At 45.3% G+C, this 67,405-nt stretch overlaps 1 pseudogene; it reads left to right on the forward strand.

The window, feature by feature from the left end:
* Positions 1–30,241: 30,241 nt before the first annotated feature.
* On the forward strand, positions 30,242–52,404 carry LOC119350197 (annotated as a pseudogene).
* Positions 52,405–67,405: the final 15,001 nt, after the last annotated feature.

Consider the following 67,405-nt stretch of genomic DNA (forward strand, 5'->3'; position numbering starts at 1 on the left):
AGCCTATATTTGGATATTAGAAGTGTTTCGGGTGAAATTGAGATTTTACCGGGAGGTTACCGGAACCCCCCGGGGGCTTAATGGGCCATAGTGGGCCTTAGTGGAGAAGAGGAGAGGAGGCTAGGGTAGGGCCACGCGCCCCTCCCCCCTAGTCCGAATAGGACAAGGAGAGGGGGGCGGCGCCCCCCTTTCCTTCCTCTCTCTCCCTCCTCTTTCCCCCCTTCTCCAAGTCGAACAAGGAAGGAGGGAGTCCTACTCCCGGTGGGAGTAGGACTCCCCTTAGCGCTCCTCCTTCCTGGCCGGTCGCCCCCTCCCCCCTTGCTCCTTTATATACGGGGGTAGGAGGGCACCTCTAGACACAACAATTGATCTCTTGATCTCTTAGCCGTGTGCGGTGCCCCCCTCCACCATAGTCCTCCTCGATAATATTGTAGCGGTGCTTAGGCGAAGCCCTACGACGGTAGAACATCAAGATCGTCACCATGCCGTCGTGCTGACGGAACTCTCCCTCGACACTCGGCTGGATCAGAGTTCGAGGGACGTCATCGAGCTGAACGTGTGCTAGAACTCGGAGGTGTCGTAGTCTCGATGCTTGATCGGTCGGGCCGTGAAGACGTACGACTACATCAACCGCGTTGTTCTAACGCTTCCGCTTTCAGTCTATGAGGGTACATGGATGACACTCTCCCGTCTCATTGCTATGCATCACCATGATCTTGCGTGTGCGTAGGAATTTTTTTGAAATTACTACGTTTCCCAACAGTGGCATCCGAGCCTGGTTTTATGCGTAGATGTTATATGCACGAGTAGAACACAAGTGAGTTGTGGGCGATACAAGTCATACTGCTTACCAGCATGTCATACTTTGGTTCGGCGGTATTGTTGGATGAAGCGGCCCGGACCGACATTACGCGTACGCTTACGCGAGACTGGTTCTACCGACGTGCTTTGCACACAGGTGGCTGGCGGGTGCCAGTTTCTCCAACTTTAGTTAAACCGAGTGTGGCTACGCCCGGTCCTTGAGAAGGTTAAAACAACACTAACTTGACGAACTATCGTTGTGGTTTTGATGCATAGGTAAGAATGGTTCTTGCTCAGCCCGTAGCAGCCACATAAAATTTGCAACAACAAAGTAGAGGACGTCTAACTTGTTTTTGCAGGGCATGTTGTGATGTGATATGGTCAAGATGTGATTCTATATTTTATTGTATGAGATGATCATGTTTTGTAACCGAGTTATCGGCAACTGGCAGGAGCCATATGGTTGTCGCTTTATTGTATGCAATGCAAACGCCCTGTAATTGCTTTACTTTATCACTAAGCGGTAGCGATAGTCGTAGAAGCAATAGGTGGAAAAACGACAACTATGATACGATGGAGATCAAGGTGTCGCGCCGGTGACGATGGTGATCATGATGGTGCTTCAGAGATGGAGATCACAAGCACAAGATGATGATGGCCATATCATATCACTTATATTGTTTGCATGTGATGTTTATCCTTTATGCATCTTATTTTGCTTTGATTGACGGTAGCATTATAAGATGATCTCTCACTAAATTTCAAGGTATAAGTGTTCTCCCTGAGTATGCACCGTTGCGAAAGTTCTTCGTGCTGAGACACTGATAACCCACAAGTATAGGGGATCGCAACAGTTTTCGAGGATAGAGTATTCAACCCAAATTTATTGATTCGACACAAGGGGAGCCAAAGAATATTCTCAAGTATTAGCAGCTGAGTTGTCAATTCAACCACACCTGGAAACTTAGTATCTGCAGCAAAGTGTTTAGTAGCAAAGTAATATGATAGTGGTGGTAACAGTAACAAAAGTAAAGACAACAAAAGTAATGTTTTTGGTATTTTGTAGTGATTGTAACAGTAGCAATGGAAAAGTAAATAAGAGAGAACCAGTATGTCGAAAACTCGTAGGCACCGGATTAGTGATGGATAATTATGCCGGATGCGGTTCGTCATGTAACAGTCATAACATAGGGTGACATAGAACTAGCTCCAGTTCATCAATGTAATGTAGGCATGTATTCCGTATATAGTCATACATGCTTATGGAAAAGAACTTGCATGACATCTTTTGTCCTACCCTCCCGTGGCAGCGGGGTCCTATTGGAAACTAAGGGATATTAAGGCCTCCTTTTAATAGAGAACCGGAATAAAGCATTAGCACATAGTGAATACATGAACTCCTCAAACTATGGTCATCACCGGGAGTGGTCCCGATTATTGTCACTTCGGGGGTGCCGGATCATAACACATAGTAGGTGACTATAGACTTGCAAGATAGGATCAAGAACACACATATATTCATGAAAACATAATAGGTTCAGATCTGAAATCATGGCACTCGGGCCCTAGTGACAAGCATTATGTTGGAAACATGCCCTAGAGGCAATAATAAATTAGTTATTATTATATTTCCTTGTTCATGATAATCGTTTATTATCCATGCTATAATTGTATTGATAGGAAACTCAGATACATGTGTGGGTACATAGACAACACCATGTCCCTAGTAAGCCTCTAGTTGACTAGCTCGTTGATCAATAGATGGTTACGGTTTCCTGACCATGGACATTGGATGTCGTTGATAACGGGATCACATCATTAGCAGAATGATGTGATGGACAAGACCCAATCCTAAGCCTAGCACAAAGATCGTGTAGTTCGTATGCTAAAGCTTTTCTAATGTCAAGTATCTTTTCCTTAGACCATGAGATTGTGCAACTCCCGGATACCGTAGGAATGCTTTGGGTGTACCAAACGTCACAACGTAACTGGGTGGCTATAAAGGTGCACTACAGGTATCTCCGAAAGTGTCTGTTGGGTTGGCACGAATCGAGACTGGGATTTGTCACTCCGTGTAAACAGAGAGGTATCTCTGGGCCCACTTGGTAGGACATCATCATAATGTGCACAATGTGACCAAGGGGTTGATCACGGGATGATGTGTTACGGAACGAGTAAAGAGACTTGCCGGTAACGAGATTGAACAAGGTATTGGTATACCGACGGTCGAATCTCGGGCAAGTACTATACTACTAGACAAAGGGAATTGTATACGAGATCGATTGAGTCCTTGACATCGTGGTTCATCCGATGAGATCATCGTGGAACATGTGGGAGACAACATGGGTATCCAGATCCCGCTGTTGGTTATTGACCGGAGAACGTCTCGGTCATGTCTGCATGGTTCCCGAACCCGTAGGGTCTACACACTTAAGGTTCGATGATGCTAGGGTTATAAAGGAAGTTTGTATGTGGTTACCGAATGTTGTTTGGAGTCTCGGATGAGATCCCGGATGTCACGAGGAGTTCCGGAATGGTCCGGAGGTAAAGATTTATATATGGGAAGTCCTGTTTTGGTCACCGGAAAAGTTTTGGGTTTTATCGGTAACGTACCGGGACCACCGGGAGGGTCCCGGGGGTCCACCAAGTGGGGCCACCATCCCCAGAGGGCTGCATGGGCCAAGTGTGGGAGGGGACCAGCCCTAGGTGGGCTGGTGCGCCCCCCACAAGGGCCCAAGGTGCCTAGGGTTTGGGGAGGGGGTGCTTCCACCTAACTCGGGGGGCAAGTTTCCCCTCTTCCCCCCCTTGGCCGCCACCCTTAGATGGGATTGGGGCTGCCGCACCCCTTGGGGTGGAAACCCTAGAGGGGGCGCACCCCTCCCTCTCCCCTATATATAGTTGAGGTCATGAGGGCTGCTAACACATGAGTTTCTCTCCCTCTTGGTGCAGCCCTACCCCTCTCCCTTCTCCTCTCCCGCGGTGCTTGGCGAAGCCCTGCAGGATTGCCACGCTCCTCCATCACCACCACACCGTTGTGCTGCTGCTGGATGGAGTCTTCCTCAACCTCTCCCTCTCTCCTTGCTGGAACAAGGCGTGGGAGACGTCACCGGGCTGTACGTGTGTTGAACGCGGAGGTGCTGTCCGTTCGGCACTAGGATCTCCTGTGATTTGGATCAGGACGAGTACGACTCCTTCAACCCCGTTCTCTTGAACGCTTCCGCTTAGCGATCTACAAGGGTATGTAGATGCACTCTCCTTCCCCTCGTTGCTAGTTTCTCCATAGATAGATCTTGGTGACACGTAGGAAAATTTTGAATTTCTGCTACGTTCCCCAACAGTGGCATCATGAGCTAGGTCTATTGCGTAGATTCTTTGCATGAGTAGAACACAAAGCAGTTGTGGGCGTTGATTTTGTTCAATATGCTTACCGTTACTAGTCCAATCTTGTTTCGACGGTATTGTGGGATGAAGCGGCCCGGACCGAACTTACACGTACACTTACGTGAGACAAGTTCCACCGACTGACATGCACTTGGTGCATAAGGTGGCTAGCGGGTGCCAGTCTCTCCCACTTTAGTCAGAACGGATTCGATGAAAAGGGTCCTTATGAAGGGTAAATAGCAATTGGCATATCACGTTGTGGTTTTGCGTAGGTAAGAAACGTTCTTGCTAGAAACCCATAGCAGCCACGTAAAACATGCAAACAACAATTAGAGGACGTCTAACTTGTTTTTGCAGGGTATGCTATGTGATGTGATATGGCCAAGAAGAAAGTGATGAATGATATGTGATGTATGAGATTGATCATGTTCTTGTAATAGGAATCACGACTTGCATGTCGATGAGTATGACAACCGGCAGGAGCCATAGGAGTTGTCTTAATTTATTGTTTAACCCGTGTGTCATTGAACAACGCCATGTAATTACTTTACTTTATTGCTAACCGGTAGCCATAGTAGTAGAAGTAATAAGTTGGCGAGACAACTTCATGGAGACACGATGATGGAGATCATGGTGTCATGCCAGTGACGATGATGATCATGGAGCCCCGAAGATGGAGATCAAAAGGAGCAAAATGATATTGGCCATATCATGTCACTATTTGATTGCATGTGATGTTTATCATGTTTATACATCTTATTTGCTTAGAACGATGGTAGTAAATAAGATGATCCCTCATTAAAATTTCATGAAAGTGTTCCCCCTAACTGTGCACCGTTGCGAAAGTTCGTCGTTTCGAAGCACCACGTGATGATCGGGTGTGATAGATTCTTACGTTCACATACAACGGGTGTAAGCCAGATTTACACACGCGAAACACTTAGGTTGACTTGACAAGCCTAGCATGTACAGACATGGCCTCGGAACACAAGAGACCGAAAGGTCGAGCATGAGTCGTATGGAGGATACGATCAACATGAAGATGTTCACCGATGATGACTAGTCCGTCTCACATGATGATCGGACACGGCCTAGTTGACTCGGATCATGTAATCACTTAGATGACTAGAGGGATGTCTGTCTGAGTGGGAGTTCATAAGATGAACTTAATTATCCTGAACATAGTCAAAAGATCTTTGCAAATTATGTCGTAGGCTCGCGCTTTAGTTCCACTGTTTAGATATGTTCCTAGAGAAAATATAGTTGAAAGTTGACAGTAGCGATTATGCGGACAGTAGAAAGCTTATGTCCTTCATGTACCGCTCAGTGTGCTGAACCCCAAACGTCGTTTGTGGATGTTGCGAACATCGGACATACACATTTTGATAACTACGTGATAGTTCAGTTAAACGGTTTAGAGTTGAGGCACCAAAGACTTTTTCGAAACGTCACGGAACATATGAGATATTTCGAGGGCTGAAATTGGGATTTCAGGCTCGTGCCCACGTCAAGAGGTATAAGACCTCCGACGATTTTCTTAGCCTGCAAACTAAGGGAGAAAAGCTCAATCGTTGAGCTTGTGCTCAGATTGTCTGAGTGCAACAATCACTTGAATCGAGTGGGAGTTGATCTTCCAGATGAGATAGTGATGTTTCTCCAAAGTCATTGCCACCAAGCTGCTAGAGCTTCATGATGAACTATAACATACCAGGGATAGAGATGATGATCCTTGAGGTATTCGCGATGTTTGACACCGCGAAAGTAGGAATCAAGAAGAAGCATCAATTGTTGATGGTTGGTGAAACCACTAGTTTCAAGAAGGGCAAGGGCAAGAAGGGATATTTCATGAAACGGCAAATCAGCTGCTGCTCTAGTGAAGAAACCCAAGGTTGAACCCAAACCCGAGACTCAGTGCTTCTGTAATAAAGGGAACAACCACTGGAGCAGAATTACCCTAGATACTTGGTAGATGAGAAGGTTGGGAAGGTCGATAGAAGTATATTGGATATACATTATGTTAATGTTTACTTTACTAGTACTCCTAGTAGCACCAGGGTATTAGATACCGGTTCGGTTGCTAAGTGTTAGTAACTCGAAATAAAAGCTACAGAATAAACGGATACTAGCTAAAGGTGAGCTGACGATATGTGTTGGAAGTGTTTCCAAGGTTGATGTGATCAAGCATCGCACGCTCCCTCTACCATCGAGATTGGTGTTAAACCTAAATAATTGTTATTTGGTGTTTGCGTTGAGCATAGACATGATTGGATTATGTCTATCGCAATACGGTTATTCATTTAAGGAGAGTAATGGTTACTCTGGTTATTTGAATAATACCTTCAATGGTCTTGCACCTGAAATGAATGGTTTATTGAATCTCGATCGTAGTGATACACATGTTCATGCCAAAAGATATAAGATAGTAATGATAGTACCACCTACTTGTGGCACTGCCATGTAAGTCATATTGGTATAAAACGCATGAAGAAGCTCCATGTTGATGGATCTTTGGACTCACTCGTTTTTTGAAAAGATTGAGACATGTGAACCATGTCTATTGGTATATACGCATGAAGAAACTCCATGCAGATGGACCGTTTGGACTCACTTGATTTTGAATCACTTGAGACATGCAAATCATACCACATGGGCAAGATGACTGAAAGCCTCGTTTTCAGTAAAATGGAACAAGAAAGCAACTTGTTGGAAGTAACACATTTTGATGTGTGCAGTCCAATGAGTGCTGAGGCACGCAGTGGATATCCTTATGTTCTTGCTTCACGGATGATTTGAGTAGATACTAAGTATACTTACTTGATGAAACATAAGTCTGAATTATTGAATGGTTCAAGTAATTTCAGAGTGAAGTTGAAGATCATTGTGACAAGAGGATAAAATGTCTATGATATGATCGTAGAGATGAGTATCTGAGTTACAAGCTTTGGCACACAATTAAGACATTGTGAAAATTGTTTCACAATTAATACCGCCTGGAACACCATAGTGTGATGGTGTGTTCGAACATCATAGTTGCACCCTATTGGATATGGAGCGTACCATGATGTCTCTTATTGAATTACCACTATCGTTCATGGGTTAGGCATTAGAGAAAACCGCACTCACTTTAATAGGGCACCACGTAATTCCGTTGAGATGACACCGTGAGAACTATGGTTTGGAGAAACCTAAGCTGTCGTTTCTTAAAAGTTTGGGGCTGCGACGCTTATGTGGAAAAGTTTCAGGTTGATAAGCTCGAACCCAAAGCGGATAAAATGCATCTTCATAGGACACCCAAAACAATTGGGTATACCTCCTAATTCAGATCCGAAAGCAATAGGGATTGTTTCTTGAATCGGGTCCTTTTTCGAGAAAAAAGTTTGTCTCGAAAATTGAGTGGGAGGATGGTAAAGACTTGATGAGGTTAGTGAACCGTCACTTCAACTAGTGTGTAGCATGGCACAGGAAGTTGTTCCTGTGGCACCTACACCAATTGAAGTAGAAGCTTATGATAGTGATCATGAAGTTTCGGATCAAGTCACTGCCGTACCTCGTAGGGTGACAAGGATGCGTACTAGTTCAGAGTGGTACGGTAATCCTGTCTTGAAGGTCATGTTGCTAGACAACAATGAACCTACGAGCTATGGAGAAGCGATGGTGGCCTGTATTCCGACAAATGGTTAGAAGCCATGAAATCCGAGATAGGATCCATGTATCAGAACAAAGCATGGACTTTGGTGGACTTGCCCGATGATCGGCAAGCCATTGAGATAAATGGATTTTTAAGAAGAAGACGGACGTGGACGGTAATGTTACCGTCTATGAAGCTCGACTTGTGGCGAAGAGTTTTTCACAAGTTCAAGGAGTTGACTATGATGAGATTTTCTCATTCGTAGTGATGCTTAAGTCCGTTGGAATCATGTTAGCATAAGCTGCATTTATGAAATCTGGCAAATGGATGTCAAAACGAGTTTCCTTACCAGTTTTCGTAAGGAAAGGTTGTATGTGATACAATCAGAAAGGTTTTATCGATCCTAAGGATGCTAAAAGGTATGCTAGCTCCAGCGATCCTTCCATGGACTGGAGTAAGCATCTCGGAGTTGGAATGTATGCTTTGATGAGATGATCAAAGATTTTGGATTTATACAAAGTTTATGAGAAACTTGTATTTCCAAAGAAGTGAGTGGGAGCACTATAGAATTTTTGATGAGTATATGTAGTTGACATATTGTTGATCAGAAATGATGTAGAATTTTCTGTAAAGCATATAGGGTTATTTGAAAAGTGTTTTTCAATGGAAAACCTGGATTAAGCTACTTGAACATTGAGCATCAAGATCTATGAGGATAGATCAAAAACCGCTTAATGGTACTTTCAAATGAGCATATACCTTGACATGATCTTGAAGGTGTTCAAGATGGATCAGTCAAAGAAGGAGTTCTTGCCTGAGATGTAAGGTATGAAGTTAAGACTTAAAGCTCGACCATGGCAGAAAAGAGAGAAAGGATGAAGGTCGTCCCCTATGCTTTAGACGTAGGCTCTATAGTATGCTATGCTGTGTACCGCACCTGATGTGTGCCTTGCTACATATCTGGGAAGAGGGTACAAAGGTGATCAAGGAGTGGATCACCAGATAGCGGTCAAAATTATCCTTAGAGGAATAAGGATATGTTTCTCGATTATGGAGGTGATAAAGAGTTTGATCTAAAGGGTTACGTCGATGCAAGCTTTAACACCTATCCGAGTGACTTTGAGTAGCAAACCAGATACATATAATGGAACAACCATTTGGAATAGCTCCAAGTGGAGCGTGGAAGCAACATTTACAATATGACATAGAGAATTGCAAAGTACATACGGATCTGAATGTTGCAGACCCGTTGACTAAAACCTCTCTCACAAGCAAAACATGATCAAACCCCAGAACTCATTGAGTCTTAATCACATGATGATGTGAACTAGTTTAATGAAACTAGTAAACTCTTTGGATGTTGGTCACATGGCGATGTGACCTGTGAGTGTTAATCACATGGCCATGTGAACTAGATTATTGACTCTAGTGCAAGTGGGAGACTGTTGGAAACATGCCCTAGAGGCAATAATAAATTAGTTATTATTATATTTCCATGTTCATGATAATCGTTTATTATCCATGCTATAATTGTATTGATAGGAAACTCAGATACATGTGTGGGTACATAGACAACACCATGTCCCTAGTAAGCCTCTAGTTGACTAGCTCGTTGATCAATAGATGGTTACAGTTTCCTGACCATGGACATTGGATGTCGTTGATAACGGGATCACATCATTAGTAGAATGATGTGATGGACAAGACCCAATCCTAAGCCTAGCACAAAGATCGTGTAGTTCGTATGCTAAAGCTTTTCTAATGTCAAGTATCTTTTCCTTAGACCATGAGATTGTGCAACTCCCGGATACCGTAGGAATGCTTTGGGTGTACCAAACGTCACAACGTAACTGGGTGGCTATAAAGGTGCACTACAGGTATCTCCGAAAGTGTCTGTTGGGTTGGCACGAATCGAGACTGGGATTTGTCACTCCGTGTAAACGGAGAGGTATCTCTGGGCCCACTCGGTAGGACATCATCATAATGTGCACAATGTGACCAAGGGGTTGATCATGGGATGATGTGTTACGGAACGAGTAAAGAGACTTGCCGGTATCGAGATTGAACAAGGTATCGGTATACCGACGATCGAATCTTGGGCAAGTACTATACCGCTAGACAAAGGGAATTGTATACGGGATCGATTGAGTCCTTGACATCGTGGTTCATCCGATGAGATCATCGTGGAACATGTGGGAGCCAACATGGGTATCCAGATCCCGCTGTTGGTTATTGACCGGAGAACATCTCGGTCATGTCTGCATGGTTCCCGAACCCGTAGGGTCTACACACTTAAGGTTCGATGACACTAGGGTTATAAAGGAAGTTTGTATGTGGTTACCGAATGTTGTTCGGAGTCCCGGATGAGATCCCGGATGTCACGAGGAGTTCCGTAATGGTCCGGAGGTAAAGATTTATATATGGGAAGTCCTGTTTTGGTCACCAGAAAAGTTTCGGGTTTTATTGGTAACGTACCGGGACCACCGGGAGGGTCCCGGGGGTCCACCAAGTGGGGCCACCATCCCCGGGGGGCTGCATGGGCCAAGTGTGGGAGGGGACCAGCCCCAGGTGGGCTAGTACCCGCCCACAAGGGCCCAAGGTTCCTAGGGTTTGGGGATGGGGTGCTTCCACCTAACTTGGGGGGCAAGTTTCCCCTCTTCCCCCCCTTGGCCGCCACCCTTAGATGGGATTGGGGCTGCCGCACCCCTTGGGGTGGAAACCCTAGAGGGGGCGCACCCCCCTCCCTCTCCCCTATATATAGTTGAGGTCTTGAGGGCTGCCAACACATGAGTTTCTCTCCCTCTTGGCGCAGCCCTACCTCTCTCCCTTCTCCTCTCCCGTGGTGCTTGGCGAAGCCCTGCAGGATTGCAACGCTCCTCCATCACCACCACGCCATTGTGCTGCTGCTGTATGGAGTCTTCCTCAACCTCTCCCTCTCTCCTTGCTGGATCAAGGCATGGGAGATGTCACCGGGCTGTACGTGTGTTGAACGCGGAGGTGCCGTCCGTTCGGCACTAGGATCTCCTGTGATTTGGATCACGACGAGTACGACTCCTTCAACCCCATTCTCTTGAACGCTTCCGCTTAGTGATATACAAGGGTATGTAGATGCACTCTCCTTCCCCTCGTTGCTAGTTTCTCCATAGATAGATCTTGGTGACACGTAGGAAAATTTTGAATTTCTGCTACATTCCCCAACACATTAACCATAGCAAAGTCACAGCAACATCAATCTCAGAACATAATGGATACTAGGGATCAAACCCTAACAAAACTAACTCGATTACATGATAAATCTCATCCAACCCATCACCGTCCAGCAAGCCTACGATGGAATTACTCACGCACGGCGGTGAGCATCATGAAATTGGTGATGGAGGATGGTTGATGATGACGACGGCGACGAATCCCCCTCTCCGGAGCCCTGAACGGACTCCAGATCAGCCCTCCTGAGAGAGATTAGGGCTTGGCGGCGGCTCCGTATCGTAAAATCGATGATTTCTTCTCTCTGATTTTTTCTCCCTGAAAGCCAATATATAGAGTTGGAGTTGGCGTCGGAGGGCCACCAGAGGGCCCACGAGGTAGGGGGCGCGCCCAGGGGGGGGCCCACCCTCATGGACAGGGTGTGGGCCCCCTAGTCTTCATCTTTGGCGAGGATTTTTATTGTTTTTTCTAAGGTGTTCCGTGGAGTTTCAGGTCATTCCGAGAACTTTTATTTTCTGCACATAAAACAACACCATGGCAATTCTGCTGAAAACAGCGTCAGTCCGGGTTAGTTCCATTCAAATCATACAAGTTAGAGTCCAAAACAAGGGCAAAAGTGTTTGGAAAAGTAGATACGACGGAGACGTATCAACTCCCCCAAGCTTAAACCCTTGCTTGTCCTCAAGCAATTCAGTTGACAAACTGAAAGAGAAAAAGAAAAACTTCTACAAACTCTGTTTGCTCTTGTTGTTGTAAACATGAAAAGCCAGCATTCAAGTTTTAGCAATTATTATGAACTAACCATACTCACAATAACATGAAGGTCTCACAATTACTCATATCAATAGCATAATCAGCTAGCGAGCCATAATACGGATGACAACACTTTCTCAAAATAATCATAACATGATATAACGAAATGGTATCTCGCTAGCCCTTTCTGAGACCGCAAAACATAAATGCAGAGCACCTTTAAAGATCAAGGACTGACTAAACATTGTAATTCATGGTAAAAGAGATCCAGTCAAGTCATACCCAATATAAACCAATAATAATGAATGCAAACAACAGCGTGCTCTCCAGCGGGTGCTTTTTAATAAGAAGGGCGATGACTCAACATAAAAGTAAATAGATTGGCCCTTTGCAGAGGGAAGTAGGGATTTGTAGAGGTGCCAGAGCTCGGTTTTAAAATAGAGATTGAATAACATTTTGAGCGGCATACTTTTGTTGTCAACGCAACAACTATGAGATGACGATATCTTCCATGCTAAACAAATTATAGGTGGTTCCCAAACAGAATGGTAAAGTTTATACTCCCCCTCCTCCACAAGCATCAATCCATGGCTTGCTCGAAACAACGAGTGCCTCCAACATTCAACGGGTCCCAGGGGGAGTTTTGTTTGCGGTTATTTTGATTTAGTTTGCATAAAGCATGGGACTGGGCATCTCGGCGACCAGCCATTTTTCTCGTGAATGAGGAGCGGAGTCCACTCCTCTTGAGAATAACCGCCTAACATGGAAGATAAGGGCAACCCTAGTTGAAACATGAGCTTCTCGAGCATACAAAACATAATTTCATTTGAAGATTTGGAGTTTGGCACATACAAATTTACTTGGAACGGCAGGTAGATACCGCATATAGGAAGGTATAGTGGACTCTTATGGAACAACTTTGGGGTTTAAGGAGTTTGGATGCACAAGCAGTATTCCCGCTTAGTACAGGTGAAGGCTAGCAAAAGACTGGGAAGCGACCAACTGAGAGAGCGACAACAGTCGTAAACATGCACTAAAATTAATTTACACCGAATACAAGCATGAGTAGGATATAATCCACCATGAACATAAATATCATGAAGGCTATGTTGATTTGATTCAACTACATGCGTGAACATGTGCCAAGTCTAGCCACTCAATTCATTTAAAGGAGGATAGCATCCCATCATACCACATCATAATCATTCTAATAGCATGTTGGCACGCAAGGTAAACCATTATAACTCATAGCTAATCAAGCATGGCACAAGCAACTATAATCTCTAAATGTTATTGCAAATATGTTCACTTCATAATAACTGACTCAGGGACGATGAATCATCATATTTACAAAAACAAGAGAGGTTGAGTTCATACCAGCTTTTCTCATCCCAATAAGTCCATCATATATCATCATTATTGCCTTTCACTTGCATGACTGAACAATGTGTATAATAATAAGAGTGCACGTGCATTGGACTAAGCTGGAATCTGCAAGCATTCAACTCAAGAGAGAAGACAAGTAATATGGGCTCTAAGTTAAATAAACAATCATGCATATAAGAGCCACTAAGCATTTTCAATATAGTCTTCTCGACCCCCAAAGAAAGAAATAAAGACTATTTACACGGGAAAGCTCCCAACAAGCAAAAGAAGAACGGGAAATATTTTTGGGTTTTCTTTTTAATTACTACAGCAAAGAAATAAACTACTACTAATTTTTTTGTTTTTTCTTAAGATTTATCAAACACACAAGAAAAAAGCAGGAAAAATAAAATAAACTAGCATGGATATTACAGTGAAAGAGTATGAGCACCGACATCTAGCAATGAGTGTGTGTGAACATAAATGTAATGTCGGTGGGAAATACGTACTCCCCCAAGCTTAGGTTTTTGGCCTAAGTTGGTCTATTGCCAGGGATAGCCTGGTTGATACCCGTAGGTGAAGCTGGGGTCATACTGTGACGAAGAAGGCTCCGGCTGCCACTGGCTGGCAACCTCCTCTGGATCCCAAGAATAAACAGATAGTCATGGAGGCTCATCTTGTGGCTCCGGTTCCGGGGCTGGTGCAGGATTCCGATAGGCTTGAATAGCCGACCACAGAACGATGTGAGGACCTACAGATAAGTTAAACAAAGAAGGAGCAGGCAAAGTAATAGTCTCAGGGTGATGTTTATCAAAGTATAATTTGTATTTGAGCTCCCCTTCGCGACTCTTAACAAGAAAGTCATGCGCTATCATACTCTTATAATCTAAATAAGCACGGGGCAGTGCTGTTTCTTCTTTCTCCTCATGCCTAATAGGTATTTCAAAATGTTCAGCTAGGCGTGAAGCATAAATGCCTCCAAAGATGGGGCCCTTAGTACGGTTCAGACTTAACCGTCTAGCAACAATTCCACCCATACTAACAGAGTTATTGCGGTATAAACCATGGAACAAAATGCTAATATCAGGAATACTAAGGTTCCCACAGTTTCCGCGTCCAATCAAGCACGACTAGCAAATAAGGCAAAGTAGCATAAAACAGGAAAATGTATGCTAGTGATCCTTGCGTCAGAAACCTTTCTGGTTTCTCCCACAGTGATAGTGTTAATAAAAGCTTCTACTTCGTTACGGTGGGGTTCATCTATGGTGCCCTCAAAGGGTATTCTGCAAACCTCGCAGAATTCAGCTAATGTCATCTCTTTAACAACGTCATATAAATGAAATTCTACTGTTGGAGGTGATTTCTTAGGGAAAAAGTAGAAGTTTTGCACAAAAGTATTTGTGAGTAAGAGATACTGATGACGTTGGTCGCGGAGGAAGTCGGTGAGGCCGGCGTTCTCAATAAATCAATAGAAATCCTCATAAATCCCGGCTCTCCTCAAAAAGTCATCGGAAGGCCATTCACACGGCCGGACCTCCGTGGTGCGAGGCAAATTAAATTTGGGCTTCTGCTCTTCTTCCTTTTGTTTTTCCTTCGAGCTTCGGCTCGACGAGCCCCTCAAAAGTCTCTTCATTATTTTCGAAACAATCTGAATTTTTTAGTAACTTCAAATAAAAGTGAACCAACTTCAATAAAATTGATAGTAACAACTCCTACAAGTGCCTAGAGCCCATATAAAGCATTGGAACTACTTGGAACCATATAAATTTGACATGCAAGCTCAAGAACATGGTCACCTATGCAACACAAATTTGCAATGAATAAAGCACTAGAACAAAAACTAATTGGACCAATGGAGGAGTCACATACCAAGGAACAATCTCCCCAAGCAGTTTTGCGAGAGGTGCTTTGAGCAAGGAGATCGAAAATCATAGCAACAGGGGCTGGAACTCGTGCTTGAGTTGGTTTTTCGTGTTTGTGTGAGGCAGAGGAAGAAGATGGGTGCAGGGATAAGTGGAGGAGGGCCACCATGGGCCCATGAGACAGGGGGCGCGCCCAGGGGGGGTAGGGCGCGCCCTCCACCCTCGTGGCCAGGTGGCAGCTCCCCCCCGCGGTAATTTTTGCACAGTAAATCCTCAAATATTCCCGAAAAAATCATATTAAATTGGCATGGCATTCTGAGGACTTTTATTTTTGGGATATTTTTATATTGCACAGATAAGTCAGGAGATAGACAGAAAAATACTATTTTACTTTATTTCTACTAAATAACAGAAGATATAAAGATGGTACAGAAGGTTGTGCTTCTAGTTTCATCCATCTCATGATCATAAAAAAGAATCCACTAACAAGGTTGATCAAGTCTCGTTAACAAACTCATTCCGATAATCATGGAACCGGAGAAATTTCGAATAGCACTAAGTTAACTCAACAGGGATATGAAAATCCCCAACAATAAGAATATCATACTTTTTCTTGACAGTAGGGAGAGGAAATTCAAAACCTCCAAATATAATCGATGGAATTTTTCCAATAGAGTTGATACTATAAACTTGAGGTTGTTTCCTCGGAAAGTGTACTGTGTTCTCATTGCCATTAACATGAAAAGTGACATTGCCTTTGTTGCAATCAATAACAGCCCCTGCAGTATTAAGGAAAGGTCTTCCAAGAATAATAGACATACTATCATCCTCGGGAATATCAAGAATAACAAAGTCCGTTAAAATAGTAACGTTTGCAACCACAACAGGCACATCCTCACAAATACCTACATGTATAGCAGTTGATTTATCAGCCATTTGCAAAGATATTTCAGTAGGTGTCAACTTATTCAAGTCAAGTCTACGATATAAAGAGAGAGGCATAACACTGACACCGGCTCCAAGATCACATAAAGCAGTTTTAACATAATTTCTCTTAATGGAGCATGGTATAGTATGTACTCCTGGATCTCCAAGTTTCTTTGGTATTCCACCCTTAAAAGTATAATTAGCAAGCATGGTGGAAATTTCGGCTTCAGGTATCTTTCTTTTATTAGTAATGATATCCTTCATATACTTAGCATAAGGATTTGTTTTGAGCACATCAGTTAATCGCATACGCAAAAAGATGGGTCTAATCATTTCAGCAAAGCGCTCAAAATCCTCATCATCCTTTTTCTTGGATAGTTTCAGAGGAAAAGGCATGGGTTTCTGAACCCATGGTTCCCTTTCTTTACCATGTTTCCTAGCAACGAAGTCTCTTTTATCATAACGTTGATTCTTTGATTGTGGGTTATCAAGATCAATAGCAGGTTCAACTTCTACATCATTATCATTACTAGGTTGAGAATCAACATGAACATCATCATTAGCATTATCACTAGGTTCATGTTCATCACCTGATTGTGTTTCAGCATCAGAAATAGAGATATCATTCGGATTCTCAGGTGGTTCAGCAATAGGTTCGCTAGAAGTTTGCAAAGTCCTATCATTTTTATTTTTCTTCCTTTTAGAAGAACTAGGTACATCAATATTATTTCTCTGAGAATCTTGCTCGAACCTAGTTCTGCGTCATCCGGTGTTCTTTCCCTGAAAAGAGAACCAGCACAACTATCCAGGTAATCTCTGGAAGCATCAGTTAGTCCATTATAAAAGATATCAAATATTTCAGGTTTCTTAAAGAGGATGATCAGGCAAAGCATTAAGTAACTTGAGAAGCCTCCCCCAAGCTTGTGGGAGACTCTCTTCTTCAATTTGCACAAAGTTGTATATTTCCCTCAAAGCAGCTTGTTTCTTATGAGCAGGGAAATATTTAGCAGAGAAGTAATAAATCATATCCTGGGGACTTTGCACACAACCAGGATCAAGAGAATTAAACCATATCTTAGCATCACCCTTTAATGAGAAAGGAAATATTTTGAGTAAATAAAGGTAGCGCGATCTCTCATTATTAGTAAACAGGGCAGCTATATCATTCAACTTAGTAAGATGTGCCACAACAGTTTTAGATTCATAGCCATAAAAAGGATCGGATTCAACCAAAGTAATTATATCTGGATCATCAGAAAAATCGTAATAATCTTTATCGGGAACACAGATAGGTGAAGTAGCAAAAGCAGGGTCGGGTCTCATTCTATCTCTAAGAGATTCTTTACTCCATTTAACTAGCAACCTCTTAAGTTCATATCTATCCTGGCAAGCAAAAATAGCTGCAGAAGATTCTGCATCAAAAAAATAACCCTCAGGAATAGCAGGCATATTCTCATCATCACTATCATCATTGTATTCAGGTTCAATAGTTTCTCTTTCTCTAGACCTAGCAATTTGCTCATCAAGAAATTCACCAAGGGGCACAGTAGTATCAAGCATAGAAGTAGTTTCATCATAAGTATCATGCATAGTAGAAGTGGCATCATCAATAACATGCGACATATCAGAATTCATAGCAGTAGCAGGTTTAGGTGTCGCAAGCTTACTTATAACAGAAGGAGAATCTAGTGCGAGGCTAGATGGCAGTTCCTTACCTCCCCTCGTAGTTGAGGGCAAAAGAGTAGTTCGATCGTCTTTCAAGTTCTTCATATTGTCCAGCAGATATAAATCCCAAGTGACTCAAAGAATAGAGCTATGCTCCCCGGCAACGGTGCCAAAAAAAGGTCTTGATAACCCACAAGTATAGGGGATCACAACAATTTTCGAGGGTAGAGTATTCAACCTAAATTTATTGATTCGACACAAGGGGAGCCAAAGAATATTCTCAAGTATTAGCAGCTGAGTTGTCAATTCAACCACACCTGGAAACTTAGTATCTGCAGCAAAGTGTTTAGTAGCAAAGTAATATGATAGTGGTGGTAACGGTAAAAAAAGTAAAGACAACAAAAGTAATGTTTTTGGTATTTTGTAGTGATTGTAACAGTAGCAACGGAAAAGTAAATAAGCGAGAACCAGTATATGGAAAACTCGTAGGCACCGAATTAGTGATGGATAATTATGCCGAATGCGGTTCGTCATGTAACAGTCATAACATAGGGTGACACAGAACTAGCTCCAGTTCATCAATGTAATGTAGGCATGTATTCCGTATATAGTCATACGTGCTTATGGAAAAGAACTCGCATGACATCTTTTGTCCTACCCTCCCATGGCAGCGGGGTCCTATTGGAAACTAAGGGATATTAAGGCCTCCTTTTAATAGAGAACCGGAACAAAGCATTAGCACATAGTGAATATGAACTCCTCAAACTATGGTCATCACCGGGAGTGGTCCCGATTATTGTCACTTCGGGGTTGCCGGATCATAACACATAGTAGGTGACTATAGACTTGCAAGATAGGATCAAGAACACACATATATTCATGAAAACATAATAGGTTCAGATCTGAAATCATGGCACTCGGGCCTTAGTGACAAGCATTAAGCAAAGCAAAGTCATAGCAACATCAATCTCAGAACATAATGGATACTAGGGATCAAACCCTAACAAAACTAACTCGATTACATGATAAATCTCATCCAACTCATCACCGTCCAGCAAGCCTATGATGGAATTACTCACGCACGATGGTGAGCATCATGAAATTGGTGATGGAGGATGGTTGATGATGACGACGACGACGAATCCCCCTCTCTGGAGCCCCGAACGGACTCCAGATCAGCCCTCCCGAGAGAGATTAGGGCTTGGCGGCGGCTTCGTATCGTAAAACGCGATGATTTCTTCTCTCTGATTTTTTTCTCCCCGAAAGCCAATATATAGAGTTGGAGTTGGCGTCGGAGGGCCACCAGGGGGCCACGAGGTAGGGGGGCACGCCTAGGGGGGGGCGCCCCCCACCCTCGTGGACAGGGTGTGGGCCCCCTGGTCTTCATCTTTGGTGAGGATTTTTTATTGTTTTTTCTAAGGTGTTCCGTGGAGTTTCAGGTCATTCCGAGAACTTTTATTTTCTGCACATAAAACAACACCATGGCAATTCTGCTGAAAACAGCGTCAGTCCGGGTTAGTTCCATTCAAATCATACAAGTTAGAGTCCAAAACGAGGGCAAAAGTGTTTGGAAAAGTAGATACGACGGAGACGTATCAGACACCACGTGATGATCGGATGTGATAGGCTCTACGTTCAAATACAACGGGTGCAAAACAGTAGCACACGCGGAATACTCAGGTTAAACTTGATGAGCCTAGCATATACAGATATGGCCTCAGAACACTGAGACCGAAAGGTCGAGCGTGAATCATATAGTAGATATGATCAACATTGTGATGTTCACCATTGAAAACTAGTCCATCTCACGTGATGATCGAACATGGTTTAGTTGATTTGGATCACGTGATCACTTAGATGATTAGAGGGATGCCTATCTAAGTGGGAGTTCTTAAGTAATATGATTAATTGAACTTTAATTTATCATGAATGTAGTCCTGATAGTATTTTGCAAATTATGTTGTAGATCAATAGCTCGCGTTGTTGCTTCCCTGTGTTTATTTTTGATATGTTCCTAGAGAAAAACTATGTTGAAAAATGTTAGTAGCAATGATGCGGATTAGATCCATGATCTGAGGTTTATCCTCATTGCTGCACAAAAGAATTATGTCCTTGATGCACCGCTAGGTGACAGACCTATTGCAGGAGCATATGCAGACGTTATGAACGTTTGGCTAGCTCAATATGATGACTACTTGACAGTTTAGTGCACCATGCTTAACGGCTTAGAATCAGGACTTCAAAGACATTTTGTACGTCATGGACCATATGAGATGTTCCAAGAGTTGAAGTTAATATTACAAGCAAATACCCGAGTTGAGAGATATGAAGTCTCCAACAAGTTCTATAGCTAAAAGATGGAGGAGAATTGCTCAACTAGTGAGCATGTGCTTAGATTGTCTGGGTACTTGTCACGCCCAAGATGCGACCCTATCCTAAAGGAACTCGGAGGTCCCACCAAGGATAGAAGTGCATCTTGAAGACGCTTTTGCAAGGTGGATATCATTACATCAACATTACATAATAGATGGGGATACATACATAAGGCATACAATGCTACACGAATACAACATCATCTTACACAAGAGCACCATCCGACTACGGATGAAACACAAACAGAAACTCAAACGACATCCACCCTGCTAGCCCAGGCTGCCGACCTGGAACCTATCCCTTGATTGAAGAAGAAGCAAAAGAAGAACTCCAAAACAAGCAAACATCACTCTCGCGTCATGATCATCGCATAACCTATACCTACAACTGTTGTTGTAGTAATCCGTGAGCCACGAGGACTCAGCAATCCCATTACCATGGGTATCAAGACTAGCAAAGCTTAAAGGGAAAGGAAGGGGTAAAGTGGTGAGGTTGCAGCAGTGACTAAGCAAGTATGGTGGCTAACATACGCAAATAAGAGCAAGAAGAGAAGCAACGAAACGGTCGTGAAGCTAGCAATGATCAAGAGGTGATATTGAACTCCTACTTACGTCAAACATAACCCAAAACCGTGTTCCTTTCCCGGACTCCGCCGAAAAGAGACCATCACGGCTACACACGCGGTTGATGCGTTTTAATTCAGATCTGGTGTCAAGTTATCTACAACCGGACATTAACAAATTCCCATCTGCCACATAACCGCGGGCACAGCTCTCGAAAGTTTATACCCTGCAGGGGTGTCCCAACTTAGCCCATGAAAAGCTCTCGCGATCAATGAAGGATATACCTTCTCCCAGGAAGACCCGATTAGACTCGGAATCCAGGTTTACAAGACATTTCGACAATGGTAAAACAAGACCAGCAAAGCCGCCCGATGTGCCGACAAATCCCGATAGGAGCTGCACATATCTCGTTCTCAGTGTAACACCGGATGAGACTAGCTACGAGTAAAACCAACCCTCAAGTTTCCCCGAGGTGGCCCCGCAGGAAGCTCGGTTCGGACCAACACTTAGAGAAGCACTGGCCCGGGGGGGCTAAAATAAAGATGACCCTCGGGCTCCGGAAACCCAAGGGAAAAAAGGGCTAGGTGAGGCAAATGGTAAAACCAAGGTTGGGCCTTGCTGGAGGAGTTTTATTCAAAGCGAACTGTCAACGGGGTCCCATAAATCACCCAACCGCGTAAGGAATGCAAAATCCGGGAACACAACACCGGTATGACGGAAACTAGGGCGGCAAGAGTGGAACAAAACACCAGGCATAAGGCTGAGTCTTCCACCCTTTACCAAGTATATAGATGCATTAATTAAATAAGAGATATTGTGATATCCCAACATAACTCTGTCTACCATGGAGCAATCTTCAACTTCACCTGCAACTAACAACGCTATAAGAGGGGCTGAGCAAAGCGGTAACATAGCCAAGCAACGGTTTGCCAGGAAGGGTGAAGAGGTTAGAGGCTGACATGGCAGTTTGGGAGGCTTGATCAACAAGAGATAGGCAGCGCGACAAAGCGATAGAATGAAGCAACTAGCATAGCAATGATAGTAGTGAGATCCAGGGTAGCGGTCATCTTGCCTGAAATCCCGCAAGGAATAAGAACGAGTCCATGAAGAAGATGAATGGATGAAGATGAACCAAGCGTAGACGAACGAATCCTCACGATCGCAACGAAACAGGAACTACCGAGAAGAAGCACACAACATAATAAACACACCACACATATACATGACATGATGCTCAACCAAGTATGATGCAAGACAAGACTACATGAAGCTACTCATGGCAATAGATGATACAAACAAGAGCAACACATCAAGACAAGTTAAATGAGGCCGGAAACAACATATAACAATTCCGGTAAGTCCTCATATGCAAATTTAGAAATTGGTCCATAACTGAACAAACATTAAGTTGAAGTTGTTAAACAGCAAGTTAAAGATTACCAAGGGGATCTACACGAAACTCTAGTCAAGTTAGATATAAAGTTCATTTAGTTCGGAGCTACGACCTAGAAGATATGAGCAAAACAAGTTAAACATGGCATTGATGCTAAATGCATCCAAACATCAAGCAAACACCTCAAAACAAGGATGCAACATGATAATATGAAACTACATGCAAAATCAAGCAAGTTTCATATAGAGCACACTCAAAACGGCGCAACGGTTCAACACATACACTATACAAGTTTAAAGGACAAGCTGTCCAAAACAGCAACTAGGCATCTAGCAAGCATCAAAACAATATGCTACAACACCTCAACATAAGAAAAAAAGGCATGGGCATGAAGTATAGATAAAGCATGACAAAACATGAACACTGATCTATCTCCAAAAATCACTAGAACATTCTCCAAAACACGTGGCAAGATTGCAAATAACAACAGTTTCAGGCTTAGCAGAAATAACATCAGGTTGCAATGTTTAATGCTATCAAACAACATGTTACAAGAACTTATCATGGCAACCAAAGGCATGCCATGAATCTACTAATTTCATATAACAAAAGTCCCTTACTGACCATGAGCCAAAAGGACAAAGAAAATATGATGGCACCCATGTAAACATAGCAAGAGATATGACAGATTCATACATGGCAGGGACAACAATAAGTAGGCATGTTGGTGAGCTTGTACCACTCACTACAGAGCAATACATGGCATCTCAAGGCAACCAACGATAAGAATACATGTCTATGTAGCTAAGAATGGCAAGATCAAGTTCATAGGGTTCATGGATCACTAGTAAAGCTCATGTCAAAACTGAACTTAATGTTAACAGGCTGACAGCAACATTATTTAGCATCTTGAGAGCAAGATTACAACAAGCTACAACAGGCTATAAATGCAAACAAGGGCAGGGATGGATTAATAATAACATGTATAACAAAACAACCTTAGTGAACATCTCCAGATTATGCATAGAATGACTTGTAGCAGCAGGTTTACATAGCATCATGATATAGCAGATCCAGACTAGCAAAACAGCAACAGCAAGTACCCTACTTCACGAGCTCGATGCACTCACTACAAGACCCACAAAAAACATGGATTGCACCACTGTGAATATGGCATGATGTAGCACAAAACACATGTAGAGCTCATGCTCATAGGATGCACACACAAAATATAATGAAAAAGACAAATCACCAAGTTCTGTTAACAGACAGCAGTAAACATCATATAGCACTCTTGCAACAATGATTAGGGCATCACAATGGACTCAAACAAGCATGGCACAATGGAACAAAATGAAGCGCATCTCCCAATGAACATTTTGATATATAGCACGCACAAAACAGAGCAGCACACATGAAGTTATGATGCGATGAACATGGCATAAAAATAACAGCCGAACCGGGGACTTGGGATATTTTCGGGGTCAACCTTAGGGTTTTCCGGATCTGGATCCGGGCGGCACGGATCTCGAGGATCACCGGAGCTGGAGAGAGGATGCCGGAGCTGCGGGAGGAGGGCGGATCCGAGGCGGGGCCGAGATCCCGCCGGGGCTGGCGCCGGAGACGAGGAGGGAGGCGGCGGAGGGCGCGGACCACGGGCGGCGGACGCCGGCGGTGGCACGCGGGAATGGGCGACGGCGGCGCGGAGAGGCGGAGGGGCACCGATGAGGAGGCGCGGGGGGCGGCGCTCGGCAGGTGCACGGGACGAGCGACGCGGCGGCGGCCCGGCGAGGCGCGCAGCGGCGCATCAGGCGGTGGCGGCGTGGCATGGGCCCCGCGGGCCCGATCCGGGCCCGGCGGGCCTGGCGCGGTGGAGGGGAGCCGGCGGGTGAGGTGGCGGTCGCTGAGAGGCTGGGGCGGCGGCGCGGCTGACGTGGCAGGAGGCGATTCGCCGGGGTGAGGTCTAGGCCGGACGTGTCCGGCGGGATTGGACATGTCCGTTGGCGGGAGGAGCAAGAAAGTAGGGTTTGGACGTGGGATTTGGACGGGGAGGACCTATTTATAGATTCTGGGAGCTAGGAGAGTCCAAATGAGGTGTGGTTTTCGCCCACACGATCGTGATCGAACGACCGAGAGCATGGAGGGGGTTTGAATGGGTTATTGGGACACTTTGGAGGGGTGTTGGGCTGCACACAAAAGAGGCTTTTACGATACCCTGGTTAACCGTTGGAGTAACAAACGGACTCCAAATGGCACGAAACTTGACAGGCGGTCTAACGGTGGTGTACCAAGGCTGCTTGGCAAACTTCGTTCCATTCCGAGAATGTTTAACACCCTCTACTACAGGAGACAAAAGGGGAACGCCGGAGGACATAGGAGCACTGGATTGCAAAACAGACAACGGGGAAAATGCTCGGATGCATGAGACGAACACATACACAAAATGAGATGCACATGATGACATGATAAAATGCAACATGCAAGCAAATGACATGGCAATGACGGTGAATAACTGGCAGACACCTGGCGCATCGAATCTGGGGCGTTATAGTACTACAATCGCTTGAATCAAGTGGGAGTTAATCTTCCAGATAAGATAGTGATTGGCAGAGTTCTCTAGTCACCATCACCAAGTTACTAGAACTTCATGATGAACTATAGTATGCAAGGGATGACGAAAACGATTCCCGAGCTCTTCGTAATGTTGAAATCAATGAAGGTAGAAATCAAGAAAAGAGCATCATTTGTTGATGATTGTCAAGACTACTAGTTTTAAGAAAAAGGGCAAAGGGAAAGAAAGGGAACTTCAAGTAGAATGACAAGCAAGTTGTCACTCCCGTGAAGAAGCCCAAAGATGGACCAAAGCCTGAAACTGAGTGCTTACACTGCAAAGGAAATGGTCACTAGAAGCGGAAATGCCCTGAATATTTGGTGGATAAGAAGGATGGCAAAGTGAACAAGGGTATATTTGATATATAGGTTATTGATGTGTGCCTTACTAGTGTTTTTAGTAGCCCCTGAGTATTTGATACTTGTTCGGTTGCTAAGATTAGTAACTCGAAACAGGAGTTACAGAATAAGCAGAGACTACTTAAGGGTGAAGTGACGATGAGTGTTGGAAGTAGTTCCAAGATTGATATGATCATCATCGCACACTCCCTATACTTTCGGGATTAGTGTTAAACCTAAATAAATGTTATTTGGCGTTTGCGTTGAGCATGAATATGATTTGTTCATGTTTATTGCAATACGGTTATTCATTTAAAGTCAGAGAATAATTGTTATTCTGTTTACATGAATAAAGCCTTCGATGGTCATACACCCAATGAAAATAGTTTGTTGGATCTCGATCGTAGTGATACACATATTCATAATATTGATGCCAAAAGATGCAAAGTTGATAATGATAGTGCAATTTATTTGTGGCACTGCCGTTTGGGTCATATCGGTGTAAAGCGCATGAAGAAACTCCATAAAGATGGATTTTCGGAATCACTTGGTTATGAATCATTTGATGCTTGTGAACCATACCTTTTGGGCAAGATGACTAAAACTCCGTTCTCCGGAACAATGGAACGAGGTACTGACTTGTTGGAAATAATACATACCGATGTATGCAGTCGAATGAGTGTTGATGCTCATGGCGAGTATCGTTATTTTCTGACCTTCACAGATGATTTGAGCAGATATGAGTATATCTTCTTAATGAAACATAAGTCTGAAACATTTGAAAAGTTTAAAGAATTTCAGAGTGAAGTGGAAAATCATCGTAACAAGAAAATAAGGTTTCTACAATCTGATCGTGGAGATGAATATTTGAGTTACGAGTTTGGTATTCATTTGAAACAATGTGAAATAGTTTCGCAACTCACGCCACCTGGAACACCACAATGGAATGGTGTGTCCGAACGTCGTAATCGTACTTTACTAGATATGGTGCGATCTATGATGTATCTTACCGATTTACCACTATCGTTTTGGGGTTATGCGTTAGAGACAGCTGCATTCACTTTAAATAGGGCACCATCAAAATCCGTTGAAATGACGCCTTATGAACTGTGGTTTGGCATGAAACCAAAGTTGTCGTTTCTTAAAGTTTGGGGTCGCGATGCTTATGTGAAAAGTTTCAACCTGTTAAGCTCGAACCCAAAATGGAGAAGTGCGTCTTCATAGAATACCCAAAGGAAACTGTTGGGTACACCTTCTATCACAGATACGAAGGCAAGATATTTGTTGCTAAAATGGATCCTTTCTAGAGAAGGAGTTTCTCTCGAAAGAAGTGAGTGAGAGGAAAGTAGAACTTGATAAGGTAATTATACCTTGTCCCGAATTGGAAAGTAGTTCATCAAAGAAATCAGTCCCAGTGATTCCTACACCAATTAGTGAGGAAGCTAATGTGATGATCATGAAACTTCAGATTAAGTTACTACAAAACCTCGTTGGTCTTCCAAAGTACAGTCCACACCAGAGTGGTACGGTAATCCTGTTCTAGAAGTCATGTTACTAGACCATGATGAACCTATGAACTATGAGGAAGCGATGATGAGCCCAGATTCCACGAAATGGCTTGAAGGCCATGAATTCTGAGATGGGATCCATGTATGAGAACAAAGTGTGGACTTTGGTGGACTTACCCGATGATCGGCAAGCCATAGAAAATAAATGGATCTTCAAAGAGGAAGACGGACACTGATAGTAGTGTTACTATCTACAAAGCTAGACTTGTCAAAAAAGGTTTTTGACAAAGTTCAAGGTGTTGAATACGATGAGATTTTCTCACTCGTATCGATGCTTAAGTCTGTCTGAATCATGTTAGCAATGGCCACATTTTATGAAATCTGGAAAATGGATATCAAAACTGCATTCCTATGGATTTCTTAAAGAAGAGTTGTATATGATGCAACCAGAAGGTTTTGTCAATCCAAAAGGTGCTAACAAAATGTGCAACCTCCAGCGATCCATATATGGACTAGTGCAAGCATCTCGGAGTTGGAATATATGCTTTCATAAGTTGATCAAAGCATATAGCTTTATACAGACTTGCAGTGAAGCCTGTATTTACAATAAAGTGAGTGGGAGCACTATAGCCTTTCTGATAAGTATATGTGAGTGACATATTGTTGATCAGAAATGATGTAGATTTTTTTCTGGAAAGCATAAATGAGTGTTTGAAAGGGGTTCTTTAAAAGAAAGACCTCAGTAAAGCTACTTACATATTGAGCATCAAGATCTATTGAGATAGATCAAGACGCTTGATAAGATTTTCAATGAGTACATCCTTGATAAGATTTTTGAAGTAATTCAAAATGGAATAGTCAAAGAAGGAGTTCTTACCTGTCTTGCAAGGTGTGAAGTTGAGTAAGACTCAAAACCCAACCATGGCAGAAAATAGAAAAAGAATGAAAAGTCATTCCCTATGCCTCAGTCACAGGTTCTATAAAGTATGCTATGTTGTGTACCAGACCTATTGTATACCTTGCTCCAAGTTTGGCAAAGGAGTACATTCTTGATCTAGGAGTAGATCACTGGACAACGGTCAAGAATATCCTTAGTGAGGACTAAGGAAATATTTCTCGATAATGGAAGTGATAAAAGAGCTCGTCGTAAAGAATTACAACGATGCAGGCTTTTACACCGATCCAGATGACTCTAAGTCTCAATCTGGATACATATTGAAAGTGGGAGCAATTGGCTAGAGTAGCTTTGTGCAGAGCATTGTAGACATAGAATATTTGCAAAATACATACGGCTCTGAATGTGACAGACCCATTGACTAAGCTTCTCTCACGAGAAAAATATAATCATACCTTAGTACTCTTTGGGTGTTAATCACATAGCAATGTGAACTAGATTATTGACTCTAGTAAACCCTTTTGGGTGTTGATCACATGACGATGTGAACTATGGGTGTTAATCACATACAGATGTGAATATTGGTGTTAAATCACATAGGTGATGTGAACTAGATTATTGACTCTAGTGCAAGTGGGAGACTGAAGGAAATATGCCCTAGAGGCAATAATAAAGTTATTATTTATTTCCTTATTTTATGATAAATGTTTATTATTCATGCTAGAATTGTATTAACCGGAAACATAATACATGTGTGAATACATAGACAAACATAGACAAACATAGACATGAGTTGTCATTTGATTAACAGGATCACATCATTATGAGAATGATCTGATTGACTTGACCCATTCCGTTAGCTTAGCACTTGATCGTTTAGTATGTTGCTATTGCGTTCTTCATGACTTATACATGTTCCTACAACTATGAGATTATGCAAATCCCGTTTACCGGAGGAACACTTTGTGTGCTACCAAATGTCACAACATAACTGGGTGATTATAAAGGAGCTCTACAGGTGTCTCCGAAGGTACATGTTGAGTTGGCGTATTTCGAGATTATGATTTGTCACTCCAATTGTCGGAGAGGTATCTCTGGGCCCTCTCGGTAATGCACATCACTATAAGCCTTGCAAGCAATGTAGCTAATGAGTTAGTTGCGGGATGATGCATTACATAACGAGTAAAGAGACTTACCGGTAACGAGATTGAACTAGGTATTGAGATACCGACGATTGAATCTTGGGCAAGTAACATACCAATGACAAAGGGAACAACGTATGTTGTTATGCGGTTTGACCGATAAAGATCTTCGCTGAATATGTAGGAGCCAATATGAGCATCCAGGTTCCGCTATTGGTTATTGACCGGAAACGTGTCTCGGTCATGTCTACATAGTTCTCGAACCTGTAGGGTCCGCACGCTTAAGGTTTCGATGACAGTTATATTACGAGTTTATGAGTTTTGATGTACCGAAGGTTGTTTGGAGTCCCGGATGTGATTACGGACATGACGAGGAGTCTCGAAATGGTTGAGACATGAAGATTGATATATTGGAAGCCTATATTTGGATATCAGAAGTGTTCCGGGTGAAATTGGGATTTACCGGAGTACCGGGAGGTTACCGGAACCCCCCGGGGGCTTAATGGGCCATAGTGGGCCTTAGTAGAGAAGAGGAGAGGAGGCCAGGGCAGGGCCGCGCGCCCCTCCCTCCTAGTTCGAATAGGACAAGGAGAGGGGGCGGCGCCCCCCTTTCCTTCCTCTCTCTCCCTCCTCTTTCCCCCCTTCTCCAAGTCCAACAAGGAAGGAGGGAGTCCTACTCCCGGTGGGAGTAGGACTCCCCTTGGCGCTCCTCCTCCCTAGCCGGCCGCCCCCTCCCCCCTTGCTCCTTTATATACGGGGGCAGGGGGGCACCTCTCGACACAACAATTGATCTCTTGATCTCTTAGCCGTGTGCGGTGCCCCCCTCCACCATAGTCCTCCTCGATAATATTGTAGCGGTGCTTAGGCGAAGCCCTACGACGGTAGAACATCAAGATCGTCACCACGCTGTCGTGCTGACGGAACTCTCACTCGACACTCGGCTGGATCGGAGTTCGAGGGACGTCATCGAGCTGAACGTGTGCTAGAACTTGGAGGTGCCGTAGTTTCGGTGCTTGATCGGTCAGGCCATGAAGACATACGACTACATCAACCGCGTTGTTCTAACGCTTCCGCTTTCGGTCTACGAGGGTACGTGGACGACACTCTCCCCTCTCGTTGCTATGCATCACCATGATCTTGCGTGTGTGTAGGAATTTTTTTGAAATTACTATGTTTCCCAACAAGTCTGGGGACCCCCGTTCCCAGAACGCCGACAGAAACAAGCAAAAGAAAAGAAGAAGGGAGGAGATGATGAGATAAAGAATGCTATGAAAGCTATTGTGAAGGCAAGAAAGTAAGCAAACGAGAAGAGGAGGATGGTAAGGAGCCAAGAGTCGGTATCCGAGGAGAGGAGGTTCGTGGCTGAGGAAAGGAGGGTGGCGGGCGAGGAGAGGAAGGTGGCATTAGAGGAGAAGAAATTGGCCATGGAGGAGTGAGCTAGATTATTGGAATGGGAGAAGTACTTGTTCTTCATGGACACATCTACCTTCGATGACAGGCAAAAGGATTTCATCAATCTTTCCTGATGAAGTCTTGGTCCAAAAAAGATTGATGGCCATGGGAGGCATGGGAGCTACCATGGGAGGCTTCGGAGGCATGGGAGCTACCATGGGAGGCTTCAGAGGCATGGGAGCTACCATGGGAGGCTTAAGAACAAGCATGGTAGGCATGGGCGTCATGTGCGGCATGGGAGACATCTAAGCACATACAAGAGGCATGGGTGGCTTTGGAGCTACCATGAGAGGCATGTGAGACATGAGAGCACCTACAGGAGGCATGGGTGGCTTCAGAGCTATCATGGGAGGCATGCGTTTTTGTCTCTCATGGGAGCCATGGGAGCACCTCCGGGTGACATGGGTGGACGCATGGCTTCTAGTGTGCCTCGCATGCCTTTGCATGATGTCGTTGGAGATAGTGCAAGCACCATCCGAGTTCCCAGTGATGATGAAGTGCTTGAAAATGGAGAAGAGGAGGAAGAATCATCTTCAGAAGAGAAGGAAGAAGAGGAGGAAGATGATGTGGCATGATTGTTGATGTTTCATTTGTTTGTGTGAACTTTTATTTGTCATGAACTTGGTTGGGTGATTTTGAATTATACTGTATTGCTCCAACTCATTATTTTGCATGTTTGTTTATGTTTGAGATCACTACATTGTCAAATTGATATGTGCTGTTTCATATTTGTCAAGCGTCGGCTGGTCGCGTGCTGTATTTTTATCGCGCCTGGTGAAGCGTTATAGCGGCACGCTAGAATTTACTATGTCTGGAAAAGCAACCGGCCATTCCCACGCGCGAAAACGCTATTTCGACATTGTAAAAGTTTTTTAGCGTGCTGTCCTACGCGCATCTGTTGCAGATGCTCCCAGAATCCTCAACAATCGCAAGCGCGGTACAATGGTGAGTAGACCAGCAACCTTTATGTTTTGGACTTCCAGTGAATCTTTATAATAGATCTGATTTTTTTAAGAAAGAACTTCTCATTTCTTATAACCTTATAATAGATCTTTATAATAGAATAGCAAATCCGAATTCTCATGGTCCTAAAAAAACTAGGGTCACGATAACTGCCACACGTGTGGCATGGATACGAACCAGCCCACACGCCTCGTGTGGCGTGAATAGGAACACGCCCGCACGACGGTGTCCGGGCACGCAATTGCACAGCCCGCATGTCCGGTGTGTGGCAACCCCGCCCGCACTGCCCCGTCCGGGCCACACGACCCAGCCGTTCCCGGCCTCCGATCGATCACCTCTCTCGACTGCCGCCATCGCCCCCCACCTCTCGAACCCCTACCTCCGTCGCCGGCCTTCTCTGGTTGCCATGGCAACCAGAGCAGATTCGTAGGGCACTCCCACCGCAAACCACACCCCAACCCTCCCCACCCCTAGCCCCCACTCCAACCCAGCCCTCTAGAGACGATCAGCTAAAATCAGGTGAAAATCTCCCGATCTCATCCTTCTCATCCTTCAGGCTGAAAATCTCCCCGATCTTGTACTGGATCCATGCTATAGGGGTAAAACACTGCATGGTTCAGTGCATCTTCGCAAATTGCCAGGCAGAATGCACCAAATCTGCCATGTACTACATTTTGAGATTAACTTAAGTTCCTAGTTTGATTGACGCAAGTAGTTGGATATGAAAATGGATGAGTAGGAATCCCTAAAAAAGGAGAGGAAGGACAACTCTGGAATAAAGGGGGTGGGAAAAATTAATTGCCACTTGTGTATAACCACAGTTGCCACCTTTCGTTGTCAGTAACTGCCACCTAGTTGGCCTGTTGATTGCCATCCCTATCTTCTATGTGCAAGCAGCAGAAGAATACTATTCTTCTGGGTTGTTGATGCGTTCTTGTTCATGCAGTGATTGATAACACATTGGAAAGAAGCGAGACACGGAAAGAATGAATCACGAAGATGGTGCTGATACTTGGGGTTCTCAAAGGCTAGAAACGCCCCCTTGGGATGCATCAGAGTACAGTCAACTCATCTCTGCGGGGCCGTTGCTGCCACTACTAGAACAGTATGCAGGCATTGGTATGATGCGTGATAACAAAAAGAAGAGAACAGTTGCCATCTTTGTAATGATGAAGATGACATTCTACTTATGTCATGCACTGTCATTTTTTCGCAGGTTCTTATGACCAAAACACTCTCAGGGGGCCCCCGTGGCAAGTTCAGTCACAATGAGCTAACATTAACAAATGAACGGGCAGCCAACTTCAACTAGCTAATATGGCTAATTAAGGTAATGCATACGAAAAAAAGAGCACATACTGGTCTGGACATGAAAAATGAACATGCAAAAAATGGCAAAAGGACTCAGGAGTTATCACGGGTGAAAATGCAGAGCCTTCATGCAGCACGTGGCATCAAGCAGCACCCATGTACCTGCCATCGACGTCATACACAGGCGAGTCCATAAAAAAATGAAGTTGTGGATGCTCAATTAGCAGAAGGAGCATAGTTGTCAACTGCAATTGCCATGACTGGACATCTACAATTGCCATGGATAAATAACTGTAGTTGTCATCCCTGGACAACTGGTGTTGCCATCCCTAGATAGCTGCATTTGCGATGGAGGAACAACTGGAGTTGCCATGCCAGTGCAACTACAGTTGCCATGCCAGGACAAATGTAGTTGCCACATCAGGGGCAATTGCAGTTGCCATGGAGGAACAACTGCAGTTGCCATACCAGTGGAACTACAGTTGCCATGCCAGGAAAACTGCAGTTGCCACATCAGGGGCAACTGCAGTTGCCGTGCTAGCACAAACTGCATTTGCCATGAATTGACCAACTACTACTATGCTTACAGGTTATTACGGTGGTGGTAACCCGGCAAACGTCTCGTGGCAAGCTTCACAAATTGCAGGTGGAGCACATCATTTTGGTGTCACAGACCACACAAGATGGTCACATGTAGCACAACAAGGTAAGAAAAAAAATTGAACCACAAAACAACACTGCATATGTTTTTGTGGCAAAAAAAAGCACGTGCCGAAAGAAAGAATTGAAGCAGTGATGGTGGACAAAAACCAAGCATAAAACGCTGATAAGTGGTTGCGTGTAAATGAGTCATGTATTGTCTTTGAAAATTTGCCAACTGCTAAAAGCATGTGTGCATCACTAATGGTTGAACGCATTTCGCCTAGTGAGATCAATCTTACAATGCAGTAGTTTTGTTGCTAGAACACAGTGGTTGCCATTTGTTGGTAGCAGTATTTGCCATGTATGCAGGACTGCAGCTGTCATGCATATAGAACCCAAGTTTTCGTACTAAAAAAAGGAGCTTGTTGTCGTGCATTGGCAAACAATAGTTGCCATGTTTGTTAAACTGTAGCTGCCATGACTGGACAACTACATTTGCCACCCATGTCCATGTGCAAACTGACATCTTGCTGTTCGAATGATGTAATGCCAAATCACTCGACGTTGATGTCATCCGCTGCGATAAACATGTTATTCAATCAAAAAAATCTTACTCTCGTACCTGTTATTTCAATTACAGGGCCTACAACTACAGTTAACAGCGGCACGGGCACATCTACTGCGGGGAGCTTTGAGCGCATAGAAGACACGTTCCCCCAGCCAGCAGACAATCATGCCGCAAATAATGCCGAGTCAGTGTCGGAAATGGCAATCATTCCAGCAATTCCCACAACCACCCCTTTGAACGCAAGCACTGGCAACACTCAAGTCGATGAAACTACCACCGATACTGAAGTGAATGATGAAACTGACGACGAGGAACAAGGGGGTGAAGATGATGGGTAACCAGATATCATGGTACCTCAGCCACCGTACGTTGGGCAGAGATTTGAATCGTTTGCAGAAGCAAAGGAATTCTACCAGACATATGCAAAGTTCCATGGGTTTGCCGTCAACACCGAATACCATAGGAAAATTAAGAAAACTAACGGGTACAGCAGAGGCGAGATGAGGTGCCACAAGGCACGAAGGAACAAGAAAGGGAAAGGTGTTGCACCTGTCGTTCCGGAACGAAAGAGAGGGATCATTCTCAAGACGGGTTGCCCTGTCCGGTGTAAGCTAAATGTAGATGGAACACAGTATGTGGTCACTGAATATTTTGACGAGCACAACCACAAACTCATAAAGAAGTTCGATCTGGTCAAATTTCTGACCGCCCACAGAGGGTTCACCCCAGTCAAAAGGCAATTCGTAAAGCTGCTACATGATTGTAACGTCGGTCCATCAAGAATGGTCCAGATACTATCACTCATCCACAACAAAAAGGGGAAACTGAGTAGCATGCCGTACATACCAGCTGACGTCACAAACCTACAGGCCAAGTACCATAGAGAGAGCAAGCTGGCTGACATAGAGGCCACAATGGCCTACTTCGATGAGAAAGCGAAGGAAGATCCAGATTTCTTCTACAGGATAAGGTTGGACAATGAGGACCGTGTCAGGAACATATATTGGGTGGATGGTGCTGCAAGGAGAGCCGACAAACATTTCTGAGATTGCATTTCATTCGACGCGACGTATCTGACTAATATGTACAAGATGCCATGCACTCCGTTCATAGGAATAAATAACCACAATCAGTCGTTGCAGTTCGGCCGCGGGCTCGTTCGGAACGATAACACGGATGGGTATGTTTGGCTGTTCAAGACCTTCTTGGAGTGCATGGATGGACTTGCTCCGATGAACATAATAACAGACCAGGATTTCAGCATGCGTGCAGACATAGAGGAGGTATTTCCGTTGGCAGTGCATAGGCACTGCAGGTGGCACATTATAAAGAAGGCTGAGGAGACGCTAGGACCGTTCTTTGCTGACCGTCCAGAGCTGCACAAGGCATTCGAGCTGTGCATGGACCACAGCTTGACGGTGGAGGAGTTTGAAAGGAGCTGGATGGCCATGATTGAAACATATTAAGTCCAAGACAACGAGACGCTTGCTAACCTGTGGGAGAAGCGAATGTACTGGGTGCCAGCCTACTTCATGCAGTGCTTCTTCCCCTTTCTGTAGACTACGCAGCGCAGCGAGGGGTTCAATGCTGTTTTGAAGCGGTACGTGAGCCCTGGCAACTCATTGCTACAGTTTGGCAAGCAGTACATAGCTTTGCAACAAAAAATTCTGGGATCTGAGCTACATCAAGAAGCTACCACCGCGCTAAAGCAGCCGAAATTGCTAACGTATTTACCGATGGAGAGGCAAGTGAGCAAGATATACACAAACAAGATCTTTAACAAGTAAGTCAGTTGCGTTACAGTCTTATTTGCACAAAAAGCACTAAGGCAGTAGGTGCCTTATAGAGTGCACTGCAGTTGCCATGATGTGCAGTTGCCATGTTTAATGAAATACTGTTTGCCATGCTTACTCAGCTGCAGTTGCCATGTTCATTGAAAATTTTGTTTGCCATGCTTGCTCAGATGCATTTTCCATGTTCAATGAAGTGCAGTTGCCATGTTTAATGCACTGTACTTCCATTGGGGCATGTTGGTATGCAAATGCCAATGTCAACTGAAAAATGTTATATTCTCGACACATATGCTGAAATGCAATTGCCATGTTTACTAAAAATGCAACTACCATGTTTGTTGAAAAATGCATTTGCCATGTTTACTAAACTATAGATGCCATGTTCAATAAAATGCAGTTGCCATGTTTTATGCAATGTGCTCCCATTGGGAATGTTGGTGTGGAAATGACGATGGCTAGTTGAAAATGTACTATAGTTTACATGTCTAGTGTACTACGGTTGCCATGTCTAGTGTACTACAGTTGCCATGTCTAATGTACTACAGTTGCCATGTCTAATATACTACAGTTTCCATGTCTAATATACTACAATTGCCATGTCTAATATACTATGTTTTCCATGTTTAGTATACTATGTTTGCCATGTTCAGTGTACTATGTTTGCCATGTTCAATGTACTATGTTTGCCATGTTCAAACAAAAATGTATTTCTATTTTCCATGACAACATAAGGTGCTACAAAAAAGATCGCACGATAGTTTAACAGAAAACACACAAAACTTGCAGATTCCAGGAAGAAATAAAGCGTGCCAGCATGTTCCCGGCTTTCCAGGTGGACAAACATACATTCAAGGTGTGTTCTATTTTGGGCATGTCAGATTCAGAACCTGAAGACCCGGACAAAGGAAGGAACTACTTCGTGAAAGCCTCGATCGGACAAGGCGAATACTACTGCCAATGCTGCAAGTTTGAATGGGACGACATTGTGTGTTGTCACATACTAAAAGTAATGGACATGAACGCTGTAACACAGATGCCCCGACATTTCATAAGGCGGCGATGGACTTGGGATGCTGACGACGCGTTTGCGCCGCAGACAACAAACACAGTTCTGGCTGTGCATGACGAGAGACCTGAGGCAACCATGGAAGCCGTGAGGCACGTTGTGCTGACAAAGAACTATGCTGAGCTAATTGATGAAGCGTGCAAGAGTGATGAGACAGCGAGAGTCGCAGAAAAACACAGGAAGGCCCTGAAAAGAGAGCTTGATGAGATCAAGAAGAGGAAAGCTGAGGAAGCCTTACACCGGTTCCCCGGCACATCAAGTGTGCCTTCATCCACGGGGCCATCATCTGAAAACTCTAAGATAGGATCTAGAACAGCAAGCACACAAACCCAGGTCAGGAACCACCCCGTTCCATCACAAAGGGTCATCCAAGAGAGATAAGGTACAAATCGGGATTGGAGATTCAAGCAAAACACAAGAAAACGAAGAAAGGGACGGGCAATCCATAAGCAAAAGTTGGGGCACTGTGACATGGTCCTTGTGGACATTTTGTTTTGTACCCTAGATGTTGTGATTTTTTTAATTTGGGATAATGACTCTTGAGGGGATTCAGAAGTTGAAGGAAAATGCATTGAATGGATAAATGTAGTTGCCATGTTATGGGTACTTAATCTGCCATGTTATGGGTACTTAATCTGCCATGCTATGTGTAGTTAATCTGCCATGCTATTTTATACTAAAAATATGCCATGCTATTTTATACTAAAAATATGCCATGGTATTTTATACTAAAAAATATGCCATACTATTTTATACTAAAAATATGCCATGCTAGTTGCACTGGATCTGCCATGTTAGTTGTACTGGATCTGCCCATGTTAGTTATGCTGGATCTGCCATGTTAATTATGCTGGATCTGCCATGTTGTTTATACTGGATCTGCAATGTTAGCTGTACTGAAAATATGCCATGGTATTTGTAATGACTCTGCATCGCATATATTTCCATAACAATTTGACGCGGTTTAGTGACACATATTGTGTTGTGTGCAATGTATGGGAAACAAGTTGGAAAAAGCGTAACGTGTATAAACCGCAGCAAAGGTTGTGGCTACATGATCAACCTACCATGCTAGCCGGTGAAGTTAGTGATGAAAAAGAAGAAGCAAACGTCCAAATGAACAATGACGATGACTTTCACTAACCATGTCTGATGAACTACATTTGCCATGTTTTAAAACATCGTGACGCATTCGAAACAGCAAAACGGGTGCTACAAACGATGAAACCATAGTAATAACGATAAACATAAAAACATATCTGCTGCCACGCCTAAGTAGGTTCACATCCACACATATATTACAGAAAATATTCAAATGTCACTCACACACCACCACTACATAGTAGGCTACGTGGGGTTGCAGTCATAACATAGCACAAGAACATAGTTTTTGACGAGAACAAAAGAGATAGTACCTTACATTCCTCAGCAACAGAATGTAAGGTATGCGTCCGGTGTGTATCGCCGCGTGATCACTTGTACCTCTTGATGACTTTCTTGACAGCTTCCTCCACAAACTCGCGTGCTCCGGACCGCTTGTTGAAATCTTCATTCGTCAACCAGTTCCATGTGTAGATTTTCCGGAGTTCAACGACCATTGCCGCTGTGACAACGGGGACAAGTCTACCTTCCCACTTTGCAAAGTATTTCAACGTGTGAAAGCCACAGTCCGTCCTGCACACGAAAAAGAGTCAAGTGAACTCACAAAAAGGGCATATATAGCAGTGATAGACTTCAATTCAGATGTAACAACAAAAGAGGGGTTGGATTGATGTAAAATGGCACATGAAGGAGGGGGGTAGGAAATTACGTGTTCCCTTGCTTCATAGTCGCCACGTACTCAATCGGGAAATGTCTGATCTGGACCTTTGAGTGTTCGTAGTGACGGTTCCATGTCTCTTTGAGGTTGTTGATGAAGAATTCAGCATGCGTAGTAAGGTCTGCATCAGCTGCCGAACAAATTGAATCAAGCACCTCAAAATGTTGGTTCTTCAGGTCAAGACAGATCGCATAGTGGTGACCACACTTGTCGTGTTGGTCATGTGGTGCAAGCTTCTGGAACATGGGGAACATGACCTGCATTTAAAAGTGAGGGAAATGAGAAGCAGAGTTCACATGAAGAACCGCAGAGGAAAAACAAGGTAGAATCACGTAGAATGTTTGGTTATAGGTGGGGGTAGTTGAAAGAAAGTTGCCATCCATGTATGAACAAAATTTGCCGTGTATTTTTCTATGAAGTTGCCACATAGTTTGCACGAGATGAAAAAAATTCAAAAAGTCAGGTTGCATGGCAACTATTGCCACATGAAACATCTGCCACATAATCAGAGTACAGAAGATGGCAAAAAACCATACCATGTGAAAAAAGTGCAAACAGGGAAGGAATACTCACATATTTCTTCATTGTGAGCTTGAATTCACCGTGTTGTGCAAAATTCTTCCTCAGGATTTTGTGGTGGAAGTCACCATCCCATATTTTACAAGTCACACTGTAATGCATGATTGTTTTGTCGGCACACACATCCATATGATTATTGATGTATTCAATCCCGCATGCAACTACATTCGTCGACATTTTACCGTTTGGCCTCACGGACTCGGCAAGATCACCCAGGTCGACGTACGTAGCTTCGCATTGAATGACCTTGGTTCTGTCCAAACATGAGCTGTATGAAAACGATATAACATGAAAGAATCATGCCTACCAAGTAAAAAAAATGAAAGAACTAAAACATAAGCGGATCATGTATAGAAATTACAAAAGAAGATGAATGGTAAAAAAGGAACAAAGCAAAATGAGAGATTATGGGGGTGTGGTCATTTACGCTTTCAGCTCCTTCATGTGCTTGCTGCTGGACCTCGCATTTCCAAAACGCTTGACAATATCGTACAGCTAGGTCTGTTCCTTAGTGGCCCTGAATTCGGGCTCGTAGTCTTCCGCGGGAGGTGGGTGAACTACCCTCTGCTGCCTCACAGAACTAGGGGTGGCACTCCTGATGGTATCCTCAGATACTGTATCTGCAGGCACGTTGGAACTTGATTGCCCTTGCCCTCGTGAGGACCTCCTCTGCAATGCTGCCTCCTCGATCCTGTGGTAAGCTTCATCAAGTGACGGTGAAATCTCCTTAGGTGGCTGCAAGGATAAAAAAAGTGGATTATGATACCTAGAAATCAAAAACAGATGCATTGTGAGAAGATAGGGTGCATGATGTGAGATGTATGTACAAAAAGTGGGGAGTTGCCATGTGTGGTGCAACTACAGTGGCCATGTGGTGGCAACTGCAGTTGCCATGTAGTTGCACTGTAGTTGCCATCTGGTTGGACTATAGTTGCCATGTCACAGCAACTACAGTTGCCATGTTGTGCTAACTACACTTGCCATGTGCTTGCCGAGTGGAAAAAATGCAGCATGGAAACAAAAAAGTACAGGTGACATAGTGCAGCAACTCTAGTTGCCATGTGTAATGCACTGTATTTGCCATGTGACAGCAACTACAGTTGCCATGTTGAATCAACTTCAGTTGCCATGTGGTTGCTCAAAATGTGAAATGCAGCATGGCAGCAAAAATAATGTAGGTGACATGGTGCATCAAATCCAGTTGCCATGTCATCACATACAGTTGCCCATCATAAGTGAGGACCCCCAAAAAAAGTACAATTGCGACAGAAGTCAAACTACAAAGATGTATACAAGAAAATGATATAAGCACATGATAAATGTACCTTGAACTATCGGCTCTGCAAACTTGACAGCCTTCCTGCCCTCGACCATTGGCTGCGCCATCATTGCGGGCATGCCTCCCGGGAAAGCAAATGCAACTGGCATAGGATCTGGCACCACTGGTTCATCTTGACTGATGTCAAGACTGAAGCTCGGTGGGGTGAAGGCCATTGGGTGCCTCTCATGCCTACTGGCCGGACCACGAACAACTTACGGGGCAGAATCCAAGGGTGAAAGATCAACAAACATATCCGAATCGGCCGCTACAGAATGATCGGGCTTATTTGTAGGGCGGGGCGTATTGTCAGCGGTATCAGCCGCAACTTTCTTGACAATCCTCTTGTTTGGGCTGTATGGGACACCCACATTGACTGGGAGCTTGGAAGTGCACAGATTTAAGCTGGGGATTTCCACTCCGGGTAAAGGCGCACTCTGCTCCGGACGTTCACCTACGTCACTCATCCCCGGCTTGACACCTGCATCAGTTGTGCTCCGGTCTTCCGGTTTCTCCATCGTATTGCTTGTGGCAGGTGGGGGAAACAGTGTGGACGCAGGGACATAACCAGACTCGTCTCTACTGCTCCTAGCAACAGGCGGTGCGTTGGGTATGTATGTTGATTGCTTGCAGGGGCTATGACGCCTAGGTGGAAGACTAGCACATGAAACGGTCGCCTTAGCAGTATCTGCACCGACAGGAGCTGGAGCTGTTGTGCCAAGACTCTCACCTGTAGATGGCATATCATTGTGAACTGCCGCCTCAGCCGCTTCTGTCGTGGACACAGGAGTGCCACCACGCACACACTTGGAATCAGTGTCAGATGAGCGGGAATATTCCTTGCTTAGGTTGGTCTCGGGAGCGTCCACTTCAACGCTTGCTGATGGGGTGGCATGGCTCACAGCAGCATCCTTCATTGCCAGAAGAGTTGGCAATATTTCAGCTGTCCTGGCAGATACTGACTCGTCACTCCCCGATGTACGGATGCCTGTTATTCTAGCCCGCACATTTGCAGCCGGCGGAGATGGTCGGCCACTTGCATCAGAGTTAGTGGGAGCAGTTGACGGTGCAGCAGCAGTATTGTTGCCTGGCGCCTCATGAACATCTGAGTTGCCCCCTGTTGACAACTTTGAATGCAGGCATTCGAGTGGGTCCTTAATGATATGCTTGGCCCCGCGCGTAGTAGTCTTCTTCACCCTGCAAAAAAAGAAAGCACATGAAAAAGGTATTAAAAAATGAACAAAATATATTTCCCATGGTAGAAATCTTAAGAAAAAATGAAAAACAAGTGGAAAAGCTGGTAGTTGCCATGTAAGGGGAACATGAGTTGCCGTGTGACATAGTTGGCAGTTTCCATACAAAATCCAGCAATAGTTGCCATATTAGCCAACTTGAAGAATGATAAAAATGTCTAATCTGCCATGAATGCAATTTCAAATCTAGGTGTGGGATGAGCACACAAGCCAACGATAAATATGGCAGTTGCCATTAGGTACAGTAAGAGTTGCCATTTGTCCTAGATGCCAGTTGCCATGTAAAAACCAAATAGGAGTTGCCATACACTTAAAAAGGAAGGAAGAAATCATTTGGAAAACAGCAGTTGCCACGTGGGGGACGATGACAGAAGACCATGTGACAAGCTGAACAAATGCATTGGAAAATCAAGAAAAAATAGCACTATGTCAACGAAAGCACATGGAAAAACCTACTTCTTGACTGGCTTCCTCAGGTCTGGCAACACGACAGGATCCCCGGTGTTGGTCGTCGTCGTACGAGGAGATGACCTGGTGGAAGGGGTGTCACCGGCAATGGGGGCACCTTTGTTCAACCGAGCAGAAACACGGGTTGGCGTTGGCGCCTGTTTCTTCGTAACTGCTCGTCCACCAGCTGTTGACTCGCTGCACGTATGAGATGGAGGAAAAAAAAGGTGGCAATTGTCAGACAGCAAACTCGTTGCCGCACTTGACAAAAACAAGTGCAAAAAAGGGATGAGTCTATTCCAAGAAAATAGACAAAGCAAACAACTAAAATTAAAGTCGAACCTCCTCCTGGCAGCTACGTGATCGGTCCTAGACCTCTTGCCAGGAGAACCCTGCCCAACATCCTCTGGAGCCCTCCCCCTCCTTGATGGCAACACCCCCTCGCCTCTCACAGTCGTATGTTCTTTGACTTTCTCCGGTGGGTGGGATATCTGTTGCATCCTTGCCCTTGTTACCACCTACGCGAACTTCAGCATGTTCATCATCATCGGTGTCCTATTGCACATTCTCCATGTCATCGTCATCATCCTTGCTGAGGCCAGCGTCTCCATCTAGTTCATCTTGTGTGTCACCAGGCTCTTGGGAACTGTTGTAGTCATACCGGCCACGGCAACCGGTTGGCCAATGTGTATGTTCTGGGATAAATGAAGTGAACTGCCTCGCAATCGCGTCGCTGTCAGAGCCACTGAGGGACGTCCACCCCTCAACCAACTTCCCGAGCAAGCCGGTCATTCCGGATGCAAACTGCCCAATTAGATGCTCAACAGGTGCCCTCGCCTGTGCACGAAACAAGAAGTATCAATAACCACCCCAAATTGCAGTCACTTGCGCGACATCAAAAAATAATCCACGGCAAACCATAGATGTAGATATTTTGATTACCTCAGTAGGACAAGACGGAGCTGAGTGCACGTCCATCCACTTTCCAAAGTTTTGAGGCCCCCCAAACACGCTGTAGTCTATAGCATGCTTGGCCATCAGCTAGAAAAAACAAAAAAAATAGCAAGGATGTAAGAGAGAGAAGGTAAGTTTCAGCACGAATGAAAGAGTTCGCATGTGGAGTGAAACATGGATACAATACGCAGACAGCCATGGATAACAAAAGGTAGTCATCCCTTATGAACCACGGGCGGTTGCCTCATGTCAAATTTGTAAAGCATGCCGTGTGGAGAGAGAAACCAGAACTAACCTGCAGTTTTCCATATTTGGTATCAGTTACCCTGTCTGCGGTAAGCACAGCCTTGACAGCGTTGATAGTCCATGCAGAAACAGCAAACTTGTGCGTAGGCGGCATGCCTCCTGTCCCAGTGAAATCCACGGTGGACAGATCAAGACAGTCGACATACATGAGCTGATTTAAAACAATTTTACAAAGAAAGAAATATCAGTTGCCATCATGGGTACTTTGTAGTAAAAAACAGGATAATCTATGTTCCCATGATAATCAAGTTGATGTGCATGAAAAGAGTAGAAAAAAAGAAGAAGTTACCTTCTATATGTCCTAGTTGCCATCATAGTGTGATGGCAGTTGCCATATTGCCATGATGGCAGTTGCCATCATAGTGTGATAACAGTTGCCATACTAATATGATGGCAGTTGCCATATTGTCATTATGGCAGTTGCCATATTGTCATTATGGCAGTTGCCATCTTGTTATGATCAGGTTGCCATGCATGAATAAAAGTGTGTTAAAAAAGAGTGTTCACAGAAAGAATTGGTAAAAAAATACCATTAAATGCAGTCGACAACCCTTTTGGTACATCTTGCTTGAGAATGCATCGTGCAGGAAGTCGGCAATAAACTTACCCAATTCATGTTCTTCACATTTTTCAGATCTGCCTGCACTGCACAAAATTTCAGGACAAAAGGTTGCCACATCAGAAATCAAATGGGAAAAAACATCGAAAACATTGGCAGTGACTAGCTTTACACATGACATCAGAGCCAAAAAATTGAGGAAATATAAAGTAGTAAAGATGGATCATTCACCAGGATGGGGAAGCATTTGTTGCTTGGGCGAAGAGAAGTGGTCGGCGCGAAAACAGCTGAGATGAGGTACATGAGTAGCTTCATCTTGAAAACATCTCCATGCGTCGTCATGGCCTGCAGCGAATCTGCCAGTGCAGACGTGTTCGGCATGGATTCCAACCCAGGAAACAAACGGGGGAACAACGCTTCCTCGATCTCATTATTGACCTCGTACGGGACTTTGATATGTCCACGAGGCACACCCAAAGTGCAGAACACGGATTCCTCGTTCAATGGTAGTCTTCCACGTCCCAGAATCACGAATTCCCTGGAGGCGGGGTCGTAGATCTCACCAAGCCAGTCGCATACAGGGTTGACAAGGTTCGTGCACCAGACATCCATCAGAGCCTGTATACCCATCTCAGCAGCAGCTCCCTTCTGATCGTCGGTGAATTTGTCATTCAACGCAGTCAATCGTTCTTGGGAGGCTCTGTTGCGAATACGTTTCTTCTTCTGCAAAAAACAGACAAAAAGTGATCAGTTGTTGCCATGTTTTGCAATATCGTGAAATTTTAGTTCAATGACAGACGATTGCAAGCTCGAGATGCCAACCAGTAACATAAAGCAGGAGGAGGGGGGATGTGTGGACAGTTACCTCATCACCCTCTTTTCTTCGTCCAGTTGCCCGATTACGCTGTGGTGGATCCATGAAATCATCATCATCATTTTGATGATCACCACGAGCCATTCTGCTGAGATAGGAACAGACCAACTTGTCATGATGGAAATGTAAATGCAAGAGGTAAGCAGTTGCCACCTAATAGAAAATGTCAACTAGTGAATGCAAAAAATATAACATGAACACACACGCACCCCTCCTATGATTGTTGAAACATAAACGTGGCAAGTAAGCACATTGGTTGCATTATCAAGAAAAAAAAGTGTACAGATCGTAAATGCACTTGAAAACAAAAATGTTGAAGTTGCCATGTTAGCCCAAGATAGTATGATAGAAAGTCACAAAATTCTTCACATCACAAAAACTAAGATGTGGCAGTTCACACCATGTCCTAAAAATACACCAATCAAATGCCACCTATTCAGCGGCAGAAATGTGCTAGGGTGAAATTGTCGTGTTAAAATGCAACACATACTACAAAAAAGCGATGAAACCACATCTAATCAAGAACCTGGAAATTGCCACAGTGTGTTCAGTATCACAAAGTCATTGTGGCGAAACAAAAAAATTGCGTGTGCAGTACAATGAATTTGCCACATTGTACTGACTGTAACATGGCAACAGACATGATGTGGTCAGCCAAAAATTAACCACATGGAAAGCATATGTATGGCATCTGACACAATTGATATGCAAATTTGGTTGCCATATTATGCAGCCAATTTGCCACATTGTCCTATCTACAGTATGGCAACAGACAGTGTGTTCACATTCTATTTTTCCACATGAATATACTATCCAAGTGGCAACAGGCACACTTGATGTGCACATTAGTTGCCGTCCAGTGCGGTTGGCTGCTGGAACTGCATTGACTACCGATTTACTACACTTCACCATTCACATCGTGTGGTAACTTTCACAAATCATTCAGAAAAATTAGTTGCCACAATGAAAAAGCATGTTTGTGGCTACTATCACAGTAAGTCAGCAAATTAGTTGCCACATGGAAGAGGGTGTGTGTGGTAACTATCACAGTCATTCAATAAATTAGTTGCCGCATGGGAAAGCTTATTTGTGGCAACTATCACAGTCATTTCAGTAAGTTAGTTGCTGCCTGGGAAAACACGTTTGTGACAACTATCATATTTATTCAGGAAGTTAGTTGCCATACAATCATGATAGTTAATCAAACTACCAAGTTTGCCTCATACTATAGTTTTAAAAACCAACTAACTAGATCTACGGTTCAATGACAACTACAGTGACTTCAAATTCAACCTCAAAGTTCTCCCCGGAACTGATTGCAAAACACCAATTCGAACCAATGTGCATCAAACAAACCGGGAGACACCTGCCCAATCCAAAGGCAAGACTAGTGCGTGTCTCCGGACAGGCATAACCACACCGACGAGGCCGCCGTGGCGGCGGCGACGAAACTGCCCAGTGCCACCAAAAACGGCTAGCAGACGACTCCGCCGCCGGCGGGAACGCCGACGCATCGCCAAATCGCCTGAATCTCTACGAATCTCGAGCGAGGAATCAAACAGGGAGGGAAGGGGGGAAAATGCAGGAAGGGATTGCGAGAGTTGTAGCGAGCATTACCTTCAACATGCAGGCGCTCCGGCGAAGCCACTCCGTTCCGGCGAGCACCACCGACGGCCGCGAACACCGTCGATTCTTCCGCCTCCACCGTCGCCTTCTCCCCTCGCCTTCTCCTCCAATGGTTTGAAATGCGAGTGGGTTGTGCCAGTAACTACGGTGCGGGGGTGAGTAAAATGGAACCGTGAGGGAAAGGGGGCAGAGGTGTGCGACGTGTTTGACGTCAACCGCGGTCGGCGCGTGGCGTGCGGGCGCATAGCAGTTCCATCGCACGCCCCCAAGTGGCAACCGCTGACCACGGGAGGACAACCAACGTGCGGGCGAACTGTCTCGCACACCGCACACTCACCTCGTCCTACGTGGCGCAAAAAAACGACCGGATTGTGCCAAGATTCATACACAAAGTACCCAACGGTGATGCTTGCGTGTGGTCGAGATGGTGAACGCCCACACGTGTGGGCGTTAACATTTCTGAAAAACTAAGACACGAAGGTATCGTCGTCCTCGCAGGCCACCTCAGTTGCCGTCGGCAGGTATCGTTGTCCTCGCTAGCTCGCCTCTGTGTCGATCTCTCCTACCCGCGTGAAACTCTAGATGCGCCACACCTCCCCGTTGCGAGCCCCCGTCGGCAGATCCAACACTGCAGCTACCGGTGGCCGCGTTACCAATCTAAGTTGTCCATCACGATCTTGACAAGAAATCCTCACGTTGGTTCGAAGGGGAGATTTCTTTTCTTCTTCTCCTTGTCAATTTTGTGCAATCTAGTCAATCTCGGTTAATCCCTCCAAAATCTTCTAGTGAATCAAGTTAGCCCTAGTTGTTCACAAAAGAACAAGCCCTCAGGGGTTGGAAGAGGAGATTTCTGTGCAATCCATCAACGAAAGGAAACCAATTTTTCACCTAGTTGCGGTGTTTTGGTTTACTCACATCCATTCTTCTGTCAGGGTAACTGCTGCTTCTGTTTCTTTCGCTCTCCCCGGTGCCTCATTATGCTGTTGCCTCTGGCATCGTTGATGCTTGGTAGCTTGGCTGTTGGAAACTTGGAATCAGTTGCCGTTCCTTGCAGCGTTCGCGGATTTGACGTTGCCCCTATGTGGCAAAAGTCTCGCCTAGAGTCTGAAACTGAGGTTTGTTGCACGCATGCAGGTCGGAATTGCAGCCTCTAGTAAGGTTAATCGGCCGTCCAACTTCAGGTTAATTCCTTCAGTATTCGGTTCCTCATACCACATTGTGGGCAGGAGCAGGATGGTTCATCGATGAATGGTTGCGTAAGGGTTCCGATATTGTAGAGGAGAACCCTATCTTTTGGAAGATCCAATTTCATATAAAAACACACTCTTCCAAACTATTGGTGCACTTGACATCAATTTGTTTTGTTTCCTTGTTTCTGAATCAACTAGAACCTTAGGGTAATGAACACCTTTTAAAAAAAAGCAGAGTAGATCACCCCTTGCCTGATGCAGAATTGCAGAGGTATCACACTGAAAGTCTGAAAGATGATTAGGTCCCAACAGCCTCTGCTAAATACTCCATCCGTCCGGAAATACTTGTCGGGGAAATGCATAAAAATGGATGTATCTAGAACTAAAATACATCTAGATACATCCATTCCTCCGACAAGTATTTCCGGACGGAGGGAGTATGATTCAAGCATTACGCCTTCTTTCATGTTGTCTAGTAGTATAGCACACTAAAATTTGGCATCTCAGCAGGATGCCAAATTGGATTGACATAGTAATCCAATGCTATGTTTCCTTTTTCTTTCAGCCAATGTCACTGAAAACAGTCGACAGAACTGAGGCAGCAAGGAGCTCTTCATCACCAAGATAATAGTAAAGGTGCAACTGTTGGATCGCTCATTGGTGATCCTGATGATCCATGGAACCCTCCCCGCCCACCTCCTCATCCCTGGATTCTGGCCTTAGAGTGCCCTCATCAGTTTAACGTGAAGGTAAATTAACTTGCCCCCCTCTTCTTATTGCATTCTTTTATAGTGGTTCTTGACTGATTATTCCTCTCTTTTAGTACATGCGTCAAATTGCGGATTTCTTTTCTGAAGTCAGAGCCGCAAACATAATCGTCCCAGACCGCACTCCTAAGGTTCTTTATACTTGTTCAATTTCGCATGGCTGACATATCATTTGGCATCTAAGTAACGCTCTTCGTGTTTTCCTTGCAATACTTTTTGGAAGTTATTTTGTATACTTCAACATGATAATTACACCCTCAGCTATTACATGAGTGTAGGTTCCACCCTAAACTCTTAAAACCACCCACAACATTCAGGAAAATTTTAGAAGTCTTGAAATGAGAACTATTATTCTAGATATTGGTCTGAGAACACGCTCACACATACTCCATCCGTCCCACAATATAAGATCGTTTTTCAAGCTATGTGGGATGGAGGGATTACATTATATGAAAAATAACTTTCACAAACAAAAAGAGTGTTTCAAGTAACTCAATTTTCACCAAAACTTAAAATATCTAGGAAACAAGTAATGTTGTTTTTTCCCACCAAATCTCAATTTTTTTTCGATGTTTCAGAATTTCTAATAAAAAATGATGGAATACCATGAAGGAAGAAGTTGTGACATGTCAAACATATGCCAACAATGTAGCCACTTCATTCGGAACTGCTTTCAGACGGATGAAACGATTTTAAGAGCTGAAAATTGCATGATGTTAATAGTTGGGGATCAGCTTTGGATGATTTAAAAGTTCCACTCACACGCAATAGTTGACGGATGGGAAGTGCATGTTTTCCTAGTTTCATTAACATAAGATGTCTTCATAGGATATATACTTCTCCTGTTATGTATTGTTAGCAGGATAGCTGAACTGATTGCTTTTCACCTTGTTTAAACATGGATGGTCCATCTAGGAGAGGCGCACAAAGTTTTATGAGATATTTGACCGCTTCATGACCACCTTAGAAAAAGATAGTGCTCTGGGCTTCCTCCGCCTCTTCGATAAGTTCAGGCAGCACCTTGTTTATGGATATGTTATCACTCACAAAGCTTTAACTTAATTATTGCAATGAATGCCCTGCGTTGCGCTAAGTTTGTTTTGAAGGGGAAGGCGCCTAGGCTCTGTGGGATGCGCGCCAACCCCAACTACATTACCAACTTTGGGTTCTTCCCCCTTCACCAAGCTGCTGAGTCATTCTACGCACCTCGGGCGATATAATCATCGAGGGCCTCCTTCCACTCCATGTTGCCGTCGAGAACACTTGCCAGCACAAGTATCTGGAGGACAATCTATTAGCTGACCAGAACTATATGAAGGGGAATGTCGAGTACATCTACAAGCTCATATATCTGCTTTGCCTGCCTGAGATGGTTTGTTTTAAATCCCTCCAAACATCAGTTACTACTTTAGTTACATAAGAGCAGAGAAGAAGTTCAGCTTCATGCCAGATATTTAAATCGACTGCTCCTACAGTGTTTAAGAACTGACAATCTGTTACTTTGTATAGTTCAGAGTGTGAAAGAACAGTTTGCCTCTGTAATGTTTTCTGTATTTATGTCTGTACTTGAGTAGGAGGCACTGCTTATTTTGAATTGAAGGAGAAATGAGTCAAATTTGTCTGCAATTACAAGTTTTTGTTAACTTCTCTTGCCGATAATTTAATGTCAATCCTTCTTTATTACATAGAATGTCACCACTTTAAATTAAAACTGTTATGCATTGGTGACTTATGCAGAAGATCTTCTTGTACACGATTAGGGTGCTTGCAAGTCACACAGATAATGTAGTAGATGAGCTCTGGGATTGCATAAAGCATGGGAAGCTTGTCCCTGCAGCTATTTTGCTCTTCGCAGCTCATAGGCATTTCTGCAAGCTCAATGGATTTGATACGATCAAGACTCTTATCGAGGATTCTGTGTTTGACCTAGAAAGGGAGGCGTGTGGATTAAAAAGTGGTAAAAATACTAAGGCAGCAAAGCAGCGGAAGGAGAAGAAAGTACAATTTAGTAACGCATTGGTGCTTATTAGGATAATTCTCAAAGCTGGTGATGCTCTTGACGAATATATTCAAACTCATTCAAAGGTACCGCGTTTCGTTAGATCACATCTTCAATGTCTTAGGTGTCTATTTTTTTCTTCTATTGAATATATTTTAATATGTTAATGCTAGGATAACTTGTAATATTTATTGTAGAGAGAGAATATTGCATAACATGTCCCTTGCTGACCAACATGAAAAGAACAAAATTTCTGATGTATTACTTTGTATGGCCTTTGTGAATAATTAATAAATGGCCACATGCATCGTCTAGATACAGAGGCCAGGGGTTTATCCTCCTTTTCAAAAAAAAAACATGAAAGAACAAAATTTCTATATCTAAATCGTTTTCTTGTGCTGTGCTCTTCTCATAGCTTTTTGAACCAAGTTTGTTATCAATCCAATGCTAATATCCAGTGGATCGCAGTCTAATGACTTGGATTTCCTCCTTTTGTGAAATCTGTCCAATATATTCTGAAAAAGGTACAATACAAGTATTTTCTGTACATGTAGCAATAAATTTATCATGCAGGGAAAGCCATAGCAATACTATAAAGCTATTTCCTTATGGTAGTTACTGCCATATGGTAGAAGTGTACTCATATGTATCTGCTGAGTGCGTTCGAGGTTTCTAGTGGTAGTCTAGTGTTTAAGCCCTCTGCACATGACCTTTTGGGTATACGGAGCATATCAGTGCATAGCACCTGAGTTAAACCAAATTTTGCATATCTAGTGTTAGCTTGGATACATATAAAGTACTCCCTCCGTAAACTAATATAAGAGCGTTCAGATTACTAAAGTAGTGTTCTAAACGCTCTTATATTAGTTTACAGAGAGTACAAAAAAATAAATATCAGTTAGCTTACAGAAAATAATAATTATGCAGGTGTCTCATGAGGAGGTCCTTGCAAAAGTTTCAGAAGTTCTCCAGAATTATGATGTTGGTCCTAGTGGAAAAGTAATCTGCATCGAAGACCTTTGTCTGGTTTGATTTTTTTTATTTCCTTCTGCGTCTGTTCTTTTTGTACATGTAGATGATCTACCTAACAATGTTTTAATTATTTCTTCCACATGCTCTTGTAGTCGCCCGTATGCTTGTCCAGTGCCGGACAATGTGTTGCATGAACATGGTGCGTGCTTTTTCAGAACCTGGTATTTTTGTGCTTCTGTAACAATTTGCAAAATGAGCCGTAATAATTCTGTAATCGGAAGCAGGGGAAACATACTTGACGAATGCAGCCATAGGATCGTCTACACTGGAAGTCAAGGCAAAAAATGTATGGGTATTTGAACTTGTGCCTTTCGACTTTTATAGTTCTTATTTTGCTTCATGCTGAAAATCGATTTTTTACTAAATTTGGTAATTCATGCTTTCATTTCTTTCTGCTGTTTACATGTTAATACCCAGTATAAAATGTCATCAAGTTCATTCGATGACAATTTTTATCAGGACACTGAAGTTCATCATGTGGCTGTAGTGCCATTCAAATCTTTTACTGCAAGGGTATTGTATCATCCCATATTTTAGTGTGGCGTGTAAAAATTCAAGAGTCCTATAATGGCTAGAGATAAAACACTTGTTTTCTCTTTTCTAAAGATAACTGATGCTATGCAACTGATCTGTCTGGTTAGTGTGGTCAAATTATATGGGTAAGACACACATATGCTTTGTTTTTGTTCCCCCTTTTACTCCCTCCGTTCCGAAATAGATGACTCAACTTTGTACTAATTTTAGTACAAAGTTGAGTCATCTATTTTGAAACGGAGGGAGTACCTGACTAGAGGCTGCATTTATTTGTGTAGTTAGTGGATGACTCAATGGCAATAAACTAAAAAAGGGCCATGTACATGTTGTTTGATCACGCTGAGTTTATGTTTTGTGTCATCTTGACCACGGTATCTTGATTATTTTTATGTGTTAACCAGGGCGCGAAAAAGAAACCATGTAGAGGACAGGACCTCTGGTACGCAAGAGATCAGTTCCTTCCTGTCTGGAGATCAGTGCTAACATGTCGGTTTAGTGTGAGGACCTTTTCCATCATATGCACCAAACAAAGAGAGGCCAGTTACCCAATATGATGGCGTCCAGAAGAAACTGACTGATAGAAGGTCTTCCTCTAACGCTCGTCTTGGCATGTTGGACTTGTTGGAGAATAGGTCTCGGAAATTAGCGAGTGGTCCAAAATCAGCGAGTAGTCGCCGATCCCGAAGGCTGTTTGGCACTGCTGCATCGACAGTCCTGAAGATGTTGAAGCGCGCATGATGAACGAGTAGGATGGAAGGTATAATAGTTTACTATGTAGCATATCGAACCGTCAGGCAGGGGTAGGATTGAGCTAAACTATAAAAAGCATATTGTGGAAATGGAATTTTGACTGCAGGTGCGTGCCCAGACGAACAAGCAACCATCATTCTCCCTGCAATCAATCAATGCAAGATGGTTCTGTTTTGCCCACGGCGATGGGTGAGCGCTGGATAGGTGTTTGGCCATTGTGCATGTCTACTGAAAGTAACTGTTGCTATTTGGTTAACAAATAGTAGTATCTTCCCCTCAAACCAAGAAAAAAAACAAGTAGTAGTATCTTCCTGATTCCTGAAGATGTATTTTTCAGAGGCTGGACTTGGCTTGTGCCTTGGTTATGTATGATCTTGCTAGTGCGGGCTGATCCTGTGGATAATGACCCTCCTCTACGATCACGATTCCCTATGCTCTACAGCATTTGCAATGATCAAGAGATCACAGTAGCTAAGTTTAAAAAAGGAGTTGATAATTTTTTTAGGAGACGACTCCATCCTCCTTTGTTAGAACAGTGGAGGGAGCTCGAGTCCATTGTGGACTCATGGTCACTGTCGGTTTGGACCTTGGGGAAGAAAAGTAAATTTACGACCAAATCAATTTATGAGTATCTGGAGAGAAATGTGACGGGGTGTAATTATAGGTGGATTTGGAGATCCAAAATTCCCCTGAAGATATAGATTTTCCTATGGCAGCTTTCCAGGATGCTGTCTTGACTAGAGATATTATGAGCAGGAGGAAATGGTTGGGTACCCTACTTGCTCTTTTTGCAATGAAAAGGAACCTCTCAGCATCTCTTCTTTACGTGCCCAGTAGCTAGAGTTTTATGGAGGACTGTGCGATGTGTTCTGGGCACAGATTTATGTCCAAAAAATAATTGGCAGTATTTTTCATGGTGTTATCTATTTCTTACCGATGGGGAGAAGTTCCATACTTGTGGTTTAGCTGCGCTGTGTTCGGCAATGCGGAATTGTCGCAACCGGGTCACCTTTGAGTTCAGAAAAAATGAGAACCCCTTTTGATGTGGTTTGCTCTGCTTGTGGCTACCTAAACTACTGGGCAGGTTTAATGGTGGGATCTGATCGTGAGGCGATGGAGCGTGGAGCCAAGATGCTGAGGACCAACGCCTCGACCATGATGCGGATCTGTGTGGCACCGGGGAGCGCGATGAAGAATTGAAGCATGCTGGTCCCTGGGTGCTAAAGCAGTCATACCTCTCCCCGCTATCTAGCTGCTCTTGTAGGATAACCGTCTTTTGCGCCTTCGAGCTGTGATGGTCTTTTGCTCCTGCGTGAGCATGTGTCCTAGCCTAGGTTGCTAAAAAACTTTATGTGGTCTGATTCCTGGAGTCTTGTGTAGTTGTTGCCAGTTTTGATGGTGTCACTGGGTTTTCGCCCCATGGTGAGCAGCTCGATGACGAGTGCTTGCTGTGGGTTCCCAGTGATGCTTTGAACTCGTTTTCCCCTTTCTAGTTTCCTTTTATGCTATCAGATTGTTGTATTTCCGTTATGCTAAGTAATGGAAAGGGGTTATGCCTGGTTCAAAAAAAAAGCGAGACCATGGAGCTGGGTTGTGTTGAGAGAGCACGCTTTGTTGTTTTCCCATGCCAGATGTGCTGGCTTTACCGCCATCCCATCTGCTTTCCATCTCACCACCGCCAGGGCACATCGCGGGGCAAAGCCCGTGCGGCGCCGGCGATTGCGGGGAGGCCTGGTGGGGGGTGGCTTGCTTGTGGAGATGTTAGAGGGCTGTTGCGGGATGATGCAGGTGTGCTCGGGTGACGGTCTTTGTCAGGAGGTGCTCAACGGTGGCATTGGTCATCCAACGCTGTGATCTTCAACGACGACCTAGGTAATTGAAGAAAAGGCAGTACATGGTCCTGGACAGTGGCGAGCTTGTCATCGGAACCGAACCTGTCGTGCAACGACATGGGCGATTTGTTAAGGTTTTCTTTAGGGTGTCTTCGAGTTTGGTTTGGGGCGATAAGATGGTGGTTTTCGGTGCTGCCTGGACTTGACCGGTTTTCGTGGTCTTTGGAGTTTTTACAGACTCTTATCGGGGTTTCTTTCTCCAGGGTGGCGAGTTTTTTCGCGCATCGCAGCTGGCGGCATCTCCTAGTCTGCATCGACAACTTTCTGGACGCTGCTTCTACAAGCTCCTGGGTTTAAAAAGCTTGCTCCGCCGAGGTGGAGGCCCAGATGTCGTGGACTTGTCACGACGGATGTCCTAGTGAAAGGACTTAGTCGTGGAGCCATCGCAACTAGGAAGCTTGAAGGGGTTGATCGAGACAAGAGACACGGGAGTTTTATACTAGTTTGGCCCCTTACGATGAAGGTAAAAGCCTACGTCTAGTTGTGATTGGGATTACTTATGTCTTAATAACCAGGGAGCAAATCGCTTGACCTAGCTCTCAAGTTGTTGTTCCTTGTCCTGAACCGCCGCTGGGTCGTCCCTTTATATACTGAGGTCGACGCCAAGTGGCTCTACAGAGTCCCGGCCGACTTATAAACAGTATCCGGCTTGGTCTCTTAATATTTCTTGCCTTACAGTACAAGTTACATGATTAAGGCGGTTTATCACTACGGGCCTTAAGTCACCTCTGGGCCTTGGGCCCTTACTAAGCCGCCGTCTTCAACCTTGAGCCTTGGGCTTCAGGAATGCTTATAGGTATAACCCGGCCCCTCCTGGCGGGTCATACCTAATAGTTATATCCCCAACATTAGGCCCCAGATTGATTTGAACTGGTTCATGTCAATCTTTGACACTGAAGAAAAAGTCTTCTGCTCCTTGCTTATGAAATTTTCTGTAACCCGCCATGACGTCATCTGTTGGACTTGTGGTAACTCGCCATGACGTCACCTGTCATAACTGCACGCTTTGTCCAATATATCTCAACGGATCTCTGTCTTAATGATCATCCGAAAATCGAGGCGCCCTTATAGCCGGATAAATTTATTTTTCGGCCTCCTCATTTTTCGCACCCTCTTAACAGGCTTTCCTTATAAATAGACCCGACTAGGTCTCCTCTTATTCTCCGTTCGCATCTTCTTCCTCTCGCCCCCATCTTCTACTGGAGCTCCGCCGCCATCACCACTGCACCCTTCGTCCTCGTCGAGCTTGGCCGCTGCATCGACCTGATCTTGACCAGAGAATGACAGCGCTCCTCCTTCACAGATCCTCCGCAGTAAGTTCTCTCCCTTTCCGCGCCATAGATCTGCATTAGGGCTAGTCGAGCTCCTCTGTACGGGCACAGTTCATCCAAGCTGCCGCGCTTTTCCTTGCCATGACTTTGTTTGATCCAAAAACCCCATGGATCTGACGCGGTTCGTGTTCCACATCCATTTTGATTTTCAATGGACCTCCTTTCCTTGTAAGAAAAACTCATCAGAGCATATGAACTTCTCTGCGCCTTGTTTTTTAGGTCTAGTAATTTTCTTTTCTGAACCTTTGTTTGATCCAAAATAACTGCTGCAAACTGTGAAACCGGTTTGTCCTGCACTTAGGAAAAATCCATAGTTTGTTAGATTTGTCAGTCATGGCGGCTCTAATTGCCGGCTTTAAGGAAGTAATGCTCAATTAATAGTCTAAACTTCCCCCGTCAGCGCAAATAGTGCTGACGGCTTATAAAACCTATGGCGGCTTAAGTAACCCGGATGTAATTATCCTTATACAATTAGGCCCCTTCATAAGTCGCCATATTGCAATTCACAGTAATACTTTTATCTTATCTGGCTTAAATTTGAACCAGCCCCGTTTACTTTGTCTTGAGGCTTTCAAACATAATGGCGCCCAAGGCACCTACCTCTTGCAACTGGGTGAAATCCATTGTCACTGACAGCACTTTGAATGACTTTGTGAAAACCGGCTATCTGTCGAAGAAAGAAGTCATGCCTTATCGTGCTCCTAACCCGGATGAAGAAATCCCTCAACCCAAAGACGGAGAGGTTGTAGTCTTCACAGATCATATGAGCCAGGGTTTTACTCCTCCTGGTTCGAAGTTTTTCAGAGATGTGCTGAAGTTTTTTGACCTTCGCCCACAAGACATTGGTCCCAATTCCGTGTCTAACATCTGCAATTTCCAAGTGTTCAGCGAAGTCTATCTTGGTGAAGAGCCCAACTTACTGCTTTTCAGAGAGTTGTTCTACTTGAACCGCCAGACAGAGTGTGCCAGCGGCCAGAGCTTGGAACTTGGCGGAGTGTCAATTCAGCGCCACAGAGACGCGATCTTTCCTTATGCTAATCCGCCAAGCCATCCCAAAAATTGGAACATGACGTGGTTCTACTGCAAGGATACCTCTTCGGCTGACGAGAACCCTCTGCCCGGCTTTCGCGCCCTTCGTCTTGACACCAATCATCCTCTGCCTGATAAGATTACTGCTGCAGAATGCAGATCCCTTGCTCCTACCTTGGCCAAGATCAAGGCTCTACTAGGGAATGGGTTGACGGGCATTGACCTGGTCTGGGTCTGGCTTGCCTGGCGAGTTATTCCATTGAGCCATCGCACCGTCTTAATGTGCGAATATATCGGCGCCAAGAATGACCCCCTGCGCCATAGCCCTAACGACTTACCTGCTCATGTTGTTGATGACATGACCAAGTCTCTTCTCAACGAGAGTCTGGCGGATTGTGGCAAAGTGGGTTTAGCCCCTTTCTGCAAAGATAACCCGGCTCCAAAGGTAAACCGCCCATATAACATGCTTATCTTATTCTCTTAATACTTCACCCATACTCATAATATGCTTAATCCTTGCAGGCAGGTGATAAATTTTGGAAAGTTAAATATGATCATGAAGCGGCCAAGAGAGCCAGGAAAGAAAAGAAAGCCGCCAGGAAAGAAGCTGTTAAAAAGAAGGGCAAGAAAGCTACTGCTTCTGATCTGCTTCGGCTGGCGGACTCTTCTGAGTCAGAGGTAGCCCTTGACTCCCTTGGCTTAATTTTTAATCATCTTATTGACACTGATCATCAGCAGGAGGACACTGGGACAAGCCGTAGCAAGGCTGATGAGATAACTATCCTTTCCTCCAACTCCGAGCCTTTGCCAAGATAGAAAATCCGCAGAGTGACCCGGAAAGTAAGATTTTCTCATCCTCTAGCTCATCACGATCCTCAATTTCTTTTGAAGCGGCAAATTCATGAGAACCAGAGGCAGACCCGGACCAGCAAGGACGCGGAGCTCTCCTCCGGCTTACCAAATACTCCAAGGAAACGTCGAAATGAGGTTACCCCTATTTTAACTAAGTTTTACCCCTTGGCGAGTTTCTTTCGTCAACCACTCAATTCCTCTGACTCGGATTATCAGGATACTTCCCCTTCCTCCGGCGAGTCATTGCAGTCCAATCTGCCAACTTTTAAGACTGTACTAGGGTATAATAAACCGCTCACTTTGTAGTTATTGTAATCTTCTTGCTTCTGTATTAATCCTTTTATTTGAACGCAACGGTCAAGCCAAGCTTGGCAAGATGGTTAGGAAGAATAAACTAGCTGAAGAGAGAGTCGTAATTGATCCGGCTCTTGAAACAACCGTGCCGGACCTAAGCACTCATGGACTGCCACCTGAACCAGCGCAAGATGCGTCACCTCCTACCGACCTGCCCACTGACCAAGGTGCTAATGACTCGGAAAATCCCAAGCCTCCAAGCCCAACCCGGACAGATGATCCTTCCAATGTTGATGTCGAGATCACCAGAACCGGCTACGCTGAGCCGGGGAGGCCAACTGTGCTGGCCAAATGCCCCGCCAAGGAAGAACTTCTAGACCAGCGCCAAGTCAAGATGAATGTCACTAATTATGCTCATATGAGCATTGGAGATGTCTTCTCTGGCTATATGAGCCAAGTGCACAGCAACCGGAACCTTGAGATTGACATGGTGAAGCAGATGCACCATAAATTTGAGGTACAACCCGTTCTCTCTTGTTCATTACCCTTTAGTATGTTAGCCCCCAAGTCTGCTGCTTATGATGCTTATGGTGTAGACTTAGAAACAAACTTAACAACATAAAGAAAGGAAAAATTTCCGGCTTACCATGTAGTCCCCAAGAAGCGGCTTAACCAGTATTGTTGAGCTGGTTCTTTATAGAGAAATTCTTACGAGGTCTTTAAACAATAGTACGCATTAGCCCCCAAGTGCCAAGTAATATTGCTTGCAAAATGCTTGGGACTTACTCGTATAAATCACCGTCTGATGAACCGCCATAGAAAAGAAAAACTCTTTGGGACATTAGCCCCCAAGTGCCAAGTGTTATTGCTGGCAAAATGCTTGGGTCTTTAATACTGCATAAACAACTTACTTGATTTGAATTTTGCACTTGTATAGGCTACCACGAGTCAACTCGAGTCTGAGGTGACCAATCTGAAGAACCGCCTTGAATTCCAAGAGTCGGAACTTGAGAAGGCCAACACCAAGTTCAGATTCAGTGTTTCTGAACAGGAGAAACTGAAGAAAGAACTTGAAACTGAGAAGAAAGCCTGGGCGGATGAAAAGATCGCACTGATAAGCCGGGCTGAAAAAGCAAAAGCAGCTCTGGAAGAAGTCACTGGAGAATTGTCCAGGTTAAAGCGCCATATTTCTCAAATGGTCGCAGCTATCTTTGGTAAGTCGCCTTGCCATTGTGTATATATCTTAAGCCATGCAATAGAGTATATGCCAGAAATTAACTCTTCGGATTATGCTTTATACAGGCCCCAGAAGCTCAAATTTAAACCACAACATGCTGACGAAACTGAAAGCCATGTACACCTTGGTGGAACAATTGTACACCTGGTCACAACGGACAATTGCTTCAGTGGCCTTGTCCAATGAAATGCCAACTCTCCTAACACAGGTCTTGAGGAAGCTTTCAGTCCTTCCACATCGGATCAACGAATTGAGACGATCAGCTGCAAGAGCCGAAGCGATAAATGCTCTAAGCCGGGCTAAAGCTTGGCTACCTGAACTAGACCCGGAGGATATCGCCATTGGTTACCCAATCCTGAAGGAAGACGGCACGCCTTTTGAGGACGCGGATTTTCTCGCCTGTGTGAAAGAGATACGCCCCGTGGCAACTCTGATAGCCACTGAAGTAGATCTTACCAAGTACTAGGCGGGTTATGATGAAGAGAACCGAAGAATTCCAACACCTCAATATGACGTGACTAGTCTGATTCCCCCGCTTCGTAAGCATACCTTTGCTCCTGAAGTTGACCCGGCCGGCCTTGTTGATGATGAAGCTGAATTTGAAGCCTTAAACAACATTGACTGGTCATCATCAACCTTCCAGGAAAAGGAGCAGAGCGCAAGCGCGGAGAGGGCTAACCCTGACGCTTCCGGCCAATCCTGAAGGTGAACCTGTCATGGAGGCTCATTGTCGGTGTCAAAACCGGCGGATCTCGGGTAGGGGGTCCCGAACTGTGCGTCTAGGCGGATGGTAACAGGAGACAAGGGACACGATGTTTTACCCAGGTTCGGGCGTTTATATAGACACCGGAGAGGGCTAGGGTTACACAGAGTCGGTTACAATGGTAGGAGATCTACATATCCGTATCGCCAAGCTTGCCTTCCACGCCAAGGAAAGTCCCATCCGGACACGGGACGAAGTCTTCAATCTTGTATCTTCATAGTCTTGGAGTCTGGCCGATGATGATAGTTCGGCTATCCGAACACCCCCTAGTCCAGGACTCCCTCAGTAGCCCCTGAACCAGGCTTCAATGACGATGAGTCCGGCACGCATATTGTCTTCGGCATTGCAAGGCGGGTTCCTTCTCCGAATAATTTATAGAAGATTGTGAACACCAGGATAGTGTCCGGCTCTGCAAAATAAATTCCACATTCCACCGTAGAGAGAATAATATTTACGAAAGTTCAATCTGCTGACGTATTCCATGGCTTGATGTCACACCACAACCAAGCCTTTACTTGAATCGTTTTTATTATACCACCTCTGCGCGTTTAGCGAAGCGATTTCCCTGGCACGTCTTGTCGAAGCAGAGATCGTGTTCCCCTTATTCCGGGATTCCCATCAATACGGACGTGGGTAACCCAACCGCGCCATTGATTGCGGCGCTTGGGAGAAAAGCGAGTTTTACCAGGCCGGTGGGGACGCATAGTTTCGTCCGCCCATATATAAGGGGATAAGGATCCACCTTTTTACCTGTGCCTTCTTCCTCCTTTGCTTATCCATCTCCGCGCACTCGAGCTCCAGCGCCCAAGTCCGCACATCTCACCTCAACCTTCTCCAACTATGTCCGGAGCAGGAGGCAAGTGGATGGCCTCCTCCGTTACGGAGGGGCACATCAAGAAGCTGCGCAGCGCCGGATATCTGTCCAGCGACATCGCGCACCGGCTCCCCGACGAGGGGCAGCTCATCCCCACCCCCGGGCCCCATGAGAGGGTGGTATTCCTTCCCCATTTCCTCTGCGGACTGGGCTTCCCACTTCACCCCTTTGTCCGGGGGCTCATGTTCTACTACGGCCTGGATTTCCATGATTTGGCCCTGAATTTCATCCTCAACATCTCGGCGTTTATCGTCGTGTGCGAGGCCTTCCTCTGCATCCAGCCCCACTTCGGCTTGTGGCTCAAGACCTTCAATGTCAAGCCGAAGGTTGTGAAGGGAAGCCAAGCGGAGTGCGGAGGCGCCATGGTGGGCAAGATGCCCAACGTTACTTGGCTCGAGGGCGCCTTCGTGGAAACCATCAAGGGGTGGCAATCGGGGTGGTTCTACATCACCGAGCCGCGTGACCCTAAATGGGCAGCGGCCCCCGAATTCAGATCTGGCATCCCCACACGGCTCACCTCTTGGAAAGAGAGTGGCCTGACCTGGGGCGATTCGGAGGAGCTGACCGGACTCGAAGCCTGCGTCCAAAAGCTAGTGAACAAGAAGCTCAAGCTTGTCAACATAGTCCAGGTCATGCTCATCCGCCGGATTCTCCCGTGCCAACAACGGGCCTTTAAATTGTGGGAGTTTGATCGGGCCCAACACCGAACCTTGAAGAGGCTCTTCGACACTTCGTACGAAGAGGCCTGGAAGGTGCTGTTCAAGGGCGCCGAGGCCCCCGCATCCGCTACTGAAGATCGCGGATTCCGCTCGCAGCGTCCAGCTGATGAGGTAAGCCATGTTATCCTTTATGGGACACTTGCTTTTCATAGTTTGAATCTATGTGGGATCTAAACTCCCTCTCCTTTGATAGAACTGGCTGAAGAAGGCCGGGCAGACTAACTATCCGGCTCCTTTGCCAGAAGACCCAGCGGACGCCCGCTTAACAGGGCTGCTGGTTCCGGCACCCCACATGGTGCCGGAGAAGAAGGCCAAGAAGAAGGCCACGGGCACTTGAAAGAGTTCCCGTTTTCAGGTGTTATCGGACTCATCGTCCGATGACTCCGAGGCGGACTCCTCCCACAGGACGAGGAGGAGAAGAAAGAGGCCTCTCCCCCAGCGGGGGAAGGGAAGAAAAGGAAGGCCTCCCCAACGAGGGAGGCCGAAGGGTCCAAGAAGGGAAGGACTCTTCCCCCGGACTGTTCCGCCAACGCCGGTGATGAGGACGAGGATTGGCCTTCAAGGGCCAAGCCCCTGGTGAGACCGTAAGTATCCAGACTCCCGAATAACTTCATGATTTTTCTTTTTGCCACACGGTGTCTTTCTAATACCGCATACAACCCTGCAGTCCGCCCAAGGACGATCTTCCCGCTTCGTCGAGCGGGTCCTTGGGTACGTCGGATGTGGATAGTACTTCACTTCCAACCGCCTCCACCCCCCGTGACACCGACGACGCCGAGGTGGGATCCCAGAGAGGGACCCACCCGGAGGAGGAGGCCCCGGAGGTGCCACAAGGCAACCTCCCGGACTTCGTACCGGACTCCGCACCGGAACCTGCAGTGGTTCCGGAGTCCGGCAGGCGGCCCCTTCATAAGAAGGGCAAGACCATGACGCCAGCGGCCTCCGTCCAACCGGAGACGCCGGATAACTTGCTGGAGGCGCTCAACGGCGCTTCCATCAAGGAGGAACACCGCACTGTCATGAGTGCGGTGATTCAGAAGGTTCAGCTCGCCAAAAGCGGGCTGACCGAAGCCTGCAGCAGCCTTCTAACAGGCTTTAAGGTAAGAATATTAATATATGTAAAATAGTACCACATAGACAGTAGCCCCAGATGCTCGGTTCGGTGTTCGGAAAGAAACGCCGGACTAAGGATCTAAAAAGATGTACGCAGGAGTCTTTAAAAAATATGTCAATATGGGATTGCAGGCTGTGCTGCTGACCTCTGCCGCACTAACTGCGGAGGTCGATGCTTTGAAGCAAAACCTCGAGCGGTCCGAGAACGAGCTCGGCCGTGCCAAGAAGCAGCTCGAGGACAAGGAAGGTGAGTAACACCTTATTAAAGTTTTACCTTACAGAAAAGGATTTGGTTGCAAGAGAAATGACAAGGATAACGTGGGTACTTCAGGGGCCACGAACGAGGTGGCGACCCTGAAGGAGGTGGTGTCCGCGGCCGAACTTAATGCGGTCGTGGAGCATGCTGGGCGAGAGAAGCATGAGGCACGGGTGGCGGAGGTACAGCAAGAGCTCCAGGCTCTCGTGGAAAAGCATGAGAGTTTGGAGCGCGACTCGAAGACTCGAGAGTCCGAGCTTGCATTGGCTCTTGAGAGTGCCAAAGCCGCTAAGGCCGAAGCCCACAAGGCCCTTCAGGAAATCGAGGCATTGAAGAAAATAGCGGCGGGTAAGGCATTTTTCATGCAAAGCAGTTATGTGAATGTGAATTACCTGTTACTTACCCGAATTCGGAGCTCTCCAGGAGCGTTCACAGATCTACCCCGCAACATGTCCGATGCTACCGCTTTCTATAGGGCCGAGGAGGGGAGCTCGACGGAGAAGGTCTTCTGGTCTCAGTATGCTGAGGCCGGACATCCGGTGCCCCTTAGCGACCAGCTGAAGCAGCTGGTCGAGCTCCACAAGGTGGCCGAACAGGCCATGAAGGGCCTCATAGTTCGGCTGTGGCCCAAGGAGGCCACGCCTGGGAGCTACTTCGGCCTGGTGTGGTGGCTGGTGGATGCTTGTCCCTGGGTTGAAGTCATCAAGCAATCCGCCTGTATTGAAGGTGCTCGTCGGGCCCTTGCCCGTGCTAAGGTGCACTGGGGCAAGATGGATGCTGAGAAGCTTGTGATGGACCCGCCACCGCCGGGCAAGGAGTATCGCACGCCCGAGATGTATTATAAGGGAGTCCTGAAGGGTGCCCGCATTATTGCGGGTGAGTGCTCCAAAAATGTAATATTTGAGTAGACTCGCATTTTGTTATCCTGTGCGCTGAAAACTTTGTTCGTATGCGCTAAGCAACGCTTGTTGATTTAAAATATTACCTTCTGTGCGGCTGTTTATCAAATCTGAGAGATGGCAAGTTGTCGGCTTCAGCCCCCATGCCACGAGTGCTGGGGTGTTCGGGATAAATTTGAGCACTCTTGTTCCCATATTTGGGTCCATCTAGGGAGGCGCTCAACACAACGAATGAGGCAACCGGACTTATAAAGCTTGAATACTCTCACTTAGCCATAGAATTCTATAATTTTAAATTTCAGCAAAGCCCCTAGTGTTCGGAAGGCTGAATTCGGGGCGCTATCCACGCCTGGGCCGGACAAAGCCGGTTCCTCGCTCTAAGTGGCATAAGTCTTTAGGGACTCGAGAAAAACCTCTCGAACAGCGACCGGCTCTCGCCTCATCATGACGGTCAGTTTTAGCTTTCTCCACTTAGGCGCTCGCCCAGCTCAACTAGGGCACAATCACAGTGGTTCTCCCAGTGCTACCTTAGCCGATACAACGGAATGTAAGGTACCAAAACATGGGAGCCGGGCAAACCCAACTATTGACCCAAGACATGATTCGAAGCCGATGCATATAATGCTATAAGTTCGGGGTGCCGCACTTGTGATAGTGTTCGGACTTATCACACCATAATGTGGGGAACTTAAGCCCCTGGTGTATTTAGCTGTACCAAAGTGTACGGATGCGACATGTCATAATGAACATATGTATAAGAAAGGAATGCAATTATAAGCAAAAAGGTGCTGCATTGTTTATTCAAGGAATACTGCCATGAATGCAGAACGATACGAATAGTGCGGTAAGCAAGGGATGGGACTATTAAACATGTCCCCCTCCAGGGGTAGGCTGCGGAATGGTGTATAAAACAGATTTAATGCTCGTAATGGAGACCACCTGGATATTCATTGTAGCCTTTCTCCTTCCCTGGCTGTTGCATCGTGAGTTCGGCCGGTCTACTGCCGGACAGGGCCTCTGGTGAACGGAGTCCTGTGGGTAAGAAATAAAAAGAAAAAAAAGAATGACACACTTGGGAGCCCCTAATGTGCTTAAGCCGCATTCTGGGCCTGTCGTGGTCGTGCCCCTCCCCCTATGCCCATGGTATCTCCAGAGCGTAATGATGTACGCGAAGGACCAGTCTTGCAATTTTGCGAGGGCTGGGGTTGGGGCCACATTGCTACGTGTGCTCGGAACGTGCCAGGTGGTCTTGTTGTAGGTTACTCCAGGCGCGTTTAGCCGTGTCCGGTCGCTTAACGGCCGGACTTGAGAATTGCCTTAAGAGGCTGCATTGTACTTCTGCCGCGAGAGCCGCTGTATGTTCCTCCGTTCGGAGGGAGAGTTCAGTGTTTTCGTTGACCGTGATGACTCCTCGAGGGCCTGGCATCTTGAGCTTGAGGTATGCGTAGTGCGGCACCGCGTTGAACTTTGCAAACACGGTCCGTCCGAGCAGAGCATGATAGCCGCTGCGGAACGGAACTATGTCGAAGATTAACTCCTCGCTTCAGAAGTTATCCTGGGATCCGAAGACCACTTCCAGTGTAACTGAGCCTGTACAATTGGCCTCTACACCTGGTATGACGCCTTTGAAGGTCGTCTTTGTGGGTTTAATCCTTGAGGGGTCTATGCCCATCTTGCGCACTGTGTCCTGATAAAGCAAGTTCAAGCTACTGCCGCCGTCCATTAGGACTCTGGTGAGGTGAAATCCATCGATGATTGGGTCTAAAACCAATGCAGCGAATCCGCCGTGGCGGATGCTGGTGGGGTGGTCCCTTCGATCAAAAGTGATCGGGCAGGAGGACCATGGGTTGAACTTCGGGGCGACTGGCTCCATCGCGTATACGTCCCTGAGTGCTCGCTTCCGCTCCCTCTTGGGTATGTGGGTTGCGTATATTATGTTCACCGTCCGCACTTGTGGGGGGAAACCCTTCTGTCCTCTATTGTTCGACGGTCGGGTCTCTTCTTCGTCATCGCTATGCAGCCCCTTGCCATTGTTTTCGGCAATTAGCTTGCCTGCCTGCTTGAATACCCAACAGTCCCTATTGGTGTGGTTGGCTGGCTTTTCAGGGGTGCCGTGTATCTGGCACGAGCAATCGAGTATTCGGTCCAAATTGGACGGACCCGGAGTAGTTCTTTTGAATGGCTTTTTCCGCTGACCGGGTTTGGAGCCTCTGAATCCGGCATTGACTGCCGTATCCTCATTATTGTCGCCATTAATGCAGCGTTTGTTCTTGTTGCGACGCGACCTGCTGTTGCGGTCCTTGGTATCCGGACTGCCAGAATTTTTGCTGAGGTTGTTGCTGCGGGCTAGCCAGCTGTCCTCTCTCGCGTAGAAGCGGGTCATGAGTGATGTGAGGGCTGCCATGGATTTCGGCTTTTCCTATCCTAGGTGCCGGGCAAGCCACTCATCGCGGATGTTATGTTTGAAGGCCGCGAGGGCCTCCGCATCTGGACAGTCGATGATTTGATTTTTCTTAGTTAAGAACCGTGTCCAGAATAATCTGGCCGATTCGTCTAGCTGCTGAATTATGTGGCTTAGGTCGTCAGCATCTGGTGGTCGCACATACGTGCCCTGGAAGTTATCAAGGAATGCGGCTTCCAGGTCCTCCCAACACCCAATTGATTCTGCTAGCAAGCTATTAAGCCAATGCCAAGCTGGTCCTTTAAGCTTGAGTGGGAGGTATTTGATGGCGTGAAGATCGTCACCGCGGGCCATGTGGATATGAAGGAGATAGTCTTTGATCTAAACCGCGGGGTCTGTTGTGCCATCATAGGATTCAATATTCACGGGTTTAAACCCTTCGGGGATTTGATGATCCATTACTTCATCTGTGAAGCATAGTGGGTGTGCGGCGCCTCTATATTGGGCTATATCACGACGGAGCTCAAGCGAGCTTTGTCTACTGTGTTCGGCCCGGCCGGACTTGCTGTGTCCGGCGCGACGGTTGTTGTCACGTATCATGGGGCGCCCACGCGATCCGTCGATCGATCTTGATTGTCTTGCCTTATCCTCCAATATATCTCGCAAGTCCGGAGCGTTCCCCTGTGGCCTTGTGCTTTTCGAGCGATGTCGGGGTACGGTTCTAGTGGAGGGCCTAGAGGCCTCTCTGTCGCGGCCACGAGGTGGTCGGTCAGCCGTATTGTGCGCTGGTGATGCTGTAACATCCCAAATTTCCAATTTGGCATGTTATACATAGGTCATCCATGCATATCATATTTTATTGCTTTTTCGTTTGCAATCCTCGAAATCCTAAGCAACTCAAGGACCCTCGGAGAGAGTTGGGGATTTTCCGATTTTCATATTTGAGTTTTATCAAATACTCAAGACGAGGATTTTGGTTTTAATTATTTTTCTCTCCAGAAAATATTTCATCTCAAATAAATAAATGAGGGGAGATAATATGACTTCTCCAAAACAATTGAAAAATCAGAGGAAAAATGTTAAAATCATTATTTGGATTTTATTTGAGTTTATTCGGAATTTTATTTGCCCTAGAAAAATTTGCATGTTTTAAAAATTGCATTTTAGGGGCCAAGAAAAGTTCATCTTGTTCTAAATATTTTATTTAGACGGAGAAAACTTGTTTTGGAATTTCTAGATTTTTATTTATATTTTTCTAGGATTTTTCTAGTCGGCGGAATGTTAAAAAAAAACCCACGCCCGACTGGGCCAAAGGCCCAGCCGAGCAGGCCGGCCCAACCGCCCGCCGCCGCCGCCTCTTGCGTGCGTGCGCGCCCCGCTGCCGCCGACCCGGACTCCGGAGTCCGAGCCGGACTTCGCCGCCGCGCCTTGCCCCCTCCTCCAAGTCGCCCCGCCCCGCCCCATTTATATAGCGCCGCCCCGCCTCTAGCCACCACCACCACCACCACCATCGCCGCCGCCTCCCAAAGCCCGG

Source organism: Triticum dicoccoides, chromosome 1B, assembly GCF_002162155.2.
Source record: "Triticum dicoccoides isolate Atlit2015 ecotype Zavitan chromosome 1B, WEW_v2.0, whole genome shotgun sequence".
In the NCBI taxonomy this organism is placed as follows: Eukaryota; Viridiplantae; Streptophyta; class Magnoliopsida; order Poales; family Poaceae; genus Triticum; species Triticum dicoccoides.